This window comes from Anolis sagrei, chromosome 2 (genome assembly GCF_037176765.1).
Source record: "Anolis sagrei isolate rAnoSag1 chromosome 2, rAnoSag1.mat, whole genome shotgun sequence".
NCBI classification, from domain to species: Eukaryota; Metazoa; Chordata; class Lepidosauria; order Squamata; family Dactyloidae; genus Anolis; species Anolis sagrei.
The window spans coordinates 45,095,372-45,167,460 of NC_090022.1; the positions used below are offsets into that span (position 1 = coordinate 45,095,372).

The following is a 72,089-nucleotide window of genomic DNA, read 5'->3' on the forward strand; positions in this document are numbered from 1 at the left end:
GAAGCATCAGTAGAAATCGGCACCTCCCTGATTCTCAAATAGATAAATCACAGGCATTCAGATGCATCTTACCCAAACTGATCTTGGTTTTTTGACTTGGCTCGATTTTCCATTAACTGTATGGCTCATTTTCTTGTCCTTTCCAACAGTACACCTAGCAATATGTTCTGAAACTTCCTTGGATTGGCCTTGCTCATTTCTTGCTAACAGCTTCTTTCTTCCTTTGTATTTTTCTTTTCCTTTGAAGCCTTTATTTTTTCACATTTGCCACAGTAATTCTTGATGGACTTTTGGAATATTTCTCATGTAGGCAAAATATTGCAGCAGAAAATGGACGACTGAAAGGTGACCATTGAATAAAACGGAAGTGCATTTTCCTCTATAAATCCTTGTGTACACGATTGGGTAATACCTCCATTTTATACATCCATTAACTGGAGTTGAATTATTTTCCTTAACATACAAAATGCTTACATAAGCATCACAGGCATTCAGTTTACCTAACGCTTGCAATATATTCTGCTAATAAATGAACTTAAAAATAACTATTTCTGACTTTCTTGTCATCAGTAGTTTGATTACTGTGATTTTGCATATTACAGGCTTTGCCACTTGTGTCATGTTCCTCAACAGGCATTTAAATTCTGAAACTGTCTACAGATTGATTAGGTTTTCACATGTCTCATTGGTCTCCACTGCTTTTTATTCAGAATGACCTTTGGCAATTAAGCTGGGTTGCTATGGAAGAAGACTTGAACTAAGCAGTTGCATTCTTTTTTCTTGCAGTGTACTTCTGATCTCTTCTATGGCTTAATTCTGTTTCTTTAATTGGATTTGATCATTGTCAGTCTCTGTGAGTCCTTTCATGCTGCACAGGTGCTGCACAATGATTACAACTTAATTGCCATGGCAACATCAGGGGTGGTCCTACTGGAGCCTGCAGGATTTGTAAAATAGCTCCAAAATGCTCAAAACAGTCTAAAGCAGGGATCCTCAAACTAAGGCCTGAGGGCCAGATATGGCCCTCCAGAGTCATTTACCCGGCCCTCACTCAGGGTCAACCTAAATCTGAAACGACTTGAAAGCACACAACAACAACAACAACAATCCTATCTCATCAGCCAAAAGCAGGCCTACATTTCCCATTGAAATACTGGTAAGTTTATTTTTGTTAAAATTGTTCTTCATTTTAATTATTGTATTGTTTTTAAGTGTTTTTTGCACTACAAATAAGATACGTGCAGTGTGCATAGCAATTCTTTCATGCTTTTTTCAAATTATAATCTGGCCCTTCAACAGATTTTAAACTGAGGGCCAGGACTGTGACCTGGCTCTCAGTTTTAAAAAGTTTGAGGACCCCTGTTCTAAAGAGTTGGAGGGCATTTCCACCATGTTTGAAGGTTGCTGGGTCTCCCAAGGGTCTAATACAAAATTGTTCATTTCTTTCCAAAATCGTTGAGTCCCCCACTTAAGAAATGTGTGTGTGTGGGGGGGGGGGGTCCTCCCACTATATTATAGGACCATTGTGGGTCAATTTAGGCCAGTAGTTCCCAGCCTGTGGTCCACAAGAACTAAAATACGGTCCGTGGCCTCACTGTTACTACACCATTGCAATGAGAGCGACTGGTCTTGTGAAACCCTCGTATAGTGCCAAGGCTTATTAAATATGGTTTTCTGTGGACAAGCAGATGGCAACTACTGTATGGCATATGTTCTGTATCGGAAACTAGAGCTGATGAGGTCTATCCAATGCAAGCTTCTGAATTATTACTCCAAATAATCAAACCAAATCTAAAGTTGTCCAAAAACTGATTCGTAATCCTTTTGGTACTAATGTTCGAGAATGGTCCCTGGTCAAAGTGGTCGCTGGTCAAGTGGTCCCAGGTCAAAAAAAAGGTTGGAAACCTCTGATTAAGGCCTAGTACATGCCCTTTTCTCAAGTTTTGAAACAGGAATATCCCATCTGATCTTGAAAGTTAAAAAGGTTAGTACATGGTTAGAGGGTGCACATGAATACTAGATACTGTGGACTATATTTCAGAGGAAGCAACTGACAAACCACTGCTGTGTATTCTTTCGCAAAGGAAACCTACAAAATTCAGGGGGTCTCCATAGAACCAGAAACTATTTGAAGTTCCATACATACACAGAATGACCTTAAAAAAAGCAATTTTCTTGAAAGCAAAAGATTCAGCTCTATGAGTATCTGCATATTTAGGAGGCCAGAGTAGTCATAATATTAATTGGTTGCTTCCATGTTAATGATAGCTGCTTTAGAAACTCAGCAAAATGTTAAAATAGTAAAGCTCAGCAGAACCAACGGTTTTGCATGACAGCCAGTCCCCTACGAGTAAAACTAAGTAATGGTTTGCAAATGAAATGATAGTGTGGGTTGGGCAGGGAATGGAACGGCATATATTCATGTCATTACTAAGCAGTTCAGGCAACAGATTAAATTTGCATAGTAGCTTGCAAGGGAGTAGGTCTCTTTATAGGTTAAGCCCAACCCTCATGTCAGCTAATACACTGGAGCTGATATCAAAGAAGACAGTAAAATCATCTGTGTCTATCTTGCCTAGAAGCCTAATTTCCCTTGTAGGCTGAGGCGGAAATATTTCCAAACGAAGGCTGCATTAATGAGGATTAGCGACCTTTCTCTGATCGCCGTTTTGCATCCCCAAGCACAAAGCAATGAACATGTCTCTCTGCCTTCAAGCATTCATTCTTTACCTTTTCCAGAGTGAGAAATTGTAAGGAGCTTCCCATCAATCGGAACTGGCTTAATTGATAATCTCTTTAGTACTGTTATTTCGAGTCCAAGAAAAAAGCCTTCATTTCACTACAGCATCTTCTTTGCATTCATGGATAAATTGGTCAGGATTACTATATAGGATTTTGGATTGTGTGATGCTGCCTCCCATTCTGATACACAAAGTGTCATTAGAAAATGTATGGAAGGAATGTTATTTAATAAACAAGTTCAGGAAGGAGTAATTGAGAATCAGCCCATGGGCACAGGAAAGCTGGGGTGCACCTACACTGTAGAATTAATGCAATTTGCCCCTCACTAGTCTGATTCAATCTTATGGAATCATAGGATTACAAGGCTTTTAGCATTCTCTGCCAAAGAGTGCCTCACCAAATTACTCCCAAGATGCTAGAGCACTAAGCTGTGGCAGTTAAAGTGGTATCAAACAGCATTAATTCTACAGTGTAGATGCACCCCTAATCCTTCCCTCACCAACCGTAACATACAGTCAGATATGCTAGCTGTGATATTCTGTAATTGACTGTTCAAAAGGCAACTCTTCCATCCACTGTAGGCTGGAGAGTCCAGCCTAATTCCAATTGCTTCTGCCAACTATTCACTGAAGCAAGAAGAATTAAATTAAGTTTTGACTTTCCGCTTGGCAATTGATTAAAAGGTCTACAGTCAGCCCTCCATGTTGGCAGGTTTTACTTTTGTGGATTTGATGATTTATGGATTTGAATAATATGTTCTCTTTAGGAATCTCTACGTCCTACAAAGCTGATCATAGAATTCCATTGGAGGACCTAGAGATTTATAAAGAGAAAACGTATCTTGGCATTTCTGGGTCCTCCAGAAATGCCTGGGTCCTCCTCTGGTCCCCTTCTGATGGAAGTTATGATATTTTTGTCATAAAGCAAAACTACATGGCAGAATTACAAAACCCATGTAGGCAGGCAACATTGCCTTCAAACAAAAACAAAAAACATAGCAGTTCAAACAAAAACAGAAAACAACAGTTCAAACAATATGCAATATTTTAACTTTTTGTCAAAAATTATAGCATCCAACTCTTCATAACACTGTTGACTCTGCTATAAATTGATATTACAATAAATGTTGCTCAAAAATGGTGCTAGTCACCAAACACTTGGGGGGGGGGGGGGGACGGGGACTGAGAAATATTTCCCAAAAGGACCATTTGTTAAAACTGACATGTCAAGAACAACACATTTATAAATCCAATCCCATTGCAGGTACGGCGCTGAAATGTGTACAAGAATTCCCATAAAAGGTTCAATTAAGCTATTCCTAGTGTACACCAGAAATACAATGTTTCAATGTTTCAAAAATGGGATGTTCTGTACACATTTTTTGAAGCCTGCAGTAATCCTCTCCAAGTGCAGGACACTCTGGTTATCAGGAAACTGAATTGTGCTCTTGCTATTTCTGAGTAAAATTAAAATGGTGCTATCACGACTCAAGATTTGAGCCACTCACTGGATATAAGAATTAAGTACTTCTACACTGATAAGTTATTATCTTTCCTCCTAGAATAAGATTCAGCAGCACTTTCACAGACTGTGATTTATGAATGTGCTTTTTCTGTATTTACAGCCAGGAGAGTATTTTAAAAGAAGAAAACATACTAAGAAAATCATTCTTTTTGAAACCTAATCTAACATCATACATCTTCTGTGTAATATGGACTCCCTGACAGCGACTGATAATGTTGTAGGACAACGTGCGGAAAACAAATTTGATGAACAAGTGTTTGTAGTAAGACTGACACTGCAAAAACCGTGGTGCACAATACACAAATTCAAATATAAATTGCTTACTTTCATTTTCATCTAAATAGATCTAATACCAACACTGAACTGATAAAGCAAGACTTTTTCAGTTGCCAGAAGTGGTTCTGGAATTTCCTCATTCTTTTGACCTCATGACCCCAGAAGCCAAAATCCAGTGCATTTTCAACAGTGATTAATTTCAAGACCATCTACATAGTTAATGTTTTACCATTTTTGCAGAGGGACGGTTGCAATGGGGTTTCAGAGTGGTCACCAAAGACCATCAGAAAACACGTAATTCTGATGCTCTTAGGAACTCCTTTGGCAGGGAAGGTTGAAGATCTCTCTACCTGTCCTCTTCCTTTTTGGAAACAGATGGTGAATCCTCCCTACAAAAAGCCCTCCTGCTGTGATTTGCCAGCCTCTCAGTTGGCTTTTCAGCCAAGGGGAGTTTATAGGTTCTTGTGGGGGTTTTTTCGGGCTATATGGCCATGTTCTAGAGGCATTTTCTCCTGACGTTTCGCCTGCATCTATGGCAAGCATCCTCAGAGGTACCTCTGAGGATGCTTGCCATAGATGCAGGCGAAACGTCAGGAGAAAATGCCTCTAGAACATGGCCATATAGCCCGAAAAAACCCCACAAGGGGAGTTTGTTTCTGGGGAGGAAGGGGAGAGCAGACATGCTATGCATGAGCGGGCGAGGGAGAGCATGGAGGCTTGCACCAGCGAGTCCCTTCAAAGCAGGGAGAAAAGCACCCATACGATGTGAGACTGAGAGTGGCCCAGCAGCATGAAGAGGAGCAGCAGCAGGAGCAGCTTAGGTAATTTGTAATGCTATTTATTAGAAAAGGTCAGTCTTTCCTTTTGTTTTTGAAATTAATGCTCCCATTAGAAAATGCATAAGGATGTGGGTGAATGACAACTCCCAAAATCATGGGTCAATCCCCTCCAAATCTCACCAGTATTCACAGTTGCCATGTTGGGTCTGTGTGCAAAGTTCGGTCCAGATCCATCGTCACCTGGGTTCAGTGCTATTTGGATGAGGGTGAACCACAACTCCTATATGTCAAGATCACTCATCCCTAAACCCTGCCCATATTTATAGTTGGCCACGTTGGGTCTGTGTGCCGTTTGGTTCAGATCCATCATCAGTGGGGTTGACAGAGTTCTTTGGATGCAGGGAGAAATAAAATTACCATTTGAAGTAGCAACGAAAATAATTTTATGGTTGGGGGTTACCATATGAGGAACTGTATTAAGGGGTTGTGTCACTAGGAAGATTGAGAACTACTGATCTGTGTGATACATACAATGTTATACAATTATGACAGAGACACCTATGTAAACAAGGATTTGTCTCCTTTTAAAAATGTATTAAACTGTATCAAGCCTATATGTCAAAAAAATCTTGAATGTCTGTTTTATTTTATTTAGCTTTTCATTGTTTTGTATGATTGATATCTTGTGTTTTAATGCTGTGTGATGATACAATAACGATTGAATTGCATAATACTAGACTTTTCCACTCAGGTAAGAAGAGAATCCTGCTTAAATGAAAATGTGCAAGCACCCAAATGCATGCTTCAAAGAACTGACCCCCACCCCAAAGCATATGTTCACATCAGAAAGAGCAGCAGTGGGGAAGGCCCAAATTCTGAAAATAACAGACAGTACCAAATGTTTCTGAAATTTCACAAAAGAAAATGTACTTGCTGATACATTGTGTGGAACAGAGAGTAGGCAAAATCATATTCATCCATGATGTGGAAGACAGCAAGTTCCTAGGCTCATGGATGTCACTGTGACTGGTGTCACCCAACATAATGACTCATGGTGTCAAACACGCTCCCCTTCCTGTACTAAACCAGACCACAATATTGTAGTTTTAAATGTTCAAGTATCTGAATACGTCCCTCCAGTAGCCTGAGATTGCACATGCGTGTTTGTTCCTGCTTCGGTACTTGGTTACTTATTCCTGATGCTGCCCAGGGATCGCAGCAGGAGCAATAGCAAATTGTGTCCGGCATGCAAAAGAGCAGGGGAAACTACAGAAATCAAACATGTATGATTAGCTCATTCAACAGCAGGAAATGTGTCTCTCAGCAATCAAAATTGCAAATTGAGCCCATATTTATCTTCACAAATCAAAGCAAGCCATGTGCTTTTGCATACAGTGGGAAAAGCACAAGTGTTTGTTGCCGGTCAAAAATAATTTTAGCTGTTGGGTGAGCAATCAGTTGTATGGCATGTTGGAAAGCAAAATTGAGAAGGATTTTTATACCTATTGTTTAAAAAGGGGGGATGTCAAAGGAAAGGAAGAGAAAAGACTCTATAAATGTGTGGGAAAGAGGGGGGGGGGGCTAGCCCAGCTGAACACACATAAGAAAGGAAAGGGAGAGCAAGCTGAATCCTTCTAAAGAAATCCAGCAGAGAGGGGAAGTAGAGCTCTCCCCCATCAGCCTTCAAAGAGCTTAGGGAGAAAAGATGGCCGGTCAGCATTATTCAGCTGCTCGTCTTGTCCAATTTTCTCCTAAACTACAATGTTGGTATTGTAGTTTAGGAGAAAATTGTACCAGGTGATCACACTCTTTGCACCCCCTTAATAATGCACTTGCTATTGTAGGCAGATTTCGGAAAGCCTTCATAGCTTTGGACACAACCTGCATATTCCCTCAGGTTCCTTCAGTCTAGTTTTAAATGGTACTGTTTAAAAGTTTACCAAGGTAACCAGAATGGTTTGGGCAGTAGGCATCTCTTGTCTCTTATCACAGAAAGTGCATCAATGCTCTCCCCTTGAACATGAATATACCCCCTTGTTCGTTTTTATGAAACCAACTTGTTCATGTAAGACAACTGACAGTTGGAGGGTTGGGTTGATGTTTTCACGTTGTTTTTATTCTCTGTTGTCATCCTTTCCTTTATGGTGAAGATTTATAGGGTTAGTTATAATAAGCCAATTTAAAGTAGACAGCCTTGTATGTGTATGCAGGTTATAAATCAGAGGAAAACACATAAAGCTTACAGCAGCTCCTATATAATTGATACTCCTTTCCAATTAATTTTGTATCATGAACAGGGATGTACAACTCCCAAATTGTTTTATATGGTAGTATTTCTTTTACCATTTAACATCTCTTCAACAAGGATTGCAGCATCCCAGAGTGTAGTGCTCATCTGTTCTGCCCTGAAATTTAAAATCACAGAGCTTTATTTAAACTGCAGCTGAAAATTACTTTCTCTGAACTTTTTATGCAAATAAAACAGACACCCAAAAGTATTTTAATTGCTTTAGTGCTGATTTGGCTATTCTGATTGATCCTTCCTAAGAGTTATGATAAAGGTAAAAGTTGTCCCCTGACATTAAGTCCACTTGTGTCCAACTCTGGGGTGTGGTGCTCATCGCCATTTCTAAGCCGAAAAGCTGGCGTTGTCCGTAGCTACCTCCAAGGAGCAGTACCTATTGATCTACCCACATTTGCATGTTTTTGAACTGCTAGGTTGGCAGAAGCTGGGGCTGACAGCAGAAGCTCACGCCACTCCCTGGACTCGAACCTGCGACCTTTTGCTCAACAAGCTCAGTGAAAGTTATGGTATTTTTTATTTATTTATTTATTTCCAAGATTTCTACCCCGCCCTTCTCAACCCCAAGGGGGGACTCAGGGTGGCTTACAACCTGCAACAATTCGATGTCACAACACACAAAAATAAATTCTAATAAATATATTGAAGAATGTGGTATTATACTTCTCTTCCATAGGCTTAAATAAAATATCTACCTAGAGATCAAAAGTTGAAAGACACGAACAGTGTCCAATGATTTGTATGCAAAAGACAGTGATTCCAAACCTTGATATTTTGGTAATTGCATTGTAGGCTGATACGGATAAGCCTGAGTTAATAATGTAGATGTATTCCTGGGCATTACTTTCGTAACAGAAAATTTGGCACCAGAAGCAGAAATAAATTGGAAAGAACAGAGATGTGTTCCTGTACCATATAAAAGGAGTTCAACATGTTTCAGCGAAGTTTTTATTCAAAACTAATTGAATGCAGATGTGAAATTAAACAACCATCTCAGGTACATTTTTCATAAGTAAGCAAAAATAATTAGAAACTCCTAGCATTCCTTCAAAGTTTCTTCCAAAATCCATGCAAAGAAGGTATTTTTACCAGCCTCCAACCTTTCCTAGGATTTCCATTTTAGTAAACAAACTTAAAGATTTATGCTATTTTTACATGCTTAAGAGGGAGGCTTACCGATTTTCCTGTGTTTTGCTGTTCATGAGTGCTCACTAAGGGATCCTGGAGGCAGCTGCTATTTACCTTGCTTGTTGTAGGCAGGAACACACAGAAACAGCAAAACATGAATATATATTTTCTCGGCTTAAGTTTTATTGCATTGCTTGCTGCAGACACATTGCAACCAAATATCAAAAGATTCTTTTGCCAGCCATTTTTCCTATTCTGATGCTGCTAAAAACTTTATAAAGGGTGCTGTACAAAATACTTCAACACACTAAAAAAACTGAACATTGCCTGGAAAGAGGGCACACGTTTATCTTCAAAGCACCCTGAAGTGTATTTAAGATAGAGTTAACTTTATGACCGAGGTTAAGATGCACTTGAAACAAGTTTGTTCAATTGTGAACAGGACATGTTCAGCAGAGATTCCAAGGATGCATTATAAAAAGAAACAGATCTACTGAATATTTAAAAATATATACAAATTAAGTTATATTTGTTATTTTATATGCATGCCATTTCAAATGAGTGGCTATTAACTAGCTCTGTCAAAAACAAAATGATGATGTAAAACAGAACCAAAATTTAAAGAAATCAATACTTTTCTTTGTTTTCAAAATTTTCATAACATCTAAAATGAGTGGGTGACATGAATAAGATGGGAATGAATCTTTTTTGAAAATCAAAACAGAAGTATTCAAAATAAAGAATGAAGCAGAAAAATGAAGTGGAAGAAAACGTGATGATAAAAATTATATTTTTAATGTGATATTCTTCCAGAATGCTGGATGGATGATGGATTAACAGGACTGCATATAAGACAAGGTCATAATAGTAGTCCCACACTAATAGGACTTAGCCGGGCAGTTTTAATCACTACTTTAGATTGAACAGTCAAATCCAGAGATTCAGATGCTTTAAAAACAAAGAATAAGAGCATCCACTTACCTGCCATGGTTTCTTATTAGGGCAGTGATAATTTTAAGGTCATAATGGTAGTTCCAAATACCAATATTAGTAAGAATTAAGGACAGCAAGACTAGTATTGTTTGGGCTTCTGAAATATAGCTTGTCAAGTGAGCAAAATTAAGAATATGCTAAAAACAAATTAAGTAAAAAGAGTGGTTGTTCCCCTAGTTTGTATAATTTATCCACAAAGAGTAAATCTACCAATAATTTATCTACAGATATAAAAAGTAAATATGAATTAATTAGACAGACAAGTCAGAAACAATCTTGCTTCTCCCTTTTATCCAGACTTCTGGCCTAAACTGAGACTTGTTTTTGAAATAAGAGTTTGTGTATAGATGTGTGTATGAACAATTTCCCAATGGAACACTGAGGTTTCTCTTGTCCCCTAAAAAGGCAAACAAAGAAGCAATTACAAGAACAGCATGCTGTCTTATTGCAGCTCACACAAAACAGTTTGAACATCAATCAGATAAAAATAATCACTGCACTGAACAAAGACCCCCCTCCCCACACAGATATTAGAACTAGTTGGCAAACATAAACACACTTGTAGTGACAAACAAAAGAAAAGCACTTTATATTGCTCATTTGTGCATGGAAATAAAAAAAAAATCACCTAACCATGTTTCTACTAACTTTAGGACAGCTTTAAATAATGCCTCTGGTAAAATGTAATATTATAACATTTAACCTTGAAATGAAGGGTGCCGCAGTGGACTGAAGACCAACAGGTCGGAGGTTCGAATCTGGGGACAGCGCAGATGAGCTCCCCATACAGGGACATGAGAGAAGCCTCCCACAAGGATGGTAAAACTTTAAAACATCCAGGCATCCCCTGGGCAACATCCTTGCAGATGGCCAATTCTCTCACACCAGAAGTGACACCGGGAGGGGGGAGGGGGGACCTAAATGGAAACATGGAATCTAGTACATTGGGTTCTTGTATTCAAGGGGTTTGGTTCCAGGATCCCCATGGATACCAAAATCATTGGATGATCGTCACATTATACGTATAAAATGGCATGAAAAAATACTGCCCCTTACATAAAATAGCATTTGCTTTTTTGGAACCTGACTAATTATGTATTTTCATAGATCCAAAATCTGAGAGTACAGGGCAGCAAACTGTATTTCATTCTTTGTTAACTCCTAAGTCATTCGCCATAACTTCCTGAGTATTTTACTTCTGAAACAAATACTTGAACAAAACTTCATAGTATATAAGCAGAGAAAGTGAATCAACACCAAGAAATGTCAACGGCTTTATACAGGAATCATAAAGCGTAACTTTTACATAAAGAATTCTTAACTGAGACTCAAAATAGCTATTTGTACAACAGAATACATTTCTTTTTGTAATTACTTGAAATGACAGTGCAAGAGTTAGATAGTTTGGTAATCTCAAACTCATTACATAGACAGAAAAACAAGATTCAACATCAAATGAAACCTTTAGTTCTTGCAAATCTCACCTAATTGTATTGTAGCTCTTCCTGCATTGATTACACACATTTACACCCTTACAAAAATAGACATGTTTCATGCTCACCGTCATTGAATCTATTTTATTCCGAGGCAACTGCATAACAAATCTAGCCAAATATCCTGGGAACAACCTATCAAGCACTGTGTCATACAACCTCCATTTACTTGAAATGGGAGTTAACAAAACATGGACGATATTAATGAAGGGTGTGTCTAATGCTTCTTCCTCTCACCTCAATGAACTGCAAAGTCAGGAATAGGTCTTGACATGCAGATTGTGCTCTGTACATATAAAAGGCATGACTAAATATTTAAGCATTTAAAACAAAAGAATTAAGGATATTCTCATTCATATGACATCGTGCCAGAGAGAAAGCTTCATTCTCTATGGCAGGTTATTAATGAATGGAGTAAGAAAACATAGGAGAGCCTGATCTGTTCCATCATTAGAGGTGAGGACATAGCACCACTCATAGGGGCTAGTTGAGACATAAGTCACATAAGATCTTAAATAACACAGCTTTAACATGTATGGATTAAGACATATTATAACATTATACCACATTCTGAAAATTCATTTCTCACTACCCACATACTAACTTCTCATGCAATCTTGTCTCATAGCAAATCAGCAGTCCGAGGAGTCCAGCTCCTTGAAAAAGTGAGGCCACAAAATTGTATTCCGTTAAGAAAAGAATGTTCTATCTTAAATCAGTTTATTACAATTTCAACCCACCGCCCCAATTCTGTGCTTTCACAACAGTACTTTATACCAAAAATTACTTTTTGAGGAAATAAAAAACAGAAACCCAAAATGCTCTCTAATATAAAACGATTTATATCTCACTTTGTTCAAAATGAGGTTTCCGCTAGTATTGCTTTTCAGAGCTGAGCAGAGACAAAGTGGCAGCACAAAAAAAGGGAGATAGTCCAATTGTGAGTGAGAATTTAAAAAAAAAAACATCATCAACAACATAGTACCATAGAGGTAGAAGTCTTCAATAAACTAAACCTGAATCACAGGGTTACCTGTTCCTGGCTATCTAGCACATCAAGAGTTCCTAACATCCCCTTGGTATCTAATGCCACTTAATGTCTGCATAAAGCTTTCAAATGAAAAACAACAAAAGCCACAGCAGTGTTTTGAAAATCAGGGGCTTGTTATTTAAAAGCCACTTCTTACTTGGTAGGTAAATATGCTGGTATTTACACAATTGCTAATACATTTTAGCAATTTTTTTTTTATTTCAGCAAGGTAACTATCCACACATAACAAGATTTCTACAATTTACTCAAAACAAATGGGGAGTGAGAAAAATGGACTCTGAAAAATACATATACCCATACATGTAAAAGAAGTCTGCTATTTGCAGATTTTTGTTTGTCAAAGTGCATTCTGGGAAAACAAGGATGGGGGAAAATATACTTTTATGCTATTTTTGGCAATCCCTTTCTAGAACACAGGCAAAAACATTCCTCTTTAATAAGTAGCAACAGTTTCTGTTCACAGAGCAAGTGATAATTGCACCATAGTTTGTAATGTAGGACAGGAAATTATAGAACCCGGCAGGATGGTTGCTACTCTCTTAACGATAAATATTCTGAGCATTGCCAAGGAGTCTAGTCAGGTCAAATGGTACATAATATTTCAGAAGATTAAGTGCAAAGATTTGGAATATGATTAAAAGGAAAGTAGCAAGGTTATTAATGAAGAAAATCACATAATTTACCGGGGCGTTGTTGACGTCTATGAATAACTTATGTTTCCATTTGTTCAAAAGTCAGAATATGCCAAGTGGAGCGGAAACTGATCAACAAGGACCAAAGGTCTATAGGGATTCTTCACAAAGAGATTGCATATAATAATTATTCTAGCAGCAGGCTTCGGTGCTTGTCTCTCACAGCAAGACCATGGAGTCTTACCCCCATCACATCAGCCCCTATAAAAGGTTTAGGCCTCCTCTTCTTTTAAGGCTTGTTTCAACAAACACTAATACCGGTAAGCTATTTCATACAGTTAGAAAACAGAAACTCCTATAAACTCACAACAGTCTACAGGCAAATATCTTAAAACAGTGAGCAATGGATTATATCTGTCATTATACACAAGGTGAATTACGTAGTCTTCATTTCTACTGAACAGTTTTTTTTGTCCTCAACAACAATATGCATCTTCTGTCATTATATCACATCAGATGTAATCTGCACTGCCCGATTCAGTCTTTGCCAGTCCATCTGAAAACAACTGTTTTTTTGCTAGTCTCTGTCTTCAGCTTCCAAAAGTTCCAATTCAAAATATCAAACATTTCAAGGCCTTTGGAAATAACCGTGTCTTTTCTCTGCATAAAGCTCAAATATTCTGAATGTTTCATATAATCAGACATCAGATGCAGCACTTAACAGATTTCTTAAGAGACACTGACAGTTCCTAGTTCATCTCAAGTAAGGATAAATAGCAGATCACAGGCAAAGTAATAGGGATCGTTCTTGACCAGATTCATTATCCTTTTCTGGAATCCTTGGCAGCAGAGCAGAACGCGTCAATCCCCAGAATTTTTGAGGTGACATATCTTTCTTGGTTGCAGTAAACTTCCATCCCATGTGGCTTCCACAGATTCTGCACTGGGCTATAGTCCAAGCATAACTAGAAGCAGACAACACCACATTAGTATTAGATTGACATGCCCATCTTATTATTTCATGAATTTCTTGTTTACATAAATTAAAAGACTGCATTAAACAGCTCCCTTAACACCACTAGATTTCATAGATAAAAGAGAGAATATTTCAATAAGAGAATTCATTTGTATGTCTCTTCAAAAAATCAATACACCAAGACTGCAAACCCGAAAGAATTAATATTATAGTAGTGGCTTTCAGAATACAAATTAATATCATGTTCACAGATTATTCGGATAAAGCTTTCATGTAGCAAGTGATAATCCAGTGTGTCTGTAGGTACAGGTTGAGGATCCCTTGTCCAGAATTCTGAAATCCAAAAATACTTCAAAACTAAAATGGTTTGTGTAAACCGATTTGAGTCCCCCCCAGGGGTGAGAAAAGCAGTATACAGATACTGTAAATAAATAAATAAATAAATAAATAAATAAATAAATAAATAAATAAATAGTCCACAGAAATGGCAGATAAACTGGTGCTTTTCCTTTCCTATGTTTCAGTATACAAAAAGTTTGTTTCATACACAATATTATTAACAATATTGTATGAAATTACCTTCAGGCTATGTAGGTTAAAAAAATAAAATATTTTTGTGTTTAAACCTGGGCGCTATCTCCATGATTTACCATATGTACATATATGCAAATTCAAGGACCCCCCCCCCTCCAAAAATATAACAATCTTTCTCATCTTAATCATTTCAGATAAGGGACAATCTATATCTATCTATATATATAATAAAGAAGAGTGTTTGTATGGGAAGGACAGAGGTGCGGAGGGCGGAAGGGGTATGTGCCAGCGTTCTGATTGGCTGCCGCTGTGGTGCTATTTGCATATGGTCTCTGATTGGGCAGCTTCAATAGGAGCCCCTGGTGGAGAAGAGGGCTCATGGCAGAAACGGGGCATGACAGAAGGAAATTTGCATATGGTCTCTGATTGGCCAGCCTCAAATCCAACATTCCGAGATGAGAGAGGAAAGGCCAAAGGGAGCTGGGTCAGAACACTCCCAATACAGACCGAAATAGGCACACAGAGCCCCCATGACCCACTCTACATCCTACTGCAGTTTGGAGGACTATGAACCATGGATGATGGGACTTGCAGTACCACCACTCACATTCTGAGACTGCTATTAACCTTATCCAATGACTGATCAGGACCAAACTTCGCACAGAGACCTCTCATGACCCACTTTACGTCCTGGTGTGGTTTGGCTGGGGATGGACCATGGATTATGGGACTTGCAGTACCATTGCTCATTCTTCAGACCACTGCAACCCTCATCCAATTACCAAAAAATACCAAACTTGGCACACTGAGTCTCCATGACGCACTCTACATCCAGGTGCAGTTTGAAGGAGGATGCACCATGGACGATGGGACTTGCAATACCTGCACTCCCTTCCTAAGACCATTATAACAGCCAACAATGATGGATCAGGACCACAATTTACACAGAGACCCAGCATGACCCACTCTACATCCTGGTGCGGTTTGGAAGAATTTGACAATGGATGATGGGACTTGCAGTCACTTCACTCACTTCCTGAGACCACTGAGACCCTCGCCAATGACTCATCAATACTAAACTTGGCACATGGAGCTCCAATGACCCACTCTACATCCTGGTGCACTTTGGAGGAGGACAGACCATGGATGATGGGACTTCAAGTACCTCCACTCCCCAAGACTGCTGCAGAACTCATCTAAAGACCAATCAAGACCAAAGTTGGCACACAGAGCCCCCATGACCCACTCTACATCCTGCTGCAGTTTTGGAGAAGGGTGGACCATGGATGATGGAACTTCCAGTACCTTCACTCGCATTCTGAGACCTCTGCAAACCTCATCCAATGACGGATCAAGACCAAACTTGGCACATAGACCTCTCATGACCCACGTTACGTCCTGGTGTTGTTTGGAAAACTTTGGAGATGGATGATGGGACTTGCAGTACCTTTGCTCACTTCCTGAGACCACTGAGACCCTCGCCAGTGACTAATCAAGACTAAACTTGGCACACAGAGCCCCTTGAGAGCACTGCAACCCTCATCCAATTAGCGATAAAGATCAAACTTGGCACACTGAGTCTCCATGATGCACTCTACATCCTGGTGCAGTTTGGAGGAGGATGCACCATGGATGATGGGGCTTGCAATACCTGCACTCCCTTCCTACGACCATTACAACTGCCAACAAGGATGGGTCAGGACCACAATTTACACAGAGAGCCTGCATGACCCATTCTACATCCTGGTGCGGTTTGGAAGAATTTGTCAATGCATGATGGGACTTGCAGTCACTGCACTCACTCCTTGGGACCGAGACCCTCGCCAATGACTGATCAAGAGCAAACTTGGCACACAGAGTCTCCATGACCCACTCTACATCCTGGTGCACTTTCTAGGAGGACAGACCATGGATGATGGGACTTCAAGTACCTCCACTCCTTTCCCAAGATTGTTGCAACCCTCATTAATGACCAATCTAGACCAAACTTGGCACACAGAGCCCCCATGACCCACTCTACATCCTGCTGCAGTTTTGGAGGAGGGTTGACCATGGATTATGGGACTTGCAGTATGTTTACTCACTTACTGAAACCACTGTGACCCTACTCCAATGACTGATCAAGACCAAACTTAGCACACAGAGCCCCCATGACCCACTCTACATCTTGGTGCAGTTTGGAGGAGGACAGACCGTGGATGATGGGACTTCAAGTACCTCCACTTCCTTCCCAAGATTGCTGCAACCCTCATCCATAGACCAATCTAGACCAAACTTAGCACACAGAGTCCCCATGGCCCACTCTACATCCTGCTGCAGTTTGAAGGAGGATGGACTTTGGATGATGGGACTTGCATTACCTTCCCTCACTTACTGAAACCACTACCACCCTCATCCAATGGCTGATAAAGACCAAACTTGGCACACAGATCCCCCATGACACACTCTATATCCTGCTGCTGTTTGGAGAAGGGTGGACCATGGATGATGGCACTTCAAGTACCTTCACTCACTTCCTGAAAACAATGCAACCATCAGCCAATGACCAAGAAAAACCAAACTTGGCATAGAGAACCACCATTACCCACTTTCTCTAATAACCCGGGCAGCGCCGGGTCCCCAAGCTAGTATGTAATATATGTGAATGAAGGAGGGCATTTTCCACAGATACTGGATTTGGATTGTACTAAAAAATGAGGTACATAGATTAAGAAAAGTTTCAATCAAAAAAAGCTTTGAAATACAGGGTGTTTCAAAACCAATGGGCAAGATTTGAAATTGCTCTACCTTTGCAATTGTGGATGGCACATGAATGAAAATCTTACCCCTTGAAAGGGTAGGGCACAGAGTTTCAAATGGTGACCACTAGATACCTCTCTAAGTGTATGAACAGCCCCTGGCCTCAGTCATTCCCAGGATGGTGACCCTGCAACATAAGGTCTAATGAGATATTATCCATTTGCAGAGTATATGTAACTTTTTGTTGCTTGCCTTGAAATTGAGTCCATCATTTTAAAACACCCTATAGATCTGGAATACATGTTTTGTTGATTAGGCAGTTCATGTCTTCCTTCTGCCTGGTCCCTGGGGATTTAACTTGAACATCTTAGTCCTTTCTGACACTCCTACAGATTTTTGCAACTTTTCAAAGTGACATGTGGATATCTGAACTACAGGTATTAACAATGTATGGCATATATGTTCATATGTGAAATGGCATGTGTTAAGAAGATAATATATGATTTTACCCAGGAAACCAGCTGTGCTCTGTGGATGATCTGCCATTCAGATTGAGGTTGCAGGCTTTGTACACAGTAAGCGTCTCATGCACGTATCCATGAGGATTAACATATGCAGCCATAGGTCCACACAGGGACAAGCTGGAATGAAGATAAAGTCGTGAAGAAGAAGAGAGGCTCACAAATGTTTACATCTTAAGAACAGACTGTGTGCATTTCTCACATCCATAATTTCAATGAACAACACAGGAACTGCTAAGAACTTTGATATGATCATGGTTGTAAGACAATCTTAGAAACATATGGGAACTTCCAGGTATGGAGTAAACTGTCAGGATCCTGTTTCCAGGCCCTTGGTTTTGGCACTGAAAACTAGGGTCCTGACGTCAGACCCTGATAAGGACTCTGCAGCTGGCGGCCTTGGAAGGAGACAATTGGCTGTTGGCGGGAATATTGCGCGGGGTTTTGGCTTGGCGGGAACTGTTATTTCAAATGTGGGTGTGTGTGTATATAAGGAGTGACCAGCCACTGCTGGTCAATCTCGGCTTTCTATATGTTCATGTGTCAGGTAGTAAAGTTCTTTGCTGATAACGGATGGAGGTCCTGTGTCGTCTTTGGGAACAGCTACTGTGAGCTGACAGTAAACACTGAGAGGAGACTGGACTATCAGAGACCAGAAGCTGGTATTTCAAACAAACTCTCAGCCATACACTATTAAACAGCTATATCCAGGGTTAGTTGCCTTCTGTTACTACACCTCAGCAAAAGCTTCAACTAAAAGTAGAACAGTAATTTTAAGAGACTATAGGTGTGAAACACCTGCAGTAATAAATGTGTTATGTCTGTGTGCATATATATAGGTCTGTTTACATACGCACAAATATATCTTTGAAATAAAAAATATATTTATAGACATGACACGCAGGCGCAATACACACAAATTTGTTCGCGTTTCATTCTCCTCGCTAAAATGTCAGTTTTCATCCAACTTATTGAAGAGCATAACTGTCAGAACTGTTGCTTAGTAACAAAAAGATGGACAATATGATTGCATTTATTTTCCATCTTTATTCCATACAAACATCCATTTTTATCCTCAAAAGATAACAGAATGAAACCATTAAAAGCTCACCTGAATATTTCATTTTTAGTTGTTATTTCGGTATCTTGACAATGCTTACAGCAGAGGGATGTACACTGCAAACAAAAATAAAGGAAATGTCAGTGAGAAAAAGCAATTCTCTTTGCACAATAGAAAATACACATGGCATTCAATGAAACTTACTCCATTAGTTATGATCGAATTGCAAGCTTTAGTCAAGTTTGGCATACTCACTTTGTTCATAATATCTAGTTCACATCGCAGTCGCTGAACAGCACTACCAATTTTAAGCAGTTGAATTCGTAGTGCATCATCAATGGGCAAACAAGCAGCAACCCTGTATGAAAAATCTGAGAAGGAGAATTTTATTTTAACACTGAAAAGGGACAGGGACAGAGACAAGGAAGAAAGGAAGGAAACAAAAAAGGCAAGAAAGGACCAAGATAGAGGCGGTGGCTGTCAAAGGAGGGAGGGAAGGAGGCCCCGCTCTTCATTTGCCCATTGTGGATTTCCTACCTGTCACTTTAGGAAAATCTTACAACTTTGTTAAGATGACAACACTGCTATTTTTAGACATCTATCTCAGGCTACATTACCCAAATATGAAATTAGGGCAAGGAGAAAGAAAGATCATGCAAAAACCAGCAAAGGACCTGATGTTAGTTTTCCCTTCACTATAATTTGTAGTCACCGGAATTTTCCATCTGATATCTGCTTGTATTGGGGAGACGCCACATGAGAGCAACAATCCATATTCTTTTATTTAACATTTTAAAAATGTAGGGAGATGCTGTCATATGCAGGCAGTACCCAAGTTACGAATAAGATAGGTACTGTAGGTTTGCTCATAAGTTGAATTTGTTTGTAAGTAGGAACAGGTATGTTTTTAAGTGTAGCTCCAGCCATATATGTGTGTGTGTGTGTCTGTGTTTTAGCTTTGGATAGCATACAAACGGCTTAACAGCCCTTTGGTGTTTGTTTTGCTGTTTGTGTCCCTGTTCAGAAGATTCCACCTCACTTTATGTCCCTGTGATAATTAGATTTTGAAAAAAGTGGCTTGTCAGGGAAACAAGGATTGGAGATAAGGCTTCAGTGGAGACATCTTTTCCCCATGATAACTCTTTCAGGAGTGAATTTCCCTTCTGAGGGGTAGATTCTTCTAACATCCTGTTGTCTCATCCCTGTTCTTAACTATGAGTTGTTTGTAAATCAGAGTTTGTAACTCAGGGACTGCCTGTACTAGTCATTTCAAGTGTCTTGTAATATGCTGAACCACACTGAGTGCTATTTAAAACAGTACTTCAAAATTTTACGGGAAAATAGAGCCCAGGGACATACTACAAAGGCAATCTTCAGATATCACATTTTCCAATTCTCTAAATTGGTGATCTTGATTGACAATCTATATATAGCAAAGATATTTACTCAAACCAGAGTTTGCTGGTTCTGATACCGAATTGTGGAAAGGCAATGATGTGTTTTTAAGTGAGGTATAGAAGAGAAAGCATGTATGGGGATCAAGGGTTGCAGATGTAATACAGGAGCATGCACATATGAGCCATCTACAGTTCTCCAAACCATTTGCTGCCAGAATGTTTCATAGGTCTGAACAACTTTTACATCAAAGAAATTCAACTTCTCCTATAAAATATACCAGCATTAACTGAGAAACAGGGAGATAGAGGAGCAGACAAGCTGGAAAACTATTGAGGAATAGATGTTTATTAAAATACCTATAGGATTTGCTGGGAGTGAGTCATCTTTAAGATTTTCATCCCATTCGTGCAGTTGCAGCTTGATTCGTTCCATCAAGGTTTCCTTGTGTTAGAAGAAAAACCTAATTAAAATGTAAAAACTTCTATTTCTTATTCTTTTCTACAAAGAAAATGAATATCTTGCTACATCATTAGCAGTTACATTTCATTATATATAAAGGTTAATTAACAAACCCATACCAATTACACAGCGCACAAATATGAGTTAATGCTATCTCATTAATGGGCAACCTAGAAATAAGGATGATTCAGATTCTCTCCAAATATTAAAATTACATGAAAAGATAGTTATGGGGCCAAATGGGCTACTCCTCCACCTGTCACTGGCATACCTGTTCATCTGGTATGCATCAGACGGAGATATAAACACCTTAGTTCTTCTATAACAGGGATGTAGAAAAAAGTGCAACTGGTGAACCACATGTAACCTCCTCACAATTTCCCCCCAAAAAACGCTTCAGCAGGTGTGGAGACTTTTTAAAAAAACTGTTTTTGGCCCTAACAAGATCTAAGATCTTGTTCATCTTGTTTACTTGTGTTACATTACTCGGTTATTCATTATGTATGTCTGATATCAAATTGCTGCCATTTTTGTTGTGAGCCATCCTGAATCACCAGCAGGAAGATGGGACAGGATACAAATAAAGTTTTATTATTATATATTATTATAGACTTATACAAAACATGTATACATAGAAGTAGTTGGTGCAGTCCTCTATGGACCCTGGGTCCATGGCACTTGCCAAATCCTGTTCTATTAGAAAGAGGAACCACAGGTACTATATGTTCGTACTTGTCCACATGTAGCAGTGTACCTTCAAGACATGGTTTCCAGGGTACTTGAATCACTTTTGGGTGTGCTCCTCCACACATATATGTATCCCAACTAATCAGTTCACAGTAAGTTTATGTTTGTAAGAGAAGAACACATAAGTGATCACAAACTTTGCATATTCGAATTATTTGTCTCCAAAATGCAGACTGATTTGTAGGAGTCATGATCACAAATACACATATAGACACTTACTTTAAAACCTAATTTCTTATCTAACCTAACAAGGTACAAAAAGCATTACAAACCCTTGTTAATACTTACAGCGTCATATAACGAATACAGCCAAGATGGCCATGAAGTCAAACTAGCACAGTGGAATTTGCGCTGCAACACAAAAATAATTTTCTTTACAAAGAAATGTGAAAAAGAAGTAACTACTATTTATTTATTAATACATTTCTTTCAATTATATGACTCTTTTCCCATAGAGTAGGATGCAAAGTATCTCACGAAAAGACATACTTATTATGTTTTTGAAATTCAGCATCCAAAAATAAATTAAAAACACTATTTATTCACTGGAGTCCTGTGAACCTTTAATATATGAGATATTCTTTATCCAGAATTCAAAAATCCAAAATATTCAAAATCTGAAGTTACTGACATAGGTGGCTGAGATAGTGACATCTTTACTTTCTTAATGGTTTACTTTTACCTTCAGGCTATGTGTAAAAGGTTCAAATGACACATGTGTTTAGATTTGGGTCCCATTTCCAAAGTATCACATTATGCACATATGTGCAAATACAACTATTTAAAAAAAAAACCCCTACCCTGAAATTAAAAAAAAAACCTGTTTTATGGGATGCTCCTCTTCACATTCTGGTATGTCATTTTACAGGATATTTTAATCTATTAACCTTCAGCCCTAAATATTATTTATCCACATCATCAGTAACATTAGATTGGGGGGGGGGGGTATGCTGCCACCAATTTTCTAATTGTTTACATAATTGTGCAACATTTCCCTTGTTCAAAAAAAGTGCTAATTATGTTCCTAAGAATTCAAACTAGAAGAAGGATTTTACTATATGTGACAGATGAGACTCAGGACAAATTCTGTATTTCTCCAATGATTATACTGTCTTCATGGTGCTATGAAGTCAGGAAGCCCAGTATGTTTATTTCCACAATTTTCACTTCTGCCTTTCAACTTAGTGTTGCTCCCTTCCTTCCTTCTCATATTTATATAAAGACCTTCTCCTTTGAAAAAAAGTAGCTGGCCGTTAATTAGAATCAGCTGTGACTTATCTAGTATAAAATGCGTAGCTGCCCACTGTGCCGAACTGATAAGCAACGCAAACAATCTGCAGTAACAGCAAGGGCTTTGACAGGCACCGTCCCGTTTCACATGCCTTCCTTTAAAAAGAGACATACAGATGGGATTTATATTGATTTTTGAAATGTCATACCCAAAATTTCGAAAAAAGAAAATACAATTAGCTTCTGACCTTTTGATATTTCTGCCGCCATTGATGTATTTGTTGATCCTGCCATGCTGCCGGCTTGGAAGAAGGAAAAAGGTGGCATCTACTGTGAGACTCCAACTGCACCGCTGACATTGTGGAAGGCAGCACTCGCTCAGGAAGGATTTGCACTTTTGCCTGCTGGATTCTGATAAAAAAGATGGAAGTGAGAAAATTGCCGTCCTTTGGCTTCTGTGGAGTCTGAAAATACGCCTCTCTCATCCAATGCTTTTAGCAACCTAAATAAGACCTCTGAAAAGAACACTACATACAGTGTTTAAAGCTATTTCAGCAGATTTTCAAAATCTCTATATTTCATCTTACAAATTGCACCCCTGTTGTGTTGTCCACCCCCCACCCCCAAGAAATTCTTTGGTCATGCTTTAGTTGGCCATAAATTGCATGTGAGTTTGCTCTTCTAAAATGGGGGAAGAAATTAAAGTCAACAATTGGTTTGCATGCCTTAAGCTAAACTTTCATAATCATAGAAATTAACTTCAAAATTTGCTTTATCCTGTTACTTTTGGTAGTAAATATTCCACAGGCAATATTCAGCTGCAAAACAGCAAATGTAGCCGAAAAGTGGTATAGGTAAACCAGTTAAAGTTATTGTGTTGCTGTGAGTTTTCCAGGCTGTCTGGCCATATTCCAGAAGCATCATCTCCTGGTGTTTTGTCCACATCTATGGCAGACATCCTCAGAGGTTGAGAGGTCAGGAGAGAATGCTTCTGGAACATGGCCCTACAGCCTGGAAAACTCACAGCCATGAAAGCCTTAGACAACACAGGTAAAGTTATGTTATTAGTCCTAGTATACAATTGAAAGTGGCATAAAACAAAAACAGATACTAACTGCTTTTATTAAACATGCAAGGACATATTTTAAGTTCTTCTGATGTTTACTGTGATGGCTTTAATCATTCTGACAATTATAAAAAATTTCAACTATTTTTTTTTTGTTTAATTTGCTTTTAATTAATTTAGCATTTTGCTTTCCCACCCAAGATTTATACACTGCTCTTAGAGGAACAATTTCAAATTGTTTCTGCAATGTATTAAAAGTGTGTAATTTAAAGTTGGATGCTTAAACAGAAAAGCATAGTACAAAAATGATTAATCAGAATTGAAAGCAAGAGACACATTAACCGTTTCAAAAATTTTCAAACATGTAACCATGTTAACCTGTTGCGGCATAATGAAAGGAAACATTATCATCAAAAGACAAATTCTAACCACACCTTTTAAGTCTAATTAACCTGATGCTTTAAAATCACTCAGCATTGCCTCTGAAGAACTGGACTAAATGATCCAGAAAAGCTAATTCTGAAATATAAAGCAGTTAGTATTGATGGTGGATACTAGATTTCTTTTATGCTTCTTAGCTTTGCAGATTTCATAAACTTCATCTCTTTTCAAAAAAAACCAAAGGTAACAATTCCCTAAACAATAACAATAGTTCCAATTCCAGAACTAAAATAAAAACTCTTTATATTTTGAAAAACATCAAACCAAACCATAGATTCCCCCCCCCCCCCATGAATAATTTTTCCTGGGAATCCTCACTATGGTCTGATTAAAAATATCATGGACAACCACAGAACAATGTGATTTTTCTATTGTTTCATAAGATTGTATATGCAGCTTCTGCTACTATTAATTTGTGCTGCCATCTTGTGTTCAGATATCTAATTTCAAGATTTTATTCTACATCTCATTCTATTCTACATCTCATTCTACAAAAAGGCAACACACCATGCACCAGTTTCCTTTTCAGGCAATTATAATGTTGTTGTTAAAAAAAAACAAAACAAAAACATAGTTTTAGGCTATTGCTTCAAAAAAGCCAAACACACACACACACACACAATAATCTCCAAGGGCTTCTGTAGCAAATATTCAAAAGTTATGGAGAAATACCTTAGGGTATAGTATGATCCCCACACCTAGCAGGAAATACTTTTCCAGATTTTGGTTGCAAGTAACAGCAAACCACACTGAAATGAAGGAGTTTTGGGCCAAGCATAGAAATGAATTTAGCATTAAGACCTAGAGGGAACATTGCTTTTTTAAAAAAAAATGCAGTTAAGTTAAACTGCATATAGCGGTTCCATGGATACAAGGGTTGTAATGTAGTTCTGTATTGAAAAGGCCTCCATGAAAGCAAGCAAGGTGGAAATTATGCAGGCCTGCAAGTTATTGTTAAGACTGCACATGCCAACATAGCCAAGAGAGTTGTAGTCTGACAACAGTAGGAGGCCTGCAGGAAAATCAGCTCTGCGCTAAAGAATACGATGTGTGTATCTCTTCAAAGTGCACCTTTGCATTAGGATCTATTTCAGACCTGCAAAACCTGGATCCCACCAGCTGTATGGCCTCCAGCTCCCAGAAGCCCTCGCCAGCTTGTCCAATGTCCAGGAATTCTGGGACTTGGAGGCCAAAACATCTGGAGGGCTGCAAGTTATGCAGGCTGATCTATTTGCACAGTTTTTTCTACACCCAAGAGATCCAAGCATACAATTAAAAGTATGACTGTGACTAACTAATAAATCAATAAGACAGCCGTGTTGATACTGTGAATCCAAATTGGCTCCATGTGTGTAAAACAAGCTCTTCAGCCATGTTGACTGAGAAGGGAAAAAAATCAGGGTACTCCAAGGCTCCCCACTTAGAATATGACTTTGTCTGATATATAACTAGACATCTGAATAAGGTACAGGTTGAGAATCCCTTTTCTAAAATGCTTGGGACCAGATGTATTTTATATTTTCAAATAACTATCTTTGCATTATGTACTTAATGGGGATGAAGTCTAAGTCAAACACAGAATTCATGTATGATATGATGATGATTTTATTTTTTGCCAGCCTCTCCTCATAGCTCGAGGCAGGTTATAGAATTACTAAAACATAAGGAAACACACAATCATTTTAAAACACTTCATGAAATACACATATTAAAACATACCTCCATAAAATATATATCAAAATACACAAAACAAAAACCAGGCATACAGTGGAGTTTAAAATCCACCATCAAAACTATCTGGGTAGGCCTGCCAGAAGAAATAGGTCTTCACTTGTATCTTAAATTCCAATAGCTTATCCAGTTGACGCAACTCGACCAACAGGTCATTCCATAATCATGTAGCAGCCAATGCAAAGGTCCTCTGGGTAGTGACTGTCAGTTGGGTTTTGGCTAGTTGAAGTAACTACCCCCCAGAGAACCTAAGTGTGTGGGGTGGACTGTATGGGAGAAGGAGAGTGTGACCCCATCCAGAACTAGCTGACACACCTCCACCCCCAGATTAGGATCCTTGATGGCAACACCTCCGAGACCAGTTCCATGAGCTTGATCAGAGAATCTGTTAGGCAGAGGGATGGATGGTACACTAATAGAATCCCCAGTCTACCCCTGGTTTTCAGACTCAGGTATGCACACTCAACGTGATTCAGCATCCTAATAGATACTTTAGTCAGGTTAAGATGGTCTTATATTTAACTGACCTGGCATTACTAAGAGCAAGGTGGGGTTTTGTGGGTGGGTTGGCTCACTATCCAAGTTCCTCAGGCTTGCAGGGTAACTGGAAGGTGAGAAAGGTACTAAACACCTTTCTCTCCTTTCTCTATAAAGGTATGTTACTCTGCCATCACCATATCTCCCTCTATTGCCACCCCAGTTTCCAGATACATTGAATTAAAAACAATATAAGGACAGACAAACCACCAAAAGTAAAAAAGGGGAGAAAGAAACGAAATACAAATAGTAAGACATCAATACAACACTTGATACACAGTTAATGGGTGTGTTCCCATTCCCTTACCATACCCCTCATGTTCTCGGCATAATGGCTACCACTGGGCATGAAACTGCTGGTGCTCATTGATGACACTGACTGGAGTTCCAGAGCAATGAGAGAAAGAGGAGGAATTGCCTCCTCCTTTCATTCCTCCCTTCTCAAATCGCCCCAGTGCTCCACAGCATCCCTAACTTTTTAAAATGCTGGACATTTAATGCAGGGCATTAGGGTGAATGGGCCGTGTGTAATATGGATGCTCCAGAGTCCATTCTCCCCCCACCATGCCTCATTTGGCCTCAGTAGATGGGTTATTTCTCAGTTTCAAACATCTCCTGAAAATAGCACAGGAATTTCTTACTTACAGCAGTTATCCCAGTAAGAGCTTTCTCTGTTTCCAAGATCTGCGAAGAGGGACTAAAAACTAATGCTGACTTTAGGACACTTGTCCCCTGAGATAGTCACATTCATATCAATTTAATATTTCCTGAGAACTTAAGCACATCTTAAACATTCAGGGCCATTTAAGGACCTACAAAATTCCTACTCAAACACACTGATGCATGGGAATGTGCTTTAACTTCAAGTACTGTGGTTTGGTAAATACCAACTTACTGAGAAGTTATTAAAAATAAACACAAATACTAAAAGTTAAAATGAAGAAAGCTTCAAAATACTGTCTTTTAATGCAATTAGAGCAAGTCTAAGAAAATGTTCTAAAATAAAGCCAAATCTTTTTTAAAAAAAGATATCCACATTTACAATTGAACATTCAATTCCTCAATTGAATGTTCAATTACTGAATCTGAAGATTTACTTATCAACATGACAGCCAATTTTATTTTTTATTTTCTATTCCAGACTGCAAAACAACTTTTTTAAAATCCTCAACTAGACTGTAATCGTGCATTTTATGCCACAATTAAGTCTCTAAACCTTTCAAGGTGTTTTTATACTTTGCTTTTATAGGGCAGTCTCAAACAAACAAAAACATACTCTACAGAGTTCCTAAAATACTAATTCTTAAAGCTGTTAGCCAGAGATAGGAATGGTGGCTTTAAAAGAAATAATCCTTGTCATAAAAAACCACTTAACTCTGCACTTTTGAATAAAATTATATGTTCTTCACTCACAGCAGTTTCTTCCATCCACCTCATCAAAGCCTAGTTTTGATATTCAGTTGCCTCCTTCAGGCCAAGTGTTTAGCTTGTGGAAGTCAGAGAAAACATAATGTCTGAGACAGCTATACAACACTGACATTGTATAACTATCTATACACATGTAGAACGGTAGGTTTTGGGGCTAAAATTATAGATTTTGATATGACCCATGGATAAGTCCAGGATCATTTTGCAGAGAGGGGAAGGCAAGAATGCTATTCCATTTTCCCACTCAAGCAATCGGAAGGAAAAAAGTGGTACCACAACAGGGAGAGTTGAGGGGATTGGTGCCTCTTTCAGGTCCCCCAAGTTCTTGCTTTTTGCTATTCTACTTAGAGAAAAGGATGGGTCCTTTTTTAATCAGCACTAAAGCACAGTACTGTACTCACATTGACTTGTGGATAAATTGATGCAGGATTTTTTTTGTTTTTTGGTTTTTTTTAACTAAAATTTTGAGATTTATACATTTGTATACAGGATAAGAAGTTTTTTCTTAGAGGTTCACATACTCCTAGGTATTTTTCCTTACGTGCCCCTAGGTACTTTTCAAGAACGCCTCAATGCTGGTTTACAAGGCACTTCCTCAACAACCTGACATAAGAGATTTCATCAAATTAGTCTACAACCACACACTCATGTGAAGCATCCTTAACTTTGTGCTGGATTAGCGACTAAAACTATTCCTTCAACTGAGTAGACACTTGTAGCATATAGCCTCTTATTTAGTTCTGAGAATGGCTGTGCCACACTACAACCACAATGAGAGCGGAGATGGCTATTCATTGAAGATATGACCTTTTCCAACTATTACATATAACGATTCCAAAAACAATCAAATAAAAACATCTGTCTTATAATTATTTATAATGAGAAACAAAGAAGCCTCTATATCTTTACTCTAGGAGTGAGCTGAGTTAAGGGTCACAATCATTAATATCAGAATTGCATAAACTCCCCCCACCCCACTCCAGAATCTTGTTATATTAAATGTGAAGACAGTCTTTAATCTTAATTCTACATTAGCTAAACATTGTTCCAAGTACATAACTCAGTATTATATATTTAATATAAATGTTTTATTATTGTTCATCTCTTTCGAGGTCTCTGGTGCCTGGAAAGGAATATCGAATAAATCAATTTTAACTTTCCCCAAATAAAATCCCTCATGCAAAACGAATCATTAGTTCTAGTAAAGTAGCAATTTAGTTCATAAAACCACTGTAGAAGAAAATTAATGAATTCCTTTGCCTCAGATGTAATATATACTTATAGAGATTTGCATTCATTTAGTTATCTCTACACACTCTGGACCAAGTCACATGAACATAGGCACCATGTTCTTAATTCAAAGGCTTTGCCTGCTCTCAGAAACTATTTTGCACTTCCCTGACTTTGGTCGACCTTGAAGCTCTAGTAACATTTCTTGGAAGCCTGAAATGTGCTCAAAACTGTATTAAACTATTGAGAGTAAGAAATCTTTGGCAATCTACCAAATACCAAGCAGAGCCTGAGCTAATCAGCTGCAGAGAAACATGATATGAAAAAATAGCATTTTATTATTACTGAACACCTTTATTAATTAGTATTTGTGTTAGCTGAAGTAGCAAACAAAATAACTGCACATGACAAGTTCAGTGACCCTGTATTTCTGAAACTCCACCTTACGAAAGGCAATTAAAACAAGTTACATTTGATAGTTTCATACTGAGAACAGAATAAAAATCTACTGGTTGTTAACAGGTTGTGTTCAACAACAGCATATATTTCTCATGTACTTACCCATCTGCTTGAGTTCGTATTTCAAGTACTTTAAACCTTTGTCTTCCCACTGCTTTTACTTTGACTGTTTCAATTCCATATTCCTGTTCTTCTCTGTAGGCATAAATTTCAGCTGTTGTTCCAAAATGTGCTTCCCTTTCAAGTATATTGCTACAGGAAAAAGCCAAATCCTTTAAAAAGTGTTGCTTCACATCTCATTTTCAAATTATATACTGACATTAATAGCCCATCAACTCTCCTTTGCCTTTCTTTTCTCTATGCCACATTAAAAAATTAGTTCTGTAATTTAGTGGACTCTTGGTATTGGTTCCAGGATGCCTCCCTCCCACCACACATACACAGAAATCAAACCAAATCCAACCCAAATCCGCAGATCCTCAAGTCCCACTATGCACAACAGCAACATTCAAAACAAATAACAAATCAAAGTTTGTTCTTTGGAATTTTAAAAATAATTATTTCAAGCTTGGGTGACTGAATCCAGGAAGGTAGAATCCATGGACACAGAGAGAAAACTACACTCAATATTACAATTCGAAAAATGTGTAAGTTGCAATGACAAAGACATTCTAGGCCTGTATGGTATAAATACAAGCAATATTTCAAAATGTATGATTTAAACACAGAGCATACATAGAATGTTATGTGCCATGAAGTTCTGTTTACTTGAAATGTAATGATAAACTGTGTTGAATATAATCTGAAAATGTATCTCCGATGGAGAAAAGTACCCAAGAGTTCAGATGCTTCTGTGATCAAGACAATGGCTGTGTAAAGTAGAAGTTTTCTTATTTATTTCATTGTTTCAAGGTTTGATCCATCCGGCCTCACTGTTTAAATCACTGCTTGCTATTTAAGTAAATAAGATAACCCCTGCTCTGGTGGAACACAGAATCTACACGGTTGCTATCATGGCATTGCAACCAATTAGTTTTGTGCCATGAATCAATGCAATGCTACAATCTCCTGAATTTTACTGTAACTAAAAAATCCCACAGAACTAGAAATTCACTTAAAGTACTTACCTGTATGCAAGAACAGCAAAAGTTCTGTCTTTCTGTATTAAGTTCCGCACCATGCTAACCTCTTGGGGACTGAAGAGCTGAAGAGGCAGTGTTTGTCCAGGAATCAACATAACCATCACGTGGGGTAAGACTGGAATTGTTTGACAACTATCATCGTCATGGACAGTTCTTCCATGAAATTCTTCCATATCTGATCCTAAGTACTTTCCAAAATTTAAAAAAGTGACATTTCAGTGGCAAAAGTATTAAACTAGCTCACAATTTATAAAGACAAAAATTAAGACAATAGATCTGGAAAACATGGGCTAGATCCCAAGAACCAAAAATAGACACTAGCAGTTTCCATGTTTGCAAGACTGCTAGTCAAAAAAACACCATCCAATAATGAGCATGTTATGTAACAGCTCTCACAATTCTGCAAAATGCTGAACAATATTACTAGATTCCCCAGAATGAGATGAAAAAAACCATGTCATATACAAAAAGTAAAACACTTCAAATAGATAAAATGGCAATGTTTCCATTCCCTTTTTGATCCAACCGCTTGGTTTTAATTCCAACTGTCAGCAATTATTTGAATATACTCAGAATATTTAATGGATAATGCTTTGCTCTCCAGTGTGCAAGTATTTTGTTTATGTTATTTTAATGTCCAGTGTGCTTTGAGACAATTATGTTTCTAGATGTCTTTATATAAAGGCTGTCAATTGAATTCTCATGCTGCCTCCATGATTTGGGGCTTGAGAAGTAGCTGTTCTAGAGATCTCCTACAAAGCTATCACCAAACAGAAGGGAGTGTCTCACTCACACTTTGCACACATGATGATGCAAGGGAAGCCAGAGGAACTTAATGTTAAAATAAGCATGCTGCTTATAACAGATAACTCATATTTCTTCAAATTTGTGGTTTGCTGTGCCATCAAAACTGACCTTCTGTGTTTGTCCCAGATCATCCAAATGTGCAACATGGAACAAATTTCATACAAAAAGAAACAACAATCTCTTGGAAAGAATAGTACAGTACATGTACCATGTGTGAAGTTGGCAGACTAGTATCAAAATTAATGGTGTTTGGCTTTTCAATCTCCTTGCCATCTTGATCTTCGACTTCCATTTCAATGTCATCCTCTTCTTCACTCTCTGCTAATAAGTGGGGAAAAAGAACAGAAAAAGAAAATCTTTGAAAAATTAAAAGTGCTTGAAATTAAATTATTTCAGTATGAGCACAGAGAGGCAATTTTGCATGATTCAATCAAAATGTTTCAATTTAATACCCTCCCCGCCCCCCAAATTTGCTGAATTTCCTTCCTTAAGAAAGCTGTATCTGTTGAACAGTTGCTTGTCTTTGGCATTTGCCAAAAGTCTTAAAAGCTCAGTGAGGAGAAAAGGTCCTGAAAAGCTGGCAAAGAAAGGGTAGGTGTGTGTATATCACACCTTTGCTAGTAGAGTGTTGACTCCCCCTAGGGGTGAGAAAAGTGGTATATAAATGCTGTAAATAAATAAAGAGTGTGAATTCCTACATTAAGTTTTAAAGTTTTCCATTTATGAAGTTACTTTGAGTAGAATTTGTGAGTTAATGGGTATGCTAGTCAACCCTTTCATGAACTCTATGGGAAAGAGGTCGCGAAAAACATCATGAACTCAGAATAAAATATTTCAGGGCCCAGGAATTTGTTCTGACTACAGCAATTGAACAGCTCATATTCTCTCTACATAAAAATCCATCTCTGGTATTGCAAGGCTTTTGCAGTTTAATAAAGTGCAATGGGCCCTCTATTTTTGTGGGGATTAGGGGCACAGTATCCTCCCCCCCCCCCCATTGAAAGTGGAGAAAAAGCAACGACGTTTTTACCTGAAAGAAACCCCCCTCCCACCAGGAATTGAAAGTTTATGAAAGAATCACACTGGAGGATACAGATACTCCTAGAGAAAATATGAATCAAATCCATGAATCTGCAAATATGGAGGGCCAACTGTAATTTAGAGATAAGAGTGGAAAAGAAGTTATTTTGTTAAATCCACTGCTAAACAATAGGGAGCTAGAACATTTTATTGGACCTCTATGTATAATTATGTTTCGTTCATGTATTTATATAGATCTTTCTGCTCTTATCCTTTTCTGCTACAGCTGAAATTGCATTTGTCTTTGTAACTCCTCTCACATTCTGAAATTGTTACTCTTCATACTGTTTTCATAGTTTTTAATAGTATAATGTTTTTACTGTTTAAATTATTTTTGTACTGTTGCGGGCATCGAATTGTGCCATTTGGTAAACCGCCATAAGTTGCCCTCGGGCTGAGAATGGCGGTATAGAAGCATAGTAAATAAATAATGTAAGTTCAACATTATCAATTGCTGACCTTCATATATATGGCAATTTATGTAAGGATGACTCAAGACCGAGCCATGCTTAGAGTAAATGGACTGAAATCAAAAGGAATGGTCAGCCAAACCTATTTATTCCACTGATTTCAGTGGCTCTACTGCAAGCATGACTACTCTGAATCCAAACCTATGACTTCTGCAAAATGGTAATGAGCAGCAATCAGATATCTATACTAAAAAATAAGAAAGGGAAAGGCTCAGCAGTTCATCAGAAGCAGTTATGAAGACAAGTGCACTGCTTTTGACTGCAATGCACTGTTACTAGAAGAGGAAAAGATTATGCCACCCCTGACGATGAGACCAAGAGGAAGGCCTTAGGAGAAACACTGAGAAAATAATAAAATATTTAATTGTGATCCATATTATTTTCTGCATTCTTGATCCTTCAGTTGAAGTTGGTTAACATTATGTAAATATGTCCTTAATGTAATTTTTTTTAAAAAATAACACGTATGTTCTACTGTCAAGTGAACAGGCAAATGATTTTACAAATATTCCCACTGCAATAAAGTACAATCACAGTTACAAAATTTCCACCAGTGGCATGTTCAGGTGTTCTTATCAATCATGGGTGGCATTTTTGTTGAAGACGGACAGAACTACATTAGGAAGCACAGGCCTATTCACAACATTTTGAAGTAACTGTCACTCTCCACCATAGATGATCCAAATCACATCTTTGGTTACTGTTCTTGCCAGGGCTCTCAACTCTTGAAAGACTGTTTGTAAGCCACTCTGAGAGCCTTTGATGCAGGACAGTTTATAAACACTTGTCTTACTGTTCATGAAACTCGCCTATCCCAGCATAAGTTACATGCAATGAATTGGATCCAGATTAACCCATTAAGGAGTTCTGGTCTTGTTTAGCAAACAAGCTAACAGGCAGACACTCCCTTATCCTGTTCTGCCCCTTGCAAAGCTGTTTTGGAGGGCATAAACTGCTTTGGGTCTCTTTTGTGGAGAATAAAAATGGGTTATAAACAAACATAATAATAATAATATATGGGGTAGCACAGGAAACTGAAAAGGCACCGGTAAAGAATGACTCCTTGGACCCATCTATACTGATCATTTCATACAATTCAAAGTGATTCTAAGATTTCCCATATAATCATCTGCACAGCAAAACCACTTATTTCAATACTCGTTTGAAACTGCATTAAATGGTCAGTGTCCCCTTCCACCCAGTGTACTAGAATAGAAGGAATCATTTCTTTCATGGAACACATCAACCAACCCAATGTAAGATTGTCTTTAAAAACTAAAATCAAAAATGGTATTTCTTGACTACCCAATACAATAACCATGCATTTAAAATGAACACTTGGATATTAAACCATGCTGTTCCAACACAGTGTGACTCATCATTATCACCAACTTTTACCTGTTTCACAAGTACTTTATCAAGCTGTGTCAGTTATTACATTTACATATTCTGTACAGTGCCTTTTTATTTGAATTATGTTTTAAATCTTACCCTTGTTTGATCTATTACTGGAGGTAACATTTTGAAATATGTTACCGTTTAGTTTTACTACTAGACTATTTTTCATTCTTAAACCTGTCTTATGGTAGCTCTGTTTTGTTTCCTCACTTATTTTTAAAAGAAAAGAAACAGCAGCCAAACTGTGCTGTATTTTGGCCGAGGGAGTCTAAAGCCCGTGAAGAACGATGACTCATTTTACTGCAGTGGCACAATGGAAAAAATAATAATAATGAGAAGACCATCTACTTCGCTCTCCACATATCTGCAATATAAACAAAACCATATGAAGACATGACAATTCCCTGCACACTCTATATACAAAAGATGTCAAACATATACAAACACTTAAAATATCAAATTAAAGGCAAATATCAAAACAATCTATTCCATTTTATTACTTATAATATTTATCTTTTCAAATTATCTGAATTAAGACATTCATTGATAGCCTCATAACACAATACTATAAAAGTCAAGCTCTCTCCCTACATCTAGGGAATGGTCAGTTTTTAGTTTCAACAGAAATTGTGAAAGGCCCCGACAGAGATAAGGTCCAAGACAGATAATTCAATGTATGAGAAAGACTTGGTGCAAGTCACTTTCGTCAGCTAAAGAACAACAACATCAATGTCATCTATTTCTTACAGTCTGCTTGCATTTCGTTAATTTGTGTTTTTAAAATAACTTATTTTTATAGAAGAAAAAGGAAGATGACAACACAAAGACAAGATGGATCTCAATGTATATAGTTCTCTCCTCCAAGGCTCAATCTCTCACATATAAACTCAATAGACTATTTAAGTGATGTAACACTATTTGCAAGAGGGAATAGTAGGAAAGCGAAGTATAATATATCATGTCAAGCACACTAGTAAAAAAATGGTTGTTATCTCAATATGCCAATTTTAACATCTGAATTTAAATGTACATTGTATTGGTAACAATAATTTTAATGTGTTTCAATTTTTGTCTATGCCTTTTAATACATGTGTTTTAATGATCTTATGTTTTTATCTATATATTTTATCTTTGTTGTATACTCCTTCAAGCCTTAATAAGATGCAAGTAACAACATTATTATCATTATTATCATCATCATCATCAGGTACAAAGAATGAAATCAAGCAGCAAAGTGCAAAAATACTCAAGTTCTTTTTATCTCCTGCACAAATTTCCTGTTTTTCAATTTTAATGTGAAAAAACTCCCTGTTGGAAGACTAGGGTATAAATTCCTTAAATACAAATGAATAAAATATGAAAGGATTTGCTACAGCAGGGATCCCCAAACTAAGGACTGTGGGCTAGATGTGGCCCTCCAAGATCATTTACCTGGCCCCAGCCCCAAACTTTAGACTTAGGGTCACCCGAAGTATGAAACAGAATCATAGAGTTGGATGAGACCTCATGTGCCATCCAATCCAACCCCCTGCCAAGAAGCAGGAAAATTACATTCAAAGCACCCCTGGCAGATGGCCATCTAGCCTCTGCTTAAAAGCCTCCAAAGAAGGAGCCTCCATCGCCCTCTGGGACAGCTCTCACAGTCAGGAAGTTCTTCCTAATGTTTAGAGGGAATCTCCTTTCTTGTAGTTTGAAGCCAACTACAGGCTTCTACTCCAGGGAAGTAGAAAACAAGCTTGCTCCCTCCTCCTTATGACTTCCACAAACTTGAAGGTACACAACAACAATCCTCATTAACTTGACAATTTCATCAGCCAAAAGCAGGCCCACACTTCCCACTGAAATAATGGTAAGTTTATGTTGGTTAAAATTGTTCTTCATTCTAAATATTGTATTATTCTTTAATGTTCTTTGCACTACAAATAAAATATGTGCACATGAATTCGTTCATAGTTTTTTCAAACTATAGTCTAGCCCCCCAACAGTCTGAGGGACCATAAACTGGCTCTTGGCTTTAAAAGTTTGAGAATCCCTGTGCAATAGCCTCTTTGATGTTATGGAATATACAACTATTGTAAACAGTGAATGTATTTCCTGAAATCTGGTAGGACCAAAAACAGTGCAAAACTTATTAGAAACATGCACTGTCCTGTTGCATATAATGTTCTGTGACAATTTAAAGCCTCATTCGGCCCCCTTTCAATACTAATGGGCTGAAAGAAAAGGCACAACATATGCCAAGATATAATATCCATATCCAATATTCATAAATTTCTGACTTCTTCTTTTAAAAATATGTATTTTTGGGAGGAGGCATGTTTTCAAGCAATGGATGACTGAATCTGCAAATACAGAAGGTTAATAGTACACATTGATTTCTTCTCTTACCAAATAAACCAAAAACAATACCAAGCTGGTCTCTCTTCCTCTTTCAGTACATTTGAATTCAAACTACTTGCTACTCTACTCAACACAGAATAAAGAATGGAGTCCCTAAACTGATACTGACATCATCATCAATTTTCTTCCAGAACAATCTTCCCAGAAGCCATTCCTGCTGGTTACTAAAATAATTATGTAACTTCAAGAAATAATACCTATTTCTTTTCCTGCTCCTCTTTCCCTGCCATAATTTCATACCATGTCTGCTACATAGTGAGCCTGAGAGTAGTGATTCTTATTTTCTGACCTCTTTTCAACACCAATATTATGCATTCTTTAATTAATTACTAATAATTAGAATCATATTCTGAACTACCTGTTATGTTCAGAATGTATTAATGTGCAAATTAGGAACATTTCCCCCCTTGCTACCCAATTCCTTCTAAGCTCTTCTTATTTATGCCATCGCCGAGGCAATTATTCTTTTTTTCTGTAACTCCAGAGTCACAAATTTGTGATCCATCTATACCTACTGCTCCCCCAAGGGTCTTGTTCAACTAGAGATCTATTTAGGGAGACAGTACGAATTTGGTGCAAAAAATAAGACAACATTTCTTATGAAGTGTGATGCATGCCTCAGCGAGCCAACTGTAACATATTCTTGCTTTAAGGAAGACACGTTTCCTAATATAAAAGGGTACACTTATACACACTGGGGTATTTTAGCATTTCGCATCGCAACACTTTCCACATCTGTCCTTACCACTATGAGTATAATAAAAAACCACCCCCTCGTTGGAAGTACTGCACACACTACATTACATATTTGCTTGAGTCTACCCAAGCAAGCTCCCACTTTCTCTTTCGATTAAATGGGGATAATTGATTGGTATGGTTAGTGTAATTTGCTAAGAAGGGAAAATATTAATCCGTGGAAAAGATATAACATTTTTAAAATATGCAGAAGTACATTATTATATAAGAACCACTAGAACTGAATTTCAAAGAACTCTGAGGCTTCCCCAAGTTGAATAAATGAAAAAAAAAAAAAAACAGCACGTAGGAGTAGAACACACAAGGGTTTTTGTTTCTTTAAAAAAAAACCACACATATGAGAACTATATTTATGGTGACAAACTGTAAGAGATTTGGTTTGAATGGAAGGACTGATATTCACAAAGTATGGTATGATCCTGCATTACTTTTCTAGTTAGTTGTCATTAAGTGGAGTTCCTCAGTTCGAGATGATGGCTTAATACAAGTCCAAATCTTCATATCAAAGGTAAGAACAGAGGTAAGATAGGAATTTACAGTCCTAATGCTTCTTCCCAGCTAGTTTTGGTACCATAGAATAGTTGTCTGTAAATGATGCTTTTTTGGGGGTGGGGAGGATGATATTAAGATTATGTTTTTGAAATCTATGTTAGGATCGGTCACAAAATAGTGTCCATGTTTTCAAGGTGTCCAGAACTTTTTAGGCACATGATAAACACAAAGAAGAATGGAAGCGAGAGACAAGTATCTATGAAACTTGTGGAGGCAAAGTCTGTATTTGACACATTTTCAGACTTTGGAACTAGGATGGATGTCATGCAGCTCTCCAAAGGTTATTGGACTGCAACACTAGGGATTCTTCACTGATGACTACAGCTGCTGTGACTTGCAGTCAATAACATCTAAGGGGCAGTATGATTCCCATTCATGTTTTTAAAAACTCCAAGATTTATATAATAACAATGATGATACAGATTATGCAAGGTTTATAAAAAGCAATGGGACTATCTTGGAGAGTATTCAATTTGGTCATGCAACAGTAGGTGAAGAACGTTGAAACGTCAGGCGAAACGTCAGGAGAAATGCCTCTAGAACATGGCCCTATAGCCCGAAAAAACCTACAAGAACCTATAGTAGGTGAAGAAGATTTTATAAAATCCCAAATGCTGCCTTCTGCCTAATCCTTTAGAAGAGTGGTTCCCAACCTGTGGTCTGTGAACCACAAGTGGCCCACAAGAACGAAAATATGGTCTAAGGCTTCACCATTATTACACTGTTGCCTCAAAACCACACGGCAACGTGAGTGACTGGTCTCACGAAACCCTCTTATAGTGCTGAGGCAACAGGGATGTTGGAAGAGGAGAGGCTGATAACCCATAAAAGATTACTACTAGTACATCAGCTCTAGATTATTAAATATCTAAATCTCACCCACAGAAATTAAATTTCTGTGGGTGAGCAGATGGTGACAACTGGATGGCATGTGTTCTGTATCAGAAACTAGAGCTGATACAGAGCAATTTTCTGAATCAGTACCCCAAATAGCCAAAACGAATCTAAAGTTGACCAAAATCTGATTCATAATCCTTTTGGTACTAATGCTGGAGAATGGTCCCTAGTAAAAAAAAATAAAAATAAAAATTAAAAAAAAGGTTGGGAATCACTGCTTTAGAATAATTATCCAACTCGGCTTCTCTCAATTGATTTTAAAAACCTTGCATGCCTCCAGATTTGCTGATATACAGCTTCTCTTAATTTTTAGATGACTTCATACACTCTTAAAAGGGACATGGCAAATTTAAGGATGGTTTAAGTCAGCCTTGTATTTAGCAACTCACCTTAGGTGATGAGGAATCATATGCAGGAGAGTGGATTGGTGAAAGAGAAAAGGATTGCTTCCCTTAACTTCCACAAACCATTTAGACTTATATATTGGCTACAGAGAATGCAAAATTGCTTACTTTGAAGCTAGCATGGAAAAAACAAACTGACAATTGTTTACTATCGTGCAAAGGCAACTTTTTGGCAACATTTAAGACCTAGTTGCAAGTTGGTTTGTGCCAACTAAGTAGTATGTCCATATTCAGAGGACTATTCATCTGAGGATATAGATTGCAGCTATATTGAATGGTTGGGAGCCTCAGTAGTCTTAAAGAAGAATTGGATCTATCAGCCACGGATCAAAATCACAATGATGAGTCTTGATATAGAAGTCTATTTCTCCATTCAGTGCTGGAAGCTAGATATTCTCATTTGGAAATATCAGACTGACCACTGCTTAACACAGAAGGACTGGACATTCATTTGGCCTGTTCCTGAAAAGCAGCTTTTAGTATTGGTGCCTTCCCGTTCATTGCCTTCAAGTTACCTGACAATTTGTGGTGGTGGGCCAAAAATTTCATAAGATTTTCTTAGGCAAGGATACTCAGAGTTGGTTTTGCTAGTTATTTCTTCTGTGATATAACCTAAAGCACAAGTTATTTGCTGGCAGTTCTCCATCCGAGTATTAACCATGGCTGAGTCTGCTTAGCTTCTAAAATCAGACAGGAATTTGTGCCTTTAGGGAAGTGGTTCCCAACCTTTGGTTCTCCAGGTGTTTTGGACTCCAACTCCCACAATTCCTATAAGATGGCAAGATGGCTGGGATTTCTGTGAGTTGAAATCAAAAACAACTGGTGGGCCAATGGTTGGGAACCACTGCTTTAGGGAATTTAGACTACCTTACACTTCCCCACATATTTCTTCCTTCCTTCAATTCCTTATTTCCTAACAGCTTACACCCCAGGCCTACACTTTAGTTCTTATCACAGGCAATTTTGCATATTACGATTCCTTTTTTGAGCCATCCCTCAAATAATGCATTCTTCTCTTGCTTTTATTTCCAAGCTCCCAATCTTACGAGTTCCAATTCTATATCCCAGATTCCACCAGTAAATCAAATCCTTATGCCTCCCTTTCTGTTGGAAAACTCAAATTCCTACCCAGGATTCCTTCATCTTACAAGGCACCAGGCACTGGATTCCTCATGAAACAAAAAAACGGAATTCCAATACCTTTAAGAACACTGAAAACAATGGGTCCTAAACACCCTAAAAGTACGAGATCATGTCTGCTCTTTGCTGCTAAACAGTATCAGTCCTGGTTAGTACTTTGATGGCAGACCACCAATGAATATCAGGTGTCGTAGCCTGTATTTCAGGGGAAGGAACTGGAAAGAGCATCTTTGAGTATTCCTTACATAACAAAACCCTATGAAACTCACGGAGTCACTTTAAGGTTGTGAGGTCTGTTGGAAACTAGGCAAGTGGGGTTTATGTATCTGTGGAATGTCCAGGGTGGGAGAAAGAATTCTTGTCTTCTTGAGGCAAGTGTGAATGTTGTAAATTGGCCAGTCTGATTATTACTGAATAGCCTTGCAGCTTCAAAGCCTGGCTGCCACCTGCCTGGGGAAATCCTTTGTTGGGAGGTGTTTGCAGGCGCTGATTGTTTTCCTGTCTGGAGTTCCCCTGTTTTCTGAGTGTTGTATATCACACTTACCTCAAAGAGACAAGAGTTCTTTCTCTCACCTTGGACATTGCACAGATATATAAACAGACCTCACAACCTCTGAGGATGCCTGCCACAGATGCAGGTGAAACATCAGGAGAAAATGCTTCTAGAATACAGTCATATAGTCCGAAAAATCTACAACAACCCAGTTCCCAAGGTTTCTTCCACCCCATGTCTTTGCTCCTTATTCCCCCTCACCATGTCTTCTCTCCTTTGCCCCGCTCCTTATTCTCTTCCTTCTTGCTTCCCAGCCTACTATTACTATATTATTATTATTATTATTATTATTATTAGAAACACGATGAGTGCACAACAGACAAGATCACTCTGCTGACTGTTGTATTCAATCATAGAATCAAAGAGTTGGAAGGGACCTCATGGGTCATCCAGTCCAACCCCCTGCCAAGAAGCAGGAATATTGCATTCAAATCACCCCTGACAAATGGCCATCCAGCCTCTGCTTAAAAGCTTCCAAAGAAGGAGCCTCCACCACACTCCGGGGCAGAGAGTTCCACTGCTGAACGGCTCTGACAGATGGCCATCCAGCCTCTGTCAGACACTTCCCAAGTGTCTAGGACTGTGTGATGTATCGGCAAATAATGCACGTAGATCCCAGTAAGGTGGCCTTCTGCAGCTGGCAGATGGTAATTTTGTCAGCGCTGATTGTGTTTAAGTGCAGGCCAAGGTCTTTAGACACTGCACCCAGTGTGCCAATCACCACTGGGACCACCTTGGCTGGCTTGTGCCAGTCTTTGCAGTTCGATCTTTAGATCCTCATATTGTGTCAGCTTTCCAGTTCCAATTATTATTCTTATTATTATGCTGTTAATTATGGCTTCCCCTCTTTTTCTATGGCTGCTCCCACTTTCCATAGCTTCTTCCAGGCCATGGTGACTTCCCCTGATTCTCCAGTTATTCTCACTACTACTACTATGGTGGCTTCTTCCTGAGGCCTCTCCCCTCCTCAGCTTCCCAGAAACGTGCCTCCTTCGCCTTTCCCTCCCACGCCTTTCCCTCTTGGCTAGCCCCCCGCCCCAAGAAATACCCTTGCTGGCCTCCTCCTTTTTCCCAGGAGGGGCCCTTACCGGGAATGAGCTGCAAGTGGTTCCCCATGTTGTTCTCCTGTTCTCCGCCTCCTCCTTCATCCGCGGCCATCGCTGTTTACCCGAAAAGGAGCCTGGGAAGGCGGCGAGGGGGCGTGGCCAAGGAGGCGGCGGCGGCGGCGAGGCGAAGAGGCGCCGAGACCGCCAGCGGCCCCTAGCGGGCCAGAGGGAGAGCTGCACCTCCTTCACGCATGGCGCACTTCGGCCATGCGTGCCCAGGAGGCGGGGGAGAAAAAGGGCGCCTGTCACTTTAAGAAGGGGGAAGTTGAGCAGGTCACAAGCAACAACTGGGTGGGATGGCCCTTCCTGTCTGTAGATGCACTTCTAAGGGTGTATTTGCACTATAGTTTGCATGCAGTTCGACGTCACTTTAATTTCCATGGCTCAACGCTATGGAATCAGGGGAGTTGACGTTTGACAAGGTCTTTAGCATTTCATAGCAAATGCACTTGGCTGATTCACAAAGCCCACTGCTTCTAAACTTCCTCTCCAATTTGCATTTTATGGGGTTTTAATATAATAATAATAATAATAATAATAATAATAGAAAAAGGAGACCGAGGGTCTGATTCTTGCAGCCTAAGAACAAGCCATTAGAACCAATGCCATCAAAACCAGAATTGAAAAGTCTATGACGGATCTCAAATATAGACTGCAAGGAAGCAGACGAAATGATGGATCACATCCTCAGCTGCTGCAAGAAGATCCCGCAGACAGACTACAAGCAGAGGCATAACACCGTTGCTCAGATGATCTATTGGAACTTGTGCCGCAAATACCATCTGCCTGTGACAAAACTGGTGGGATCACAAGTTGAACACATCAAACTATTCTGGGACTTCCAAATTCAGACAGAGTTTTGAAGCACAAGACTCCTGATGTCACAATCTGTTAAAAAACAAAATATGGATCATGGACGTTGCAATCCCAGGCAACAGCAGGATTGACAAGAAGCAACTGGAAAAGCTGACATGATATGAGGATGTAAAGATTAAACTACAAAGACCGGCACAAGCCAGTGAAGGTGGTCCCAGTGGTGATCGACACACAGGGTGCAGTGACTAATCGGCACTGACAAAATTACTATCTGTCAGCTGCAAAAGGGCACCCTCTAATCTCCCTTTTCTATAGGTGTTATCATGCCATGATCTTATACTGTGATAGCAATTTTGCCTCAGCCTTATTGCTACGCTATGTTTCTGCTCTCCAAGACTTTTCGAAAATGTGATTTTTCACACTGAAAATAATCCATTAATTATACCCATCCATTATCTTGGTCACTTGTGGTCACCTTTCCATCACGCTGTAGATCTGTTTGTGACAACAGAACAAACCTGTGACAACCTGTAGTCAAAGAGAAGATAAATATGCACTATTTATCATATTTATTTACAAATGTATACTTGAGTAGGTATTATCAAAAATGCCAATTACGTTTTCTACCATTGTGTCAATGGCTTGATAATCAAATGAGAAGAACAGCAGCAGAATTCCCAGTTAAATAAAACCTTATAAGATACAAACAGTTATCAAGTGATTTTAAAATACACAGAAAACAATCTCTTTATACAAATAAACAGAATTAATTAATTTAAATGTTACTTTGCTGGCCAATACGTGCAGGCTAATAATTTCTCTCAAGTGTATGCTGCTCATCATCTACAGCAGTGGTTCTCCGTTTTCCTAATGCTGCAACCCCTTGATACACTTCTTCGTGTTGTGATGATCCCCAACCATAAAATTATTTTAGTTGCTACTTCATAACTGTAACTTTGCTACTGTTATGAATTGTAATGTAAATATCCTCTCATGATGTATTTTCATTCACTGATCCAAATTTGGCACAAATACCCGATATGCCCAAATTGGAATACTAGTGGACTTTTGTGGGGGGGGGGGGGGGAGGTGTGATTTTGTCATTTGGGAGTTGTAGTTGCTGGTTAACCTACAATCAAAGAGCATTCTGAACTCCACCAATGATGGAATTGAACCAAACTTGGCACACAGAACTCCTATGACCAACAGAAAATACCGGAAGGGTTTGGTGGTCAATGACCTAGAGTTTTGGAGTTGTAGTTCACCTACATCCAGAGAGCACTGTGGACTTAAACAATGATGAATCTGTACCAAATTTGACATGAATACTCAGTGTACTCAAATGTGAACACTGGTGAAGTTTGGGGAAAATAGAGCTTGACATTTGATTGTAGTTGCTGGAATGTATAGTTCACCTACAGTCAAAGAGCATTCTGAACCCCACCAATGATTGAATTGCGCCAAACTTCCTGCACAGAACCTCCATGACCAACAGAAAACACTGTGTTTCCTGATGGTCTTTGGCGACCCCTCTGACACCCTCTCATGACACCCCCAGGGGTCCCGTCCCCCAGGTTGAGAAATGCTGATCTACAGCATGGATAAAAAACAGCACCGACACCTTTTAAAAATAAAATGAAAATGAAAACAAATTCCATAAGATTTTGTGTGTATATCAGGTTTTATATCAGGTGAGTATACATCTCCTTCTATAGTTTGCATCAAGTAAAATTATGACACATATCTTTGTATTTTCCCAGAGTTCTAATGTGACCTTGAAACGATCATGAATATCAGAAGAGCTGCAAGACCAAGAACAAGCCATGAGAGTCAAGATGAAGATCCACCCAAAGGAAAAGTGTCCCTGCCATATATCAAAGGAACCACTTATCGCATAGGGAAGCTGATGAGGAAACACAACATACAAACAATCTACAAACCCACCAAGAAAATCCAACAAATGCTACATTCAGCAAAGGACAAGAGGGATCCTCTCACCTCTGCAGGAGTCTACCGTGTACCATGCAGCTGTGGACAAGTCTACATAGGGAACACCAAACGCAGTGCCCAAACAAGAATCCAGGAACATGAAATGCACTGCAGACTACTCCAACCAGAGAAATCAGCCATAGCAGAGCACCTGATGAACCAACCTGGACACAGCATTTTATTTGAGAACACAGAAAGGCTGGACCGCTCTCACAACCACCATGTCAGACTACACAGAGAAGCCATTGAAATCCACAAACGTGGACAATTTCAACAGAAAGGAAGAAACCATGAAAATGAACAAAATCTGGCTATCAGTATTAAAAAATTCTAAAATTGCAAAAGCAAAAATAGCAGAGAGAAAAACAGGCAGGGACATCTAATCACCTTTCAAGAAGAGTTTGCTCCAGGCACAGTCAGCCCATTGTATGCTAATCAAGGTGGTCAGTTTGAAAGATTCACACCTAGCCCAACTTACAAAAGCCCTTTGTCTCACCCTGGTCATTCCACAGATATATAAACCCCTTTTTTCCCATTTCCAGCAGACCTCACCTCTGAGGATGCTTGCCATAGATGCAGGCGAAACGTCAGGAGAAATGCCTCTAGAACATGGCCATATAGCCCGAAAAAACCCACAAGAACTGAGATCATGAATATGTTACATATGTTCAGTATATCCAGGAAATTGTAAATCACAGTCTTTAATGCAAAGTTTTGAGACCCAAAAATGAAATACAAAACTTATGGCATACTGTCTGCCTGACTTGTTCATCTGTGACATTTCCATCATCTCAGACTTTTAGCATTTTGTACCATTTATGCTTTCCGTAGTATGACTAAGCAGGGAGATTATTGATAGTCTGGTTATGCACAGTTGACATTGACAATATCTGTCACTCAATGCTTGACGAAAAAGAGCAAACAAAATATTCATGGAAAGATGATTTCTGCCACTCAAAGGGCATAAGCTTCAGTATATCCCAGTGGAAGTGTCACTGATTTGGTAGCGAAACATAATCTGAAACTACCTCTGCTCAATGGCTTATGTGGTTCCTTGAACAAATTTGACCTGATGGAACTGCTACAAATCTGCAAAGAAAAAAAGTAATGGTTTGTATATTCTGAGGAAACAGGAAAACTGATATACATTTTCTCATGGGATTGACCTGTCTTACTTACTTACTTAGGCGATCCCTCGTTGGACGAGTAAGATGGTCTTCCGTCATGGGTTTCCTTGTGGGTCCGTAGGTGGCTGTGGAGCCCTATTCTTGCTCTGCATCTTCTTCCGCAGTGAGGGCATTGGTTTCCAGGTGGAAGGCGGTCCCGGTCGGGGTTGGCTTGACGCGCCTTCCTCCTGGCACGTTTCTCTCTTTCACCCTCCACTCGTGCCTCCTCGAATTCTGCAGCACTGCTGGTCACAGCTGACCTCCAGCTGGAGCGCTCGAGGGCCAGGGCTTCCCAGTTCTCAGTGTCTATGCCAGAGTTTTTAAGGTTGGCTTTGAGCCCATCTTTAAATCTCTTTTCCTGCCCACCAACATTCCGTTTTCCGTTCTTGAGTTCGGAGTAGAGCAACTGCTTTGGGAGACGGTGGTCAGGCATCCGGACAATGTGGCCAGCCCAGCGGAGTTGATGTTGGAGGACCATCGCTTCAATGCTGGTGGTCTTTGCTTCTTCCAGCACGCTGACGTTTGTCCGCTTGTCTTCCCAGGAGATTTGCAGGATTTTCCGGAGGCAGCGCTGATGGAATCGTTCCAGGAGCTGCATGTGACGTCTGTAGACAGTCCACATCTCACAGGCATATAGCAGGGTTGGGAGGACAATAGCTTTATAGACAAGCACCTTAGTATCCCTACGGATGTCCCGGTCCTCAAACACTCTCTGCTTCATTCGGGAAAATGCTGCACTTGCAGAGCTCAGGCGGTGTTGTATTTCGGCGTCGATGTTGACTTTGGTGGAGAGGTGGCTGCCAAGGTAGCGGAAATGGTCGACATTTTCTAATGTTACATCATTAAGCTGTATCTCTGGCATTGGAGAGGGGACGGCTGGTGACTACTGGAACAGCACTTTGGTTTTCTCGATGTTCAGTGACAGGCCAAGCTTTGTGTATGCTTCTGCAAAGGTGTTGAGAGTGGCTTGTAGATCTTCTTCTGTATGCGCACAGACGACATTGTCATCAGCATACTGGAGTTCTATAACAGATGTTGTTGTGACCTTGGTTTTGGCTTTCAGTCTGCTGAGGTTAAACAGCTTGCCATCTGTCCGATAGATGATTTCCAGTCCGGTGGGAAGCTTCCCATCAACAAGGTGAAGTATCATAGCGATGAAGATGGAGAATAGAGTTGGGGCAATAACACATCCCTGTTTGACACCCGATCCCACCTTAAATGGGTCACTTTGGGAGTCATTGCTGTCCAAGACTGTTGCCATCATGTCATCGTGGAGGAGCCGCAGGATGTTCATGAATTTGCTTGGGCACCCGATTTTTTGGAGGATGGTCCAGAGAGTGCTGCGATTCACTGTGTCGAATGCCTTTGCAAGGTCGATGAATGCCATGTACAGAGGTTGATTTTGTTCTCTGCATTTTTCTTGGAGCTGTCGTGCAGTGAAGATCATGTCCACAGTTCCTCTGGAGGGGCGGAAGCCGTTCTGGGATTCTGGGAGGGTGTCTTCTGAGAGGGGCAAAAGGCGGTTTGCAAGGATTCTTGCGAGGATTTTTCCAGCAGAGGTTAGAAGGGAGATACCTCGATAGTTTCCGCAGTCTGTTCTTTCTCCTTTTTTGAAGAGGGTGATGATGGTGGCATCCTTGAAGTCTGCTGGGATTTTCTCGGTCACCCACACTTTTTCTATGAGTTGGTGTGTCAGTGCAGGTCCTCCCTCTTTAAAGATTTCAGCAGGGATCCCATCCGGTCCGCTGGCTTTGTTGTTCTTTTGTTGGCTGATGGCATTGCTGACTTCTTCCAAACTAGGCAGTGCTGCAAGCTCATCCCTGGTTTGTTGTTGCAGGATTTGTGAGAGGACCTCTTCGGCCACACTGGAGCTGCGGTTTAGGAGGCTTTGGTAGTGTTCTTTCCAACGTAGTGCAATTGACTTTTGATCCTTCAGGAGTTTGGTTCCGTCTGATGAGCGTAGAGGCTGTATGCCATGGTTTCTTGGTCCATAGATGACCTTTGTGGCTTTGAAAAATCCTTGAGCATTATGGGTATCTGCCAGGTGTTGGATTTCTTCAGCCTTCTTTGTCCACCAGATGTTCTTGAGTTCTCTTGTCCTTCTTTGGACCTCAGCTTTTGCACTGGCGTAGGTCTTTTTCTTAGCAGCACAGTTGATGTCTCTCTGCCATGCTTGGAAGGCTTTCCTTTTCTTGTCGATTAGCTGTTGGATTTCGATGTCATTTTCGTCAAACCAGTCTTGATGTTTCTTGGCTTGGTATCCAATAGTTTCTTCGCAGGCTTGGATGATGGAGGTCTTCAGTTTGTTCCAATGTTCCTCAACATTTTCGGGGTGTACTGTGGGTAGATGGTCCTTGAGTGCTGTTTGGAGATGGGCTCGCCTGGAGGGCTCCTGAAGGGCTTGGGTGTTCATTTTGCGCCTTGTCTTCCTTCCTTGGAGTCTGCGCTTGGGGGCGATCTTGAGAGCCATTGTGGATCGGATTAGCCTGTGGTCGGTCCAGCAGTCGTCAGCACCTGTCATGGCTCTTGTGAGGAGCACGTCACGGCGGTCTCTGGCACGTGTGATTACATAGTCTAAGAGGTGCCAGTGCTTTGACCGGGGGTGCTTCCATGATGTCTTGAACTTGTTTTTCTGGCGGAAGAGCGTGTTGGTGATGACAAGGTTGTGCTCCGCACATTTGGTGAGAAGCAGGATGCCATTCGAGTTGCTGTTTCCAACCCCGTCTTTTCCGATGGTCCCTGGCCACAGGTCGAAGTCTCGCCCGACTCTTGCATTGAAGTCCCCCAGGAGGATGATTTTGTCCTCCTTAGGTATCCCCGATAGGACGCTGTCCAGCTGACAGTAGAATTTCTCCTTGATGTCTTCATCAGCATCTAGTGTTGGTGCATAGGCACTTACGATGGTTGCCCGTTGGTTTTTGGCAAGATCAATTCGGAGGGTTGAGAGTCGTTCGTTGATGGCAGTGGGAGCTTCGGACAGATGTTTCACCAGATCATTTCTTATAGCGAAGCCAACTCCGTGCATTCTTTGGTCTTCTTCGGGCAGTCCCTTCCAGAAGAAGGTGTAGCCTCCTTTTTCTTCCTTCAGCTGTCCCTCTCCTGCTCTCCGGGTCTCCTGAAGGGCTGCTATGTCGATGTTGAAGCGTCCCAGCTCCCTTGCGATGATGGCAGTTCTGCGTTCGGGGCGTTCACTGTCACTGTTGTCCATCAGTGTCCGTACGTTCCACGTACCGAAGTTCATTTTTCTTTTTTGGCCGCAGGATGGTGACCCCACTGGACGCGGCAGTCCAGTCAGGGATAAGAGAGGCAGACTATGTTTAGGGCACCTTTTTTAGCCCCCTCCCCATGTGGGGTGAGCAGAGTGGGTCCTAAAAAGGGCTTCTCAGTCGTGGATACAGCTGCCGAACTACTCAACTGCCTCGGTCCTTGAGGTAGAACGACTGAGTCCGTACCCACCGCCCATGTGCCAGTCTGTGACTAGGGGCTTCCAGATTTCACAGTCCTGCCCCCGTCGCCACTCGCTGATCGCCATGGGACTTTGGTTGGTTTGTTTTTTGTTTTTTTTTCTTCGGAAGACGCCTGTGCGTGGGTTTTTTTAATGTGTGGAGGTCAGTGCACAACTGATCAACACACAGTCTTCACAGATGAGGTTCCACTGGTGATGTAGTTTAACACAATGACCATGGCTTCTCAGTCTGTTGCAGCCTTCTTCCGCCTTCGCAGCCGTTGTAACATGTGCCATGTTATCCTCCGCCTGCTCCGCCGTTGAGGTCTTTGGGTCTTCGGATTGTGCTTGGTCTGGGACCTCCCCCGCGGCCACTCCTGGGAGTGCAGGACTCCAGTTGTTGTGCCCACAGGTTCATCGGAACACGCAAGCCCCCTCACCACGACAAGGTGACAGTCCATCGAGGGATTGACCTGTATGGATTGACCATTGTGTATAGGTTAAGTGAAATTAGTAAAGTATTTATCTGGCTGTCCAGTTGGCTCTTTTTTCTAAACATTAAATCTTTCTTCCTCATAGTCTCCATCCTGTGATTGAGATTGTTCTGTAATTTGTCACTTCCAAAATAGCTTTGCACCCATTTTCTAAAACAACAATCTAAATAGATTAGAATAGCTCATATGGTGGAGTGGGCTGCTATTATACTCCATGAGCTGTAGAATATATTTTTGGCCCACAAAATGTATACATCCGCATTTTGCATAACTGCCTTGCGAAATGATAACCAGATATTTAGCTGACTGCTCTGTGGACGTAAGCATGAATTTGATGCCTGAACTCTGGTTTGGGCAGATCACTATGATTTTTGAATGGAGAGAAATAGGGAGCAGTGCTTCGTGAATATTTCTGAATTAAAGGCCGAGGACTGGGAGGGAAACACCTTATTGGATAACTCCTTCCCCATACATTCAGTCTTACTAGAGTTGTGATTGGAATATCCAGGAATTTTTCATCTAGCATCACAAATAGGTTTGATTTCTTAGGAAATAAGGGTAACCTGCATTGCTTATCTGGTTGTTTCTTACATGCACATCCTTCCTGTCTTCCAATGTACATGGCTTTTTATTCTTTCTACTTCATCCCCACAATAACCTATGAAATGGATCCAACTGAGAATATAGGATTGTCCCACAACAGTCCAATAGGCTTCTGTTGGTCAACAGATATATGCCAGCCATAAAACTTCTGCCAACTTTAATTTGTCTCAAAGTGTTGTGGGGAAATAGGGAAAGGGCATAATGCATGAGAGTTTGGCTTCACTTTATGTTAGGCAGTATGAACCTATACTGAGAATAGGCTGCAGAGGGGAAGGGATGCAGATTCTCTCTCTGTATCCACAGACATTCTTCTGCATATTCTTCACTGTTGAAATAACAATGACTATTTTGCTATAACACTGGGGGAATATACTGAAGAGTTTCTATATATTTAATGTAAAAAATAGTTTTAAAATTAATGAAGTAGATGTGTTCCTGGCCATTAATTCTTTGAAAAAGTTGGTACTGACTAGGGAGCGAAATAATGTAGAATGAACAAAGATAGGTAGATTACACACAGTTCCACACATTTCAGCAATTTTTCCTATTCAGAACAAACATACGTGGATTTGAAATGAAAGAACCAAGAGATTTAAGCTTTTCATAAATAAACAATAATAATTTAACCTTCTAAAAACCATATAAAGCAGTGGTTCCCAGGCTGTGGTTCCCAAAAACTAAAATATGGTCCATGACCTCATTGTTACTACACCATTGCACTGAGAGTGACTGGACTCGTGAAACCTTATAGTGCCAAGACAATAGGGATGTCGGTAGGGGAGAGGGTGATTATCTATGAAAGGCATGACATCAAGCCTCCTGACTGCTGCTTCTTTTCCTCCTCCCTCCCCCTGAGCAGAGCCATTCCATGTGGCACCTGGAAGCAGGGGTGCCTTGGTGTCTTTGTTTTTAGGCATGTTCCTGTAGTTATTTAGGGTGCTGATTCATAAAATTGCATGGGATAGACCACACAGGTGAGCAGATGGCTACTACTGGATGGCATATGTTCTGTATCAGAAAGTAGAGCTGATGTGGTCTATCCAATGCAATTTTCTTGATCAGCACCCCAAATAACCAAACCAAATTTAAAATTGGCCAAAAATTGATTCATAACCCTTTTGGTACTAATGTTGGAGAGTAGCCCCTGGTCAAAGTGGTCTCTGGTCAACTGGTCCCTGGTCAAAAAAAAAGGTTGGGAACCTAAAGACTTGTTAACAAACACATCTATGAATGTTTTTTTTTCTTTATTCATTTATTTTTCTCATAATGTAGAATGAACAAATTTTGGTGGAATTTTGGTGGAAATGTTGGAGTTAGTTGCTGAAGGAGATTTATTTGCTTTCCCCTCTTCAAGGAATTTAAGAGGTAGCTGCTGCTGGACTTGCTTGTTGTAGGCAGACACCTATAGCTACAGTAGAACCAGAAAGAGCAGAATCTAGCTCTTTCCCAGCTTAATCTTTGTTTATAGGATTGTTACACTGTTAATGCAAACACATTGCAGAACCCAACATCAAATATCTGTTTTTCTCGATCCATCTATCCTTCCTTATCCATTCATTGTTGATGCTTCTTTAAAAAAAAACTTCTAAGTTAGACAGAATGTGAGTAGGAAACAGGGGCTCCATAGACCAAAAAGTTGTTTTCTTGCCAAAGGCTTTATTAACTGATGCTCGCTTGTCCTTTCTGCTACAACAGTTGACTGCCTTACTATCTAAATTGGATCATCATAATAGAACAATGATGTTCATTGTTTAATTCTTTCAACACTCTCCAATTTTAGTAAGAAATCCAGAATTGTTGCACAGAAAAATATTCTATGGCTAATTAGTATGAATAATTTGAGCCTATGTGTGTGTGTATTCAAACATAAAACAAACTGCAACAAGAAACAGACCTAAAGATAACAGATTGGACTATCAGGCATAAGGTACCCCTTTTGCTTTGTGGTTTGACTTAGAACTGTGTAACATGGAGTTATATTTGTCACTGCTTTTACACTGGATTAGATGACAGGCATGTTTATAATTTAACTAATTACAAAAGAGCTGAACAATGCAATTCTACAGAGACACTGATTTAAATTACTGCAGTGCACTCCCACAAGTCACATTATTTCAAACTGTTATACACATTTTCTTTCTTCTTTTGAACAGGAAAAAACAAGAGGAGAGCAAATTCATATCTCTCTTGTGGCTGAACAAAGCTGCCACTAACATAGCCTGTGGTTTTACATGCCACTTGGTAATACTTCTTTAAAGTATTAAATAATAATTATATATCATAGTACTGAGAAAACAAGTTGTGTTGAGTGGCAGTCTCCACTTATTTTAGGATAGTTCAGAAGATACAATAAGGCTATTGATTGCTTGAATCATGATGGTTACAAGTTATTTCCTCTAAGATAAAGGATATTACACTTAGTAAAAGCAGTTGCTCACGAGCAATAGTAAGCTTCTCGTTTCTTACTTGTTGGCTTTATGATGGCACCTAGCTAGCAATGACAATAGAAATGACGCTGCTGCTCTATATAGACTGGTTGTGTGTTGCCATCTTAAAATAGAACTTTTCAAAAAAAAAGTGGGTATGTGTATTAAAGACACAGAAATAGTTAAAAGTTTTTCCATACCTTGACTCAACCATTAATCAGAAGGGAGAGTGCAGTCAAGAAATGAGAAGAAGACTGGGGCATAGAAGGACACTATGAAGGAATTAGACAGGATCCTGAAGTGTAAAGATGTATAATTGAATATCGAAATTGGGATTGTACTTTCCAATTTCTATGTATAGTTGTGAAAAGTGGCCAGTAAACAAAGCTGATAGGAAGAAAATCAATTCATTTCAGATGTGATTCTGGAGAAGTGTTCTTTGAGGACTGTGGACTGGTAAAAAGATAAACCAATCTGTCCTGGACCAATTGAAGCCTCAAGTCTCCCTAGACACCCGCTTGGACTTAGAGTCCAATTGAGGGAGATGTAGTTTTCAAAAGGGATTCTCATCGATGTTTCCAATTATTGAAAATCCTATGTGCCTGCTTTTGCAGATGGCCTTTGTTTGCAAAACAAAACAAAACCTGATATGTGCAGAGAAAGAGCTGGCAAGGATGAATTCAACAGAGTAAAAATGGGCAGATAGTATTCCCCAATGCTCCCTTAATTTCCCAGCCACTTGAATTACCAACCTATAGATACTTTCTAACTGAGTATTCATAGCCAAGGAACAATAGACTATGATTGTGCCATTGTAAAATTCCACATGTGCCTTCCTGTCTTTTATAGTTATAGAGAGCCAATGAATATCTGCATAGCCAGCTTTGACCAATGAGATAATTGAGTGCTGTATACCAATGAGAATGTGTCCTTAATTCTCTGTAAAAGTGATAAAAAACTTTGCAGCCTCACTTGGGGGGGGGGGGGTGCAACAGACCTTTTTATGCCCCATGCATTCTGTCCCTATTGCTGGGCCCTCAATAAGCTGCTTCTACAGATGGAATTCAACTTGTGGTGTGTCTTCCATTACATTGCCCTCTTGAGCCCAGGGGACTCCTGACAATGGGCAGAAGGAGTAGTGCCAGTGACCCATTGCCCCTACACAGTCTCTGTTAAATCTTTGGTAGACAAATAACCAGGAGAAAAGCATACCTTCCAACTGTTAGGATTTGGCAGGGATAGCCCTGGTTAATCCCACTTTTCCAGCTACCTTTTAAATGTCTATGGTACGTTAAAAAAACCCAGCTCCTTCCACTTTCCCTTTATTTTCAGTTTACTTCAGTTACCCTAAATTGACTTCAAAATGCAAACATAATTCCACTGAACTGAGCAAAGGTGAGAGAAGGGGAAGTGTCTGAGGTCAGATCCAGACAGACCTTTATCCCGTGAAAATCCGTGTTTTAAAAAGGTGGATTTTCCTGGGGGCCTGTTCACACACACCCCAGAAAGCACGCGCTTTCTGGTATGGGTGTCCAGATGTTCTCCCGGGACTAGCCCGGGAGAACATCTGGAGGCCCTATCCCCCTCTCCTGAAGCACCCAGACCAATAAGAAAAGTAATGAAAACTTACCCGGTCTCCATTACAATTTTCCTTCCTCCCCCACCTCACACTCCTGGCACATGGAGGCTGGGTAAGGGGTCTGGGGGCTTCAGGGAAGGGGGGTGGGTATTCCCACAGTTTACCGGGCTTCCTTAGCCCAGTAAACTGTGGGAATGGTGTCTGGATTGTAGTGCAGACACTGGAAGTAGTGGGTTTATCCTGTACCTTTCAAGAAGGCTTAGAATAAACCCGCTATCTAATTAATTTGCTACAAAACGGTTTCCCTGGTTTGTAACGAATTAATTCGGGACTGTCCAGAACATTGTCTGGACAGCCCCTCCTTTATTGCAGTAGATACAGCAATAAAGGTACTGTCTGGATGGACCCTGAGTTTTGCTTTTTCCAGTACCATTATCAGGCAAAAGATAACTCTTGTGTATGCTTTCTCTTTAATTATTTTTGTCATCTTGACTTTACACTGATATTAACCATTTATCAGAAGTTGCCTTCTGGCTGAAAAAGGCAGGATAAAAGTGTGGTAAAAAATAAATAAATAAATATTGGCCATACATGTCCTAGTTTTCCTCTGAGACAAGTTGGAGGATATGCCAAAGACATAATTCTTCCTGATAAATGCTGAATTTCTTTTTGCAAAACCATAATGTAGTTCATTGGCACTGCTAGATTCCCCCTAGATCTGGATGCATTTCAGTTGAGGCTGGTATTCTGTTTACACCTATTTCTAGGGCGATCCCATTTGTCTATGGCAACATAAGCCTTAATTATATCCTATTTAAAATACCACAACATACTGTGTGCAGGGTTGCTTTATAAATGCTTCAAGCAGGGAATATGGGTTGTGAGATTCCTGCATATGGTTTAAAGTGCCGGTATAAAACCCTAAAAATGGTTTGGACCAGATGAACTGAAAATTTGACTTTTGATGTAAGACTTTGTGTGGGTGTTCACATTTTGCAGAGAGGCCCTTGTTTCTGTGCTACCAACATTAGAGTAACGGAAATTTGAAAAATAACTTTCTAAGCGGCTTCTCGCAGACACTGGAATTTTCTACCAAGAAAGTATCTTTTGTTGACTTCTGCTGGCAAGCCAAATTCTCTTAATTTAAGCAGGTGGTTGGCTGATGCAGCTGAAATCTTACTGTTCACTGCTTCCTTGTGCTGTAATTTATAGTTCAATTTCACAATGTTATAAATGGCTGACATTTTTATTTAAGTGGCAACTCTTTTATCTTATCTCATAAAAGCAGTAAAACCATTTTACTGTGGATTTTATTTAAGAATTACCGTATGCATTTTTATACCCAAATGTAATGTAATTTATGCCCATGTATTCATAGCAGAGATTTTCGCCACAGGTTCAACTCCAACCTGTAGACAAAACAGCCAAAGAACTAGGAACACAAAATGATGTCACTGTGCTTCTTGTGTTCAAAGAAGAGCAAGGGGTGTTTTAATTACAACTTGTGTGCCATCTGCACCCATACCTTGAGAAGCCAGACTTGGCCATGGTGGTCCACGCTCTTGTTACATCCTGAAAAGATTACTGCAAAACACTCTACGTCGGGTTGCCTTTGAAGACTGCTTGGAAGCTTCAAGTAGGCCTATCTTTGATCAAAAGTCAGTATTATGTGTAATGTAGAATTTTATATATATCTTTAGTAACATTTTCCATGTTGACAACTGTGTTATTCAAGCTAACAAACAAGTGAATGTAATGGGCAATTGACCTGTAAGTTAGTAATATGTTCAGTGACACAAGGCTCTTTAAGATTGGTCTGAAGAAGAATCTTCAATGATTTCCACAACAGAGCTCCTTTGATTTGTTAGGGTTTTAGTAGTTGTTGCTGATTTCATATCTGCTTGTTCCATTCTTTTACGGGGGTGTTTCTGGCCATTTTAATTTTTTTAAGAATTAAAAAAAGACTTAAGCTGGATTTAATTGCACAAGAGAGATACATAGCATTTTTTGGTCAAGAAATATATTGTGTGCTATAGGTTTTCATGATTTAGGTTCACAGATTAAAACGACTTTTAGGATCGCATCTTAAAACCACAGCAATGTCTTGAGATTTTATTTTTATTTTTATTTTTGAGCCAGATGAATGAATGATTCTCATGTGAAATGTCAAGTTATTGCCTAAGAAAACTGGGAGATTAGCAGAATAAAAAGTAATTTTGAAATCTATTTGAGTACCAATGCTAAGGAGTGGACTGAATCTTTGATTCCTGTCATGTGACATAGCTTGACATGTGCTTTTGCAATGCCTCTGAGCTCTGCATATAAAATATTGCTTTTGTTCTTGAGGTCCCTGATTTGTTTTTGCAATTTGCATGGAAATTTGTGAAAGCGTGGAAATAAGAATGTGTGCTGTGTTGTGGCATGGAAAGCTGAATGTGTGTCTGACCAAGAATGCTTGAAATTGTTACTCTTTTGAACTTTGTCATATGGTGGTGAGAAGGAAGAAATCTATTTCCTACCTGGCTTTTAAACTCCATTGAGGAACAAATGTTTTGGAAGCATTTGAACATACTTTTCCTTTGCCAAAGTTCAACAAAGCTATTGTGCTTCTTTCTTTGAATGGTTGCCATCTTCTTGCTTGGTGAAAGAGTCCAACACACCTAGAACACAGGCATCATCTACACTGCTATATAATCCAGTTCAAAGCAGATAATCTGGATTCAGAAACTGGATTATATGGCAATGAAGATTCTTTTGGAAACCTAGAATCTCCATAACCTTTTGGAGAAAAATGGTATTCACAACCATTTGAAAATCATAACCTTTTGTAAAGTATGATCCTCCAGAGAAGAGCTAAAAACTTGTTTGAATAAAATCTTCTCTTCAGTGATATATAACCACATGTACTTATGCAAGGCAATTTGGTTTCCAGTAGTTAGACGGATAACCCTCTGATCTGTTAGGAATGGAGATTATGCCAATGCACAAAATATAGCAGTTTTTCAGAAGTGTTTATTTTCAGTTGCCTAAAAATAGATCTACTTTCCCATAAAATATCTTGTTTCTATATCATGCTCTCAAGAGACAAAATTAAAGTAAAATTTGTTAAAAGCAACATATCTGGTTTACTTATTACCTTTATGTATTCAGCATGCAGGTACATAACTTGTCAATCCAGTTACAGATATGTTTGAAATAGTTTCTCTATGCAGATAATACAGAGCATCTTTCTTTCAATCAAACAGCAATATCTTTACATTTTGAGAGATTAATGGAGTATGAGATCTAAGATGGAGTCTGAGCTCTGAGCAGTCTCAGATCTGATCATGCGATCTGCAGTCCCTCCCATAACTTTTCAGGAAAACATGGAGCAAAAGAAAGAAAGCTACATACCAGAAAATACATACAATAAGTAAGCAACAATTATTTATTTATTTATTTATTTATTTAAAGAAAAACCATGCTGGTTGGGTTGAAAGGTTATCATAAGGTTAGTTTTTGAGTTGTGAATTTTTGTGTTAGTTTTTACCATGGCAGCAAAGAGCCAGAATTTCTCATTGCCATCAGTCCTACGAGCTGACAGGGGAAAAAAAAAGTCTATTACTTTTTTTTAATTAATAACGTCTTTGCTTTCTTCTATGAGAAAACACAGAGAGTAAACTCAGTGCTAGTGAAATGTTCTCCCCTCATTTGTCAATTTTCTATATCCTTGAAAATTTCCAAACAAAATCTTTGGATTTTTGAAAAGCTCCACCACATATTTTAACTGGAACCAATTTTAACACAGGTTTTCCATAATGAGGACAATAAATCATTTCCTGTTACCACCTGTAGAGGTTTCTTTTAACTTATTACATTATCATATGTGTTGTCAATTAAGACAGAGTAGATTTCTGAACTGATTCCAGCAGATCTAGTGCTGCTTTAAAATGCCAATGACTCAGGTTTTAGTTAATGGATAATTCATTACAATCTTCAAGAGGGAGTATAAAATATAAAACCTGGTATGAGACAAAGGCATTCTCCAGTTGTTCTTTTATTTTAGCCTCAATTTTTGTTGTTGTCCAATCAATCAATCAATCAATTAATCTTGCAGACTATAAAGGGCTTTGTCTCCCCAGTTCTTAAACTGAGGAAATTTATCTTCATCGACAAACAGAGGGTGGCATAAAAAAGGTAGAAGTGGTGATAGCATTATGATAAAAGGTTTTAGCCACTCTTTCTGCATTTGAAATATATTGTTCAAAAATGTTGTTTAACGCTGCAAGGTTTTTAGGCTTAATATGTTTAAATGGTAACTCTCAGACCCAATCTGGATCTTAATCACCAGGCTGGATCTACACTGCCATATAATCCAGTTTCTAAATCCAGATTATCTGCTTTGAACTGGATTATATGAGTCTACACTACCATATGATCCAGTTCAAAGCAGATAATCTGGATTTTATATGGCAATGTAGATGGGCCATAGTTTGACTTTATACAATTCATTCCCAATCCTTTCCCCTTTATATATTTTGAAATATTACTCATTTTTCGAGACAGTGGAGTGTTTGTGTTTATTGATAAATTTCATAACTGCACGTGAAGTATAAATAATACTAGTTGAGTATTGCTTCTTGGAAATACTTGGAATCAGAAGTGTTCCAAATTTTGGGTTTTCAAGGGGCAGGGGGATTTTGAAATATACAAAATGAGATATTTTATTAATGGGACCCAATGCTTAACACAAAATTTGTGTATGTTGCATATTTACCATTAACTCATTCCCCAAGGTTAATTTTATGCACAATATTTTAAATCATTTTGCTCATGAAACAAGGTTTGCGTGTATTGAATCACTGGGAAGCAAAAGTGCCACTCTCTCAGCGATCCAAGGGAACAGTTTTGAACTTTGGAGAATTTTGAATTTCCAGATAAGGGATACTCAACCTGTGCAAAATCAATGCAAACATATATAGTAGGTCTTTTGGTTCAGATTTGTGTGACTATGAAACTGTAGAATCATAGAATTTGAAGAGACCTTGTGGGCTATCCAGTCCAAGAAGCAGGAAAATCGCATTCAATGCAGCCCCGACAGATGGCCATCCAGCCTCTGTTTAAAAGTCTCCAAAGAAGGAGCCTCCACCACACTTTGGGGCAGAGAGTTCCACTGCTACACAGCTCTCACAGTTAGGAAGTTCTGGTGTAATATCCTTTCCTGTAATTTGAAGCCGTTGTTCTGTCTTCAGGGCAGCAGAAAACAAGCTTGCTCCCTCCTCCCTATAACTTCCCCTCAATATTGCTTTGATCCAGTAGCAAGGCAATGTTCTATACAGTGTTCTGTTCAGTATCTGAAGTCCAAAGGCATGTTGCTGTAGAGCATTAAGGCATTTGTGAAAATTTCAGAGGTTAGTATAGTTTGCAAAATCTGAATTATAAAGGTGTTTCATCCATGTTTGGCCAGCAGGTGGTGCTCATGTTTCTTGACTCAGCCCAAGTGGATTTTGTACAGCTGCTGTCTGATTTTAAAAAGTGCTTTACCCTAAGCTTTTTAAATGAACATTTCACATTCACAAAAAAGGTGTAAAAAGAGTAACAAACTGTGCCCGTGATAAATAGTTGCCTTTTGCATATTGCTCTTACTCTTGGGCTACCACTGACTTGGGTAGCCAAGGATTTTTCAGTATCCACTTCCTGCAAATTTTAATGGATTTTTAAAAAAACAACCAGGAAACATAATGTTTGCCTTGGCATTTTTGTACTTACATTATTCACAAAGTGGCTGTGGAAAGTATGCCAGCCCTGTCTTTTTAGTATAGGGATCTCTGGCATCCTGCAGCTTTCCAGCTTTCTACACTTCATTTCAAGCTCTGGACAAGATGGAATAAAGGAACTTCTCTCACACAAGGCTTTTTTTTTCAGATTAGGGAAGTGCGGACAGCCAGGGAGGCTGCAGAATAATGGAGAGATGTCATAGAATGTTAACACAGCTTGCCATGATAATATTAAGTTCAAGAACTGCATTGATTTTTAAAAAGGTGTCCTGAGAATGAAGCAACTTTTATGAGGAAATCAAATTCAAGAAATTGGAGGAGGGATTTCCCTGGACTAAGAGCCAGTGAAACTCACAGGATGCATCTACACTGTAGAATTAAAGCAATTTGACATTACTTTAGCTGCCATGGCTCAATGCTATAGAATCGTGTGAGTTGTAGTTTCTCTTTAGTTTTCTCTGTCAAAGAGTGCTGGTGCCTCAGCAAATTGCAAAATTGCAACTCCCAGGATTCCATAACATTGAGTCATGGCAGCTAAAGTGATGCCACACTGCATTAAGTGTACAGTCTAGATACACTCAAAGGCTGCAGCACAGTTGGTTTGTGCAGTTCGAGCAGACCCATTGGTTTAATTGCTGAATTCTGAGTCAACACGTAGGTTAATCCAGGTTTTTTTTAGTGGTGTCAGAAGCAACTTGAGAAACTGCAAGTCATTTCTGGTGTGAGAGAATTGACTATCTTTCGGGATGTTGCCCAAGGAATGTACAAATGTTTTACCATCCCATCTCATGTCCCCACATGGAAACCTGGAGCTGACAAATGGGAACTCATCCCATATCGTGGGTTCAAACCACCGCACAAGGGTTTAAGTCATTGTGCCACCGCAGCTCTGGCTAATCCTGTTGAATCAGTGTTTTTATTCTAGTTAGGACTATTAATGGAATTCATGCGATTATATAATATGTGATAGAATAAATGTGTAGGTCTCAGGCTGTTTGTTAGTTTCAACAGGAATATATGTACTTGTTGATTTACCAAGTTCCTATTGGTTTTTGTTTGGGGTTGGCAATTGGATTGTGGCCTTTATATGCAATGCAGGATATTTGTTCCTCCAGTGTGTATGCTTGTCTATGAAAAAAACACAGATGAGATATAAGTTTAAAGTTCCTCAACTTACACATAGCAATCCAAATTAGGATTCAGCTTCACGGACATACCTGTAATTAAAAAAAATAGGGGTTCAGCTTCATGCTACATTTTTGATATGCAGTGTAGTGTTGTAGCTCATACAGGGTATCAAAGCTAATCCGTTAAATGTTCCAACCTAAGTTTATGTACCTCTGCAAGGAAGTTTGGCAGTAGATTCAGTGCCGTCCTACCTTACCTTTACTTAGGTGGAGTAGGAATTAGCAGCAGTTTCTCATGTCCACCTTTATAACCCACTTCCAGTATTAGTCAACAGATTGGGTTGTAGGTTTTTTTCGGGCTATATGGCCATGTTCTAGAGCAATGGTTCTCAACCTGTGGGTCCCCAGATGTTTTGACCTTCAACTCTCAGAAATCCTAACAGTTGGTAAACTAGTTGGGATTTCTGGGAGTTGTAGGCCAAAACACCTTGGGACCCACAGGTTGAGAACCACTGTTCTAGAGGCATTCTCTCCTGATGTTTTGCCTGCATCTATGGCAAGCATCCTCAGAGGTAGTGAGGATGCTTGCCATAGATGCAGGCGAAACGTCAGGAGAGAATCCCTCTAGAACATGGCCATATAGCCCGAAAAAAAACCCTACAATAACCCAGTGATTCCGCCCATGAAAGCCTTCGACAATACAGTCAACAGATTATTTTACTGGCACAATTGCTCTGTTGAGAGCAATTGTGAGATTAATTGACAGAAGTTTTAAAAGAAGTGGAGAAAGGTTCAATTGAAGGGAGAGATGAATTACCCCAGATTCAAAGCCTTAGTCCTCTATGTTGGTATGCCAACACAAAGATAACCCAAGGCCAGGGTAATTTCGAGATACCTAAGCCAAAAGAAATTTGGATAAAATGTAGTTTTGTTTTACCTAGCATTGGCTAAGGTACCTTGGTTGGTTAGGATTATGCTGTGAACAATAATATGGATTGATCAGGATTATCAGTTTTATGTTGGATCCCTGCACATAACTGAACAATTGCCGGAATTAGCACAAGGCAGGGGTGATTGGAAAAATCAACTTCTTGTCCCTTGGATTGGACTTTTTCAAGGGATTCTGATCTCTTCTCTCTCTTTTTCATATAGTTTAATTCATTTAATAAATCATGTTGCAATGTGGTATTTAAGTCTGAAACTGTAATGCTTGCTGCTGTTTGTACTGGAATTATTTTACACTTTTCTTCTCTCTCTCCCCTCACTTTCAAGACACAGTGACATACTATTTTCCTTGCAACTGAAAAATAACTTTTGCTTCAGATTCTTGGAATCTGCGAATACTCTGTGGTTTTGTTATTGCAATCTAAGACCACTCTGGAATCTGTCCTTATCAGCATTTTTTCTTGGCAACTATATATATCTCATCTTCATTTTTGTGTCCTTCTTCCTGTTGATCTCTTAATTCCCCTCCACAGCAGGTTGTTTATCATTTTCTAAAGACTGCCTATTTATAGCCCTTTGCAGTCATGTTTAACCGCACCTGTGGAAAGTTAGAGAGATGAACAAAAAACAAATAAGAAATAAAGATCTGTAGCTCTGATATATACTGCCATTTCTGGTAGTGTATCTGTGCAGAGTTTTAAAAATGATTTCTAATGATAAAGGTGCAGCATCATATGTATAATCCATTATGTTGTAAATTTTATTGTCAAAAGCATATGATCAGAGTAAATAAATTAAGCTTACAAGATTAAAAGAGAATATTGTGAGAAAGAAAGTAATTGCTGCTGTGAATATTGGCCCCCCCTTGTGGCACAGCAGATTAAACTGCTGAGCTACTGAACTTGCTGACCAAAAGTTTGGTGGTTCGAATCGGGGGAGCGGGGGGAGCTCCCACTGTTAGCCCCAGCTTCTGCCAACCTAGCAATTCAAAACATGCAAATGTGAGTAGATCAATAGGTACTGCTTCTGTGGGAAGGTAATGGCACTCCATGCAGTCATGCCTGCCACATGACCTTGGAGGCATCAATGGACAATGCTGGCTCTTCGGCTTAGAAATGGAGATGAGGACCAACCCCCAGAGTTGGACACAACTAGACTTAATGTCAAGGGGAAAACTTTACCTTTATCTTTTTACTGTGACTATTACAGTTTTTTTTTACTTTACCTGGATCATGTTCTGCTTCAGAATACAATTTCTCATCCATTCTGCCATACAAAAGATATGCTGATAGGCATTCTTGAATTTCTCTGAAAATAGTTACAGAAAACAAAGTATAATTGGCAGGGTGATCTCTTTTTCCTCAGGACTTTGAATGTGTGGTTTATATGACCCTACAAATGAGCCGTGAGAAGAGGCGCGTAAGAAATAAAAAATATTTATTATTATTATTATTATTATTATTATTAGTAGTAGTAGTAGTAGTAGTATTAGTGAGAATAGTACTTATATGAATTTCTCATATCTATAAATCATATGAATATACCAGCTCAATCATATCTCAGTGGATGCATAGGATGTTTCATCCCTCTTTTACAGATAATAATGTTCTTTAAAACCTTCCATAAAAAGATGTAGATGGTAATATGTTATCACTCCGTAGTTTTTCTTCTATCAAGAATGTGAATTTTTCCCATTTCACAATTTAGAGGTTTTCTTTTCACACCTTTCCAACACAGTGAATTCTACTTTTACAAGGTCTACAGTCTTTTCTGCCCAATAGTGCTGGAGCCTCAGTAATATACAATTCCCATGATTCCATAACATTGAGCTATGATAGTAAAGTAGTGTCAAACTGATTTATTCTCATATTGTAGATCAGTGGTTTTCAACCTGTTGGTCCCCAGGTGTTTTGGCCTACAACTGAGCCGTCCTGAGTCCCTCTGCGGAGGTTGAGATAGGACGGGATATAAAAGCCTGAAATAATAATAATAATAACTCCCAGACATCCCAGCCTCTTTACCAGCTGTAAGGATTTCTGGGAGTTGAAGCTCTAATAACTTTGAGCTCTAATAACTTTGGGAAAGTACATCTCTGAGAGAGGCAACATGGTGTAAAAGAGGCAAAAGTTTGAACCCCTGCTTAAACATTAACCGTTGGACAACCTTGGGCAAGTCACATTCTCTAAGCTTAAGAGGAAGGCAAAGGCAAACCCTGTCTGAACAAATCTTGTGAAGAAAAACTTATGGGTTGCCATAGGTTGGAAATTACTTGAAGGCATACAACAACAATGCCAACTTGATTGATTGATGTTTCTAAAATTTCCAAAAGGTCATTTGACTAAAGTTTAAAATACAAACAAGGAAATGTATCCTAACTAACAAATGTTCCACTACTGCATTTTCGATTTTATAAGGGTCAAATTTCTTAATTTGTTAAATTCTTTTATTATTGTTGCTCTTTAAAACACATTATTTACACTTATTTTAGTTAGGTGCTGATATTCATAAACCTTTTATACACACAAGTGTAAATCTTAAAGCATTGACACTTGTTTTCGTTTGGTGCAAGTACATCTGGGACATTTTGTATCCAGCATTCCTATGTCTTTTTCATTTCTTTTGTTTATATCTTAACTTTTTACATATCCTTTATCTTATTAACATTTACTACTAGATTTTTAAGCAAACTATAATAAAAAATAAAGAAAAATAAAATAAAACTCTCATGATATTACTCAACTCCCTGACCACATTTTCCACTATATTGTTATCTTTAGTCATGTGCACAATTATCTTAATTTCTTTAAAATATTTCCATTGGCTTTATCAATTTTTCCCATTCTATATATGTTGTCCATTAGTTTTTTATTTCATCTGTTTATCCTCTTGCATATCCTCCTTCGTTACACTTGTCATAATTTGAAATTGAACTTGTTCAAATATGTAATTGTTCCAGTTCTCCATCATCCAATTTTCTATTTTTCCACAATTTTTGAATCATTGACCATTTCCAAGAAAAACATTCAGCAGCAAAATGCATACAGCAGTTCCCAGTCAAGCCAGTGCTAACTTGAATAGAAAATATGGACACAAAAGGTAGTTTCACTATTTATGCCTTTTTAGTCTGTGTCTGTATTTTGTAACACGTTTGGTTATTTCTGTCTGAAAGGGTTGCAAGGCAAACTGTTTCCATTACCTAGTTGCATTATGTTCATAGCTTTATTGTAGCAATTTCTAAAACTTTAAATTATTTTACATTTTAATATTAGGATAAAAGTTTTTATACAGTCTGAAATCAAAATCTTTATGGCAGCTGTTTGATTAAAACTGACAGCAAGTACCTCAGACATTATAAAACTTGTCTTATAAATTCTTCAGGACAGAAGGTGGAAATGCATCTTTGCTAAGTAATTCCTCCCAGCTTTGTGTCATCTGCAAATTTCACAGTCCTACTATCAATTATTAAAAGTATTCTATAAAAACACTGAACAACACAGAACCTAGAGCTGTGTAGCAGGGTTATGCATTGATTCACCTGGGAAAGTTGTGCATCAAATCAGGGGTGATTTGAATGCAATATTCCTGCTTCTTGGCAGGGGGTTGGACTGGATGGCCCATGAGGTCTCTTCCAACTCTTTGATTCTATGATTCTATGATTAGATTTGGACATTTGCCTTTGGCGTGTTCAGCTTGTTTGAAAGCCTGTAATGGCATGGACTCCACTGCCATTTTTTTACTGGCCTCAACAGAACAGTGGTTCTCAAAAACCAGCTGCTTTCAGTTTCTTTCGGTTACATGTTGAGTGCTGGGAGGGAGTCAGCCACCAGAACAGGTATGGGCAATTTTTTTTTTTGCCATGGGACCACCTTGTGGGCCTAACTGCAAGGGCCGGGCCAGGAGGGAGTGTGTGTGAGGGTGGGGCTGGGGCTTGGAAGGGTGGGGCTTGGGACATGGCTGGGTGTGGAAGGGCTGGGGCTGGAAGAGCTGAGGTGGGATGGGAGGGGGGTGGGTTATCACCAGGCTACTCACCCCATCTTTATGCTGGGAGGAGAAAGAGGCAGGTAGCACCTTAAAGGGCTCTGCAGCCCTTTGAGGCACTGCCTGCCTTCCTGGCTCAGGCTGCTCTCTCAGCAGAAGGCAGGGTGAGTTTCCTCCTTTTGCCAAGAGAAGAGCAAGGCAGGGAGGCACCCGCTGAAATGGCAGCAGAGCCATTTCAGCTGACACCTCCCTTCTTCAAGCTGTTGCCAAGAGCTCTTTCAATAACACCAGTCCTTCCCCCCACTCTCCTTCCAGCCTGAGGACACAAAGGCCCACCGCATTCCCAGGCTGAACGGAGGAGAAAGAGACACCTGCCACATTCCCAGGCTGAAAGGAGGAGAAGGAGGAGACAGACAGTTGCTGGAGAGATCTCTAGCAGCAGTTTGCCTTCCTCTCCAGTCTTCTCTGCCTGGGAAGGTGGCGGGATACCGTCTCCCCAGGGGGAGAAGAGGAGGAGGAGAAGAGGAGACAGGTCATTACTGGAGTTGCTGGCCCACCACTTTCCCAGGTGAAGAAAAGGAGTCAGAGACATATCTCTCTAGCAGCAGCCTGTCTTCCCGTTCACACTCTTCTCCACCTGGGGAGATGGCAGCCTGCCACGTTCCCAAGCTGAAAAGAGGAGGAGACAGGTGTTGCTGGAGAGCTCTCTGGCATCGGTCTGTCTTCCCCTCCACACCTTTCCCTGCTTGGGAAGGTGGTGAGCCACTGTCTCCCCAGGAGGAGGAGAGGAGGAGAGGAGACAGGTCATTGCTGGAGATTGGCAGAGGCCTGCCTTCCCCTCCATACTCTTCTCCACCTGGGGAGACAGTGGCTAGCCACTTTTCCAGGCAGAAAAGAGGAGGAGAAGACATGTAGCTGGCAAGAGCTCTGGAGAGCTCTCTCCAGCAAAGTGTTTTCCCTCAGCCCGCCTCTCAGCGTGTGAACATTGGCCACCACATTCACACACTGAGAGGAGGTCCAAGACAGACGGGAGCCGGACCTGAGACCCCAAAGGGTCACTTCTGGCTTGCGGGCCTGGGTTTGCCCATGCCTGCACTAAAAGGTAAAGGATCCCAGGAAGTGAGGTTTCTTAAGCCCTTTCTTTAAATCCAGGTCTCCTCTAAAGACAGAAGGGAAATGATCACAGGAAGTGAGGATATAAGGACAAATTATGCCTAAAATGCCACCAATGGGCCAGATAGAAAACAAATATTTTGGTTTCCAAGATCAAAAATGGATTTCTCTCCTCTCAAGTTCAAGAGAGTGGTGAACAATGGATTGGGACCTGCACCAAAATCCAGCACACTGAATCAGATTGCGGTTTACCCTGGATTGCACAAGCCTTCTCTGTAGCCCACCATGTGAGGTTTTTCTCCAGTTTGGCAAAGGAGCACTCATTGGGCACTTATCTGAGGGGTACCTATTGGCATGGTTGTCCAATCGAATAGTAATAGTCCCCAGTCCACATTTTACCATCCTGCCATCAAGGGTATCACTAGAGCTTTTGCAAAATGCTTTTCTGAAATGAAGATATGTATCCACGGCATTCTTATTAGCTGCCAGAGAAGCAATGAGAGAAAGAGAGAAAGAGAGGGGGAGAAAGTAGGTTGACATTACTTGTTTTTGAAAAATCCACGCAGACTCCTAGTAATCAGTCTGTTCTTTTCCAGATGATCAAAGTGTGATTGCTCCAGAATATTAAAAAGCAAAGAGGGGTGGAAACATTCAATAGATATTGTGTAGAAAATAAGGCACTTTTTCAAGATATTAAAAACATAGATGATTTGAAGATAGCTTAATAGTTTTGGCCAGGAAATATTTTTCTCCGCAGTTTCACTTATCCATGCAAAGTCTGGGAACATTTCTCTTATTGATTGTACTATATTATTTTGTTCCTGTACAAGCTTATTCTGCTTTAGAATTCTGTCTTGTATTCACTAACTAGTCTGTAGTTTTCCAGGTTTGCCTTCCCACTCCTTTTGAAAATAAGTCTTCCCTTCATTCTTTCACCATCTCACTCTTTCTCCAAGAATTTGTAGTCAATGGCTGTGACAGGGGAGTGATGGAGATGTGATAACTGTAATAGTAAAAGATGGAATAACTTAGGCAGATGGACCCAGCCATTGTGGGAGGAGTGGAACAACACATGGTGTTCCCTATCCTTTTTATTTCATTTATCATTCAAGATGCCAGATTGCTGGCAGCTTCTCAAGTATAAAGGTAGTACTACCACATAATGCCTGGCCAGTTACTGTAAACTTTTGGCCACCTTGGACAAGATGGTATAGTAACCAGAGTAGACGTTTTCCTATCTCTGTTTGTTACTATTCTCGTCACATCAGAGGACTGGGTAGAGTTATGGTATTTTATTTGGAACCCACATTCATCGTTCTTAATGGTTTTGTGTGTTTGTTCTTAAGGACTGGAAGATAAAGGCCCTCTCTGTTAATACCTTCTCTGTCTAAATGTTTGCTGGCCTAATCTAACTGGTGTAGCCTTGATTTAGTATTACTATAGTCTCTGATACTGATTGCACTGAGCAATGTGAGCACTGAAAAAACAGGATATTCCGCTGTGAATGGCCTGGGATTCCATCTCTTCTGTGAAATCCATGAAGGTCTCACAAATGATATTAGGCTCCATTACCACAAAGATGATAGTAGAATCCGGAACGCACTCTGGATATGCCACTTGGTACTGGGTTGGATGATAGTGATCTGTGTATGGTGAGAAAATAAGGAGACCATATGTAATGATCAGGTTAAAATTGGGGCAAACTACAGTAGGAGAGAGCAAATTGAGTCTTGATGCTATCTGTGAAGTTACTGTACTTCCTATAGATAAATTGAAATTGCTCCTTAGAGTACCAAAGCTAGACCTCAACAACCTTTGCAAGAAGCTTCACTGCTTTATAGCTTATTACATGGATTTATTTTTGTTTCAATTAAAATAATGAACTTTGGTGAGATAGCCATATTAAGCTAAATTTATGTCAATCTGGAAAAGTCTATTTCTTTGGTTATATATATTAGAATAACAATACTCACTTTTAATTAGTTCCATCAGATGCATATCTTTAGTAAACTGAAAATGATACAGGACTGCCAAGTCTTTCTGACAATTTAATTGTCCTGAAAGCAAGGTACTTTTTGAGCCAAATGCAAGATTTGCTTCCCCTATAAATAGTTTGCTACAATCAGTAGTCTAACAATTAAGATCTTAAGCTATAAATTAAAAATACCTAGGTTGAATTTTGCCTTATACTCCTATGACCATTGTTCTCTCTGCATCTGCAATACTGAGATATAATGCGTTCTTACCTGTTAGGGTTTTGGTAAACAATTGCATAATATATGTGATGGCAATACAATAAAGTAGCTTCTTTCAATACATCACATGGCTATATCTCAATTGTGTACCATTAATCCCAATAGGCCAGAAATGGGCTTTAACCCAAGTAGCCTCTTTTAATTAATTTCAGCCCATTTGAGATTATAGGCAAGAACCATCCCTCCTAAACTGATCAATGAGAACCCCAAGGAAAAACATGGCCCATCTATTACAGTTTCTCCAAATTACTCTTCCCTAGCTGAGAACTGCAGTTTATCTCCTTCTTCAGGCTAAGTGAAAGAGGAGTACGATAAAATACTAATGAGAGATTCCTGCTTCTTTATTGGCAGCTTAAGCTCTTTATTCAGCAAGTTAAGTTAGCCATGAATTTGGTGTTGTACCTGCTGTGACGATGGAGATCTATAATCCAGTGGGTGTATACTGTTTATTCATTGTGCACAATAGCTTGTTGTGTGAGTGGGAATTAATTGGGGGAGAAATAGAATAAACATTTCACATCTTTATTATATTGTGAAGCAATTCTCAAAATGAGATATTTTCTAGATTTACTTTCCTGTTCACACAGCTATTTATCCAGCTAGCTCTGCATTGCCTATTCTGACAACAGCATTCTAGAGGTGTGCATCAGCACTGTAGAATTAATGTGGATTGACACTGGTTTAACTGCCATTACCATCTTGAGAACACCAGTGGTAACTGTTTAGAAAAGAAGGGATCTAGTTCAGTAGACCATATTATGGGATAGATTGAAATCTGATCTCATTCTTATTGGATTTAAGATTTTGGTGAAGAACCAAATTACTTCTACAGATGATAGCTACAGAGCTTCCAGAATAATCAAGCTCAAAATATTATCTGCTTCAATGGATTTTCTCTCTCTCTAAATAAAATATTTGATAGATAAAACAAAACATTAAAAATTACATTCCCAATGGCCAGAATCTATTAAAACAGAATTACAGCCAAAACTAGCCAGAAACTAATATAAAGCTGTGATTTATATGAGTGTCCACTTGGCATTTTTATGGTGAAATAAGCCTGCATTATTATTCTTTCACATTTATACTGTCTTATGATGACAATATCCAAGTAAATCACACCGAGAGCATATCTAGAATTCATATATACTGTGTGACCTCCCTTGATTGAAGATGATATTGCTAAAACATTTCTCTCTGAGGCTATAAGTCATCTGTATGATCATATTCAAGACATTTCACTTGCCGTTTTTCCAAGTGGGATGGCTGGCAGCCACTTAATGAACCTATCTTTTCTGTAGTGCAGTTAATACACTCACTGAAAATATACAAATATATGAAAATTATGTTCCAAAAATGCAGGTTTATATCAGAACATGGGGAGATGGGAGATATTTGAGGGGTTATTTGTCTTTCGCAGTGGAATCAATTACAGTCTGTAATCATAGTCTATAATCATATCATCTTTTGTTGGGATTTCATCCATTCTGTTCTGTCATATTTAACCAGAAGAGAGGCAATTCAGAACTTCTTTACAGATTATATAGACATTAAGCGCAAACCAGGTCTCCATTTTAATCATTGGGGAAAAAATAGAAACTGAGTCAACTACCAAGGATAAGAAAATATTTAAAACTTAAATTCCAGGTTTGTACCAAATTCAGTGCTGTACCCAAAATACAGAAACAAAACAGTACATTTCAAAATTAACAAATCACACAATATAACGGACTATTTTAAGCTGATGGCAATTGATTGCTTTGGAAGCTAACGTGAAATGGCGAACTGTTTTAATGTATTTATAATAGTTTTTAATGTAGGTTAAGTGTATATTATGTTTGTTTACTGTTCGGCACCGAATGGTGCCTGATCGTAGCTATCCTGAGTCCCTCTTTGGAGATGAGAAGGATGGGATAGAAATGCTCCTAATAAATAAATAATTAATAATGCAGAAAATGCTTTGGCTTTTTCAGGTTCTATTGCTATTGCTATGCCGCCAAACCAAATACTTGTAGATATGATGTCTGACATTAAAGTGTATTCTAACCTTTTCCCAGCCTCAGAGTCACATGTGCTGCTGGGCTGCAATTCCCATTATCCCCAGTTTGCATGGTGGATAATCAAAAGTGATGGGAGTTCCTGCTCAGTAACACTTGGGGAACACTCAAAACTAAAGCACATCAAGCATCATGTAAAAAGTGTAGCTCTCCCTCTGT

General features: G+C 39.3%; 1 protein-coding gene across 2 annotated transcripts; it reads right to left on the minus strand.

Moving 5' to 3' along the window:
* Positions 1–8,557: 8,557 nt before the first annotated feature.
* CRBN (cereblon) lies at positions 8,558–42,274 on the minus strand. Of its 2 annotated transcripts, none has more exons than XM_060766312.2 (11): positions 42,164–42,274; positions 31,634–31,743; positions 30,604–30,806; positions 29,579–29,728; positions 22,833–22,995; positions 21,643–21,705; positions 20,505–20,589; positions 19,006–19,121; positions 18,802–18,866; positions 17,679–17,810; positions 8,558–13,885 (listed from the first exon to the last, which is right to left on the minus strand). In XM_060766312.2, exons 1-11 carry the CDS (start codon positions 42,231–42,233, stop codon positions 13,702–13,704), a joined length of 1,341 nt encoding a protein of 446 aa, XP_060622295.1. In that variant the 5' UTR covers positions 42,234–42,274; the 3' UTR covers positions 8,558–13,701. The 2 variants fall into 2 exon arrangements, with proteins under 2 accessions (XP_060622295.1, XP_060622294.1); XM_060766311.2 differs by having other exon boundaries at positions 31,634–31,746.
* Between the last annotated feature and the right edge of the window lie 29,815 nt (positions 42,275–72,089).

What these genes read in the sequence shown, in the direction of transcription:
- CRBN (XM_060766311.2), bottom strand. Translation starts at nt 42,233, where the DNA reads ATGGCCGCGGATGAAGGAGGAGGCGGAGAACAGGAGAACAACATGGGG. An exon ending in ACTCCCAGCAAATCCTATAG is followed by an intron (nt 19,122 to 20,504) that starts GTATTTTAATAA and finishes TCTCCTTCTCAG; the next exon opens with ATTTTTCATACAGGGTTGCT. An exon ending in AACTAGATATTATGAACAAA is followed by an intron (nt 18,867 to 19,005) that starts GTGAGTATGCCA and finishes TTTTGTTTGCAG; the next exon opens with TGTACATCCCTCTGCTGTAA.